Source organism: Bubalus bubalis, chromosome 1 (genome assembly GCF_019923935.1).
Source record: "Bubalus bubalis isolate 160015118507 breed Murrah chromosome 1, NDDB_SH_1, whole genome shotgun sequence".
In the NCBI taxonomy this organism is placed as follows: domain Eukaryota; kingdom Metazoa; phylum Chordata; class Mammalia; order Artiodactyla; family Bovidae; genus Bubalus; species Bubalus bubalis.
The window spans coordinates 87,376,670-87,448,758 of NC_059157.1; the positions used below are offsets into that span (position 1 = coordinate 87,376,670).

Consider the following 72,089-nt stretch of genomic DNA (forward strand, 5'->3'; position numbering starts at 1 on the left):
TATTTCCAGTTTTCACAAAATGTTTGTACTAATCAAAAACAGAACTCAATCCAGAGGCAGAAAATATCAATTCCAAACAAGAAAATTAAGTCTGTCCACTATAGTTTCCTGAAACATAAGATTTCTGCTTAGCTCTAAGGAAAAAAAAAAAAAAAGGCCAAATCTGGCTGTAAGCACTTCACTTCCAACTTTTATCAAAGTGAGTTGCAAAATCCAGACACACAGAAAAATAATCAACACCTTACTGTAAAATTTATTTAGTCAGAAGTTAAAGGACCACATTTAAAAATCTTATCCATATAATAAAAATTGCAGGACAAAGGTGGACAGGAAATTATTTATTGAACATCTACTATGAGTCAAACATACATACTTTTGTTACCTGTTTATTCCTCAAAACCACCAAATGAGCTATATAATGTTTTTGAAGGGGAGGAAGCTGAACAATAGAGCAGGGTTATTTGGCTTAAGGCCACACAATAAGGAAGAATATATTTCCATATTCCATTTTTTCCAAAGACTTGGTCAATAAGTTCTTTTGGATATGCAGCTATAGGTTTTGGGGGTTTTGTTTTACTAGTTTTTGTCTTTCAACAGAGTCACTAGCCCAGAAGCACATTTTTTTTTTCCATTGTAAAAAATAAGAGTCACATTTGAAAATTTGGAAAAAAAAGAAAAAGCACCTCATGATCATGCAAATACAACCTTTCTCCCATTATTACTTCTAGTCTCTTTTTCACTCTCTTAATCCACTTAATTGGAGAAGGAAATGGCAACCCACTCCAGTATTCCTGCCTGGAGAATCCCATGGACAGAGGAGCCTGGCAGGTTCGAGTGGGACAAGACTGAAGCGACTTAGCACGTACGCACGCACGCAATCCACTTTATAGGCCAAAATAATTGAAAAGCCAAAGAACAGGTCGGGTAGTAAACATAATACCAGATAGTTGGAGGGGAGAAATAATCTCATATTCATGGCTAACAAAGATGAATCCGTTTGCTAAAGTGAAAGTGAAAGACTCGCAGTCGTGTCCGAGTCTTTGCGACCCCAACGGATCCATGGAATTCTTCAGGCCAGAATACTGGAGTGGGTAGCCTTTCCCTTCTCCAGGGATCTTCCCAACCCAGAGATCAAACCCAGGTCTCTCGTATGGCAGGTAAATTCTTTACCAGTTGAGCCACAAGGGAAGTCCATTACTATAAAACTCAGAGCATCTTAAGAGGGTAGCTAACTTTAAGCATTCAAGCTACTGATTCCCTTCCAGACCAGCTGCCGATTTGCTTCTGGGGATTGTAATCTAATCATAAGAGATTATGCCTCATGGAAATCTCTAGAGATCAGACAGCTCAGTAGCCCGGTTACAGGCAGACTTTCTTTGCCGAAAAATGCCTGTGAGTTTATCTCCTCTCCCTGCTCACATGAACAGTTTTGCTTCCCCAGGACTCTTGGACCTGAGGCCTCGCAGAGCCTGGAAGAGGGTGGATGCGCTAGGCAATGAGGCAATTCCCCGGCACTCCTCGCCCTAGAGCGCACAGTCGGGTCCTGCAGTTGTCGCCACCACACTGCGCCAGTGCTCCACGGAAATCCACACTCCTCTGTACCCCCGACGCCGCAGGGAGCGCTGATCCCCGAGACTGACATTCCAGAAAGGGCGGGGACAGCGCACTGAGAGAAAAGCCCTTGGCCCACGCGGACGCCAAGCACCTCCCAGCAGGCTATGCGCGCGCCTACAACTCCCATCATGCTCCACAGCGGGGCTGCGCGGTTCCTGGCTAGGAGGCGGCAGTTCAACCCGTCACCCTTGCTCACAGTTCTTTAATACTCCTCACTGTTCCTCAGGCATTTTGGGAAGCTCGTCAATCCGTTTAACAGGAGCAAGGCGGCAGACGCGCTAATACCTCTGAGGAGGCAGACGCGCTAAGACCTCTGAGGAGGCGTGGCTCTGGAACGGAAGAACCTCCGGTTGCCGGGGGAACGCCACGCACCTAGGCGCCTGCCCAGCCGCTGATACTTGGGCTGAGGAAGAGACTACTACCCCTTTACCCAACTTGTGGAGGCGGCTTTGCTCTGGTCCAGGCATCCTTTATGTGGAGGCCTAGAAAGAAAGGTACCCAGAACGCCCGCACCACATTCCCATCCCCGAGACGGAGACGAGCGAGTGCGTTCATTCCTGTTCTTCAGCAGCTCCCGGGCCCACAAGACTAACCGCAAAGAGCAGGTATCTCCTCAACCCCAAGGTTTGTATCCAGAGCCGCCCGCAGTCCCCGCCCCCACCAGTCTTAGAATTGCTCATCCTCATGATTTTCACTCCGTGTAGTTGTTTCTAATGAGTGAGGACTAAAAAAAAAAGTGGGCTGGTGGCTCAGAAAACTCATTGAACTGCTTTGGGTGAATTTTTGTTTTATTGGATGATTTTAACACTGCCCACTTGGGGCCTTTTTGTTTGCTGTGTAGAAAGTGTAATTGAAATTTCACCATCAAAAACTGAAAGCTGAATGAAAATGTTTATTGAGGGTAGGAAGAGTGTTCTGTAATTCTCCCTGAAAACATAGAGTTACAAAGTACCTCTCACGGTGTTTCCTTTGCTCGACTCCTCTCTCCCTATAGCCTACCTTCCAAGCTCTTAACTGTGGATAGCATCCAAATTCTTCAGGATTTTTCTGGCAACAAGTTTTAAAAGTCCTTTAGAAAGCAGTTTCTGTGACTTGCCTGGCGGTTCAGTAGTTGAGACTCCGCGCTTCCACTGCGGGGGGCACAGCTTCCATCCCTGGTTGGGGAGCTAATGTCGTCACATGCCCCGCGCGCAACCAAAAAAAAAAAAAAAAAAAAGCTGTTTCTCGGATAACAGCTAAGGGAATTTGATTGTCTGGTGTGCATAGAGAGGAAAGAGTAAGATAAGGAACTGGAAAGGTGGACTGGCGCCAAATTGTGTACAAGTTTAAAAGCTATGCATGAAATTTTAGACTTTATTCTAAAAGTCTCACATTCTCAATAGTGATTCTACGTCAGAAACACTGTGTGGTTCTTTAAAATACAGATGCCCTGATGCCATCTTCAGAAATACTAATCCAATTAGCTGACTTCAGTGTGCAGCCAGGGTTGAGAATCATGGCTATAGGATTTTAATTGCATTTCCTCCTGTGCACCCAGGACATGGCTAATGAATATTGAGTGACTTAAACTGTTATCTTTTATTTCCTTATTTCATACATGCAAAAAGTAAATTTATAAAAATATATAATTACTAAAAAATAGAAGCATATATAAGGCTATGTAATACTTGTTTACAAAGCAACTTCAATAAATGTAGTTATGTCTTTTAGAACAGCTGACTTCTCTTTTAAATTGTGTGTCCCAAAGCATTTCAGTGACAAGCATCAGGTGTTTGATAATCCAGGAAAAGGGAACGGAAAATCAAAATCCAAAGTTCTGTGAAAAAACAAATATTCAGATATCAGGCTTTTAACAATCAATGCCCTGTTCAGAGGGGGATGATACAAGAAGTGGTCATATTTTTAAAGTATTCAAAATCCTATCAGAAATGAAAAACAAGGTACAAGACTATATCAATATGCTTAGTATAATTAATAGCAAAGTGAGTAATGGCAAATTAAATTAAAATGATTTGTATGAATTGTTTCATGATATCAAAAGGCTAACTTAAAGTAGATTCTACAAATGCCTATGCTTAAGCTGAGATTTAAAGGAATGGATTGAGTGAGATTTGAATCTCTACCACAAGGAGAAAAGTCGATTCAAGCAGCACAAGCTGAGTATCTCAAATGAAACCCATACCTTGGGTAAGACAACTGTGGCCCTGTGTTTGGTTAGGGCACTGCACCTTCCCTTCTGCACATCATTTTCCAATTTCAGTTTTGAAATTTCTGTCCATAATGACCCCTGAAGGGACCTAACCGAAACTGATGATGCAGCCTCCTTTCAGATGTAGTTGTCTTGGAAACTTCTTATTTCAAGTTGCTGCATCCTCACATCCTTCAAGGTATGGTCTTGCCTTTTTGGTATGGAATAAGAAATACTGAAGGAGCTGTAAGATGGTAAGTTTCTAGATAGAGAAGAGACTAGTATTTAGAGAACTTTGAAAATGGTGGTTTGGAGAGTAATAGGAAATGTTTTGAAAATGGTGTTTGGAGAAGGAAATGGCAACCCACTCCAATATTCTTGCCTGGAGAATCCTAGGGACAGGGGAGCCTGGTGGGCTGCTGTATATGGGGTCACACAGAGTTGGACACAACTGAAGCGACTTAGCGGCAGGAAATGTTTGGAATACAGGTATATATAGTGGTTACTGCTGTAGCAGTCCCTGCCACAGTTGAGGGCTGCCAAAAGGGGTATGTATCTCTCTTCTCCCACCACATTTTAATGTTTTGAGGGACTGGGATGGTGGTTTACCCAAAGGAAGTATCTTTGGGAGGTTTGAAGTCTAAATCTAACAGTACCTTGGAAGGGTATGAATAGCTATAAAGTTATCACATAGCCAGCCATATGTCATCAGTAATTTTACTTGACATCAAAATACTTACACATTTGCATTGCTGATGGAGTTTTTTTGAAAGTTTGCATTTGAAGGATTTTTTTCAAAGAATTGATAAAAATGAACGGGGACTTCAGGAACAGATTAACAAGGAAATTTTTATAATATTTGAGAAAAGGAGATTAAAATGTAAGATGGGTATTTACGCTCATATTCTTCACTAGTACACTAGTTAAAATTCTTTTAAAAAATACTTAATATTTCATAAAAGTTATAATTTCAAAGAAACAAAAATCTATTAAGGTTCAGTTTGTGTGTGTGTGTTTTATACATAACCTTCTCAAATGGATTTGTGTTGACTTACAAAAATACCAAGATATGTAAGGACAAAGGAAAAGTTAAGATGAATATATCAATTAGGATTTTTTGTTTCTGTCTAAATTGAACATAGTCAGCAACCAAAAATGGTGAATTTAATATTTATTACTTAATATTATTGCAAAATGCAACAATGGGGTTAGCTTTAGAAAAAGATTTAACCAGTGGACTCAAATGAGGCAGCCTAAAATTTCAGTTTTTTTGTTATTCTGGTCTGCCTTCTACTTTCTATTTTAGCAGCAGGCTCCATATGAACATCACTACCCATACATTTCCAGATTTCCAGAAAAGGCTGCAGATGTTCTCAAGTATCACAAATGGTAGACTCCATAGGATACTAAGTAAACCACATTTTGTTCTTAAGTATTATAAGTTACAATAAGAAATGTACAGTTATTTCAAGGGCATTATTCTGTGTTGCTGGGGGTTATTAGCTGCCAATCTGCATTTCAGTTAAGACTCCTTTCTGGTAATCAGCTTAAACTCTGTTTACTAAATGCAAGGCTACATTGACATGGTTTTCACAATATCACTGACTTTAAATTCGAAAATTTGATATACATATGCTTATATTCTCCATATTTAAGGTGCCTGTGTTAACTTTTTTTTTTCCCTGACTTGCAGCTGATTCCTTGCCTCACAAGCTGAATCCTTGCCTCACATTATGGGATTGCTAGACAGACTTTCAGGCTTGCTTGGCCTCAAAAAGAAGGAGGTTCATGTTTTGTGCCTTGGGTTGGATAATAGTGGCAAAACAACAATCATTAATAAACTTAAACCTTCAAATGTAAGTATATTTATTAGATACATTATATATTTTCTGCTAAAGAAAGCTAATGGAGGATTATTTTGTCTGTCATTGTAACTTCATTGTCACATTATGAAATCTTATTAAATTACTTATTAGTAAAGTAATAAGTATCAGCCAGCCATAACGTAAAGTATATTTTATGCTGATATGTAGGTAGATCTTGACTATTTAAACTGGAATATTTTCCAAATGCCTTTTCTTCGCAAAAGCTCTTCAAAAATTTGTGGAGTTTATGTTCAGGTAGCATTGTCTTTGTTTTGACTCTCTCTTTACAAGAGGAGCAAAACAAAGGGAAAAGTGGATCATTTTTACAGATTCTATGGATAATTAGCCAAGTTCCCAAGAGTGTTATATGCATATTGGTAGTAGCAAGCAAGATGACTTTAAGTCATGTAAGTCATCAGTACATGAATGTATTATTTAAATATGTGAAATATATGTATAAGCCAGCACATTGACCACACAATGTATGAGTTATGTTGTGCTGTGTGCCCAGTCTTGTCCAACTCTTTGCCAACCCCATGGAGTACAGCCTGACAGACTCCTCTGTCCATGGAATTTTCAAAGCAAGAATACTGGAGTTGGTTGCCATTTCCTACTCCAGGGATCTTCCCCACCCAAGGATCAAACCTCTTGTACCTCCTGCATTAGAAGGCCAATTCTTTACTACTGTACCATCTGGGAAGTATAAGCTACAATTAGGTTCTGCTGTATATAAAGAAAACCCACATTAACAGTGGACTGAAGCTGGAGGCTTCTTTTTCTGTCATCTCAGTGAGTCCAGAAGAACTGTGCCAGGGCTGGTATGGCAGCTGCATGGTCCAGGCATCTTCCATCTTTCCTCTCTGCTATCCTCAGTTCAGTTCAGTTGCTCAGTCGTGTCTGACTCTTTGTGACCCCATGTACTGCAGGATGCCAGGCCTCCCTGTCCATCACCAACTCCTGGAGCCAACCCAAACTCATGTGCATTGAGTTGGTGATGCCATCCAACCATCTCATCCTCTGTCATCCCCTTTTCCTCCCACCTTCAATCTTTCCCAGCATCAAGGTCTTTTCCAGTGAGTCAGTTCTTCGCATCAGGTGGCCAAAGTATTGGAGTTTCAGCTTCAACATCAGTCCTTCCAGTGAACACTCAGGACTGATCTCCTTTAGGATGGACTGGTTTGATCTCCTTGCAGTCTAAGGGACTCTCAAGAGTCTTCTCCAACACAACAGTTCAAAAGTATCAATTCTTCGGCACTCAGCCTTCTTCACAGTCCAACTCTCACATCCATACATGACCACTGGAAAAACCATAGCCTTGACTAGATGGACCTTTGTTGGCAAAATAATGTCTCTGCTTTTTAATATGCTGTCTATATCCTAAGTTGCAGAGATGAGAAAAGAACAAGGCAAAAGAATAAGTCTTCCTGCCAAATAAATCCTCTTTAAAGAGCTTACTCAGAAGCCTCAACTAATGACTCTTTCACCTCACTGGCTACCCTATCTGTAAATGAGGCTGGATTTTTTTTTTTTTTAAAGCGGGACATATTGCTGCTTCCATTAGTAATAGGGGTCCTGTAAGTATGAAAGAGGGGCTTCCCTGGTGGCTCAGTGGTAAAGAACCCACCTGCCAGTGCAGGAGAAGTGAGTTTGATCCCTGGGTTGTTAAGGTCCTATGGAGAAGGAAATGGCAACCCACTCCAGTATTTTTGCCTAGGAAATCCCATGGACAGAGGAGCCTGGGAGGCTACAGTTCATAGGGTTGCGAAGAGTCGGACATGACTTAGTGACTAAACAACAACAAAGTACGAAAGAATAGAAGAGTGGATAGAGGTAAACAATTAACATTGACAGTTGTAAATACTTTTATCTAGATAAAAAACATTAATCAATGGAAAATGTTGATGGAAAAATATATAGCCTGCATATAAATTGAGCTGCCGCTGCTGCTAAGTCACTTCAGTCATGTCCAACTCTGTGCGACCCCATAGACAGCAGCCTACCATAAATCGAGCAGATGGCTCAAAATTAGGAAACTGGTGCTCTTAATGACTGACAGGCTGGGTAGTAGGAAGCATTGCTCCTAAATATGGTAATTGAAGGTGGACTTCATTGCCTCCAAATAGTGCTTCAGGTTGGGCAGAATGAGAACTCCTACTGTCCCCCACCACCTTTTCCCCAGCAGCTTCATTTTTACTTCTGTTTAGTTTGAGATTGCTCTAATTACAAAAATGCCATCATTTCTTTTCTTGCGGTCATCATTCCCTTCTTCTACATGGGAGAGTTTGCCATGTGAAACAACTAACTACTGGTATATTTTCAGATGGCAGTTAGTTTGAGGCAGCTGGGATAAGAAGTTGAAAATGGAGTGAGAAGGTAATTTAGATGTTTTAAGGGGCTCTCCAATCAAGTTGGAAATCAGCTGAAATAGATGTGCTAAAGTCAGATTTAAAAAAAAATAGCAGTTTTATTGAAATATTAATTTTGGAGGGCAGGGTTTAGGTCTGGCCAGAGGACTTGCTAACACTCTCTTGAGTTATGATTCATATCCCAGAATTCAAGCTTTCCTCCTCAGGGAGAGATCCTGCTTATCTAGGTTTACTGCATGGTTAAGAACAGATGAGAATGCATGGTTTCAAGAAGCATGTGGCTCTCGATGAGAGAGAGGCAGAACCAAGAATGTTGTTTCCATTTCACAAACTGAGACATCAAAGAAGTCCTCCCCACCCATGAAGAGGAATAAATTTAGAGAGGAGAGATAGAGTAGCTAGAAGTGTCATTTTAATGGAGTCTTCTGTATATGAAAGCAGGGGAAAGAGATTTCGCCAATAAGGAAAGGAACAGATTAAAAAGTCTGTCTCCTAACTGAGGTGATTGTAATAAATTTCTTTAACAGTCTTTAAGAAGAAGATATAGCAACCTACCTACTTGCTGCTAAGTCACTTCAGTTGTGTCCGACTCTGTGCAACCCCATAGATGGCAGCCCGCCAGGCTCCCCCGTCCCTGGGATTCTCCAGGCAAGAACACTGGAGTGGGTTGCCATTTCCTTCTCCAATGCATGAAAGTGAAAAGTGAAAGTGAAGTCGCTCAGTCGCGACCAACTCTTAGTGACCCCATGGGCTGCAGCCTACCAGGCTCCTCTGTCCATGGGATTTTCCAGGCTAGAGTACTGGAATGGGGTGCCATTTCCTTCTCCCCTACCCACGTGAATGGGCTCCAGATTGAATTTAGAGAACCATACCCAGCTGTGGGTCCATAATTAGTTCCACGGATGGTTTGGCTGTCAGTAGATCTACCTGGGCTAATATTAAGAAACTTAGTGGCTGGTGATGTGCAGCACTTCTGCAGGTTAGCCTAGTAGCATAAGGGAGCAAGATTATAAGGAAGTTCTTCAGGTTAGGTACTATTCTATAGGAGATATTTCCATTTTTTTCTACATCAAGGAAAATCTTCAAAAGAAATTTTTTTGTAAAAGTTGTGTCAGATAAGTACAAAATGATTGAAACCAGAGCCACAGTTAATAGTACCAAAGTATGCCAGCCCCCTGGTGCCTACTGTACTCAGATTGGCAAAAATGACATTCAAAGAACAAAATGGAAATTACATTATCTCTTTCCACCATCCCCAACAGTATAGTGATCTTCTGTCCCAAGACATGGTTATTACCTTAGGAATAATCCTCTTTGATATGGATGGGAACAGCTTTCTTCTCTAAACATTATTGATCATTTGGGACAGCAGGCATCCTGAGCTCAGTCTACCATCTTAAAATATTCTAATATCCCAATTTCAGACTAGTCCTGTGCAAGACCTGCTGACCGTGCCTAACACACTATACTAGTCAGGGAGAGTCCTCAGGAACATCTGGGCATGCAGCCAATTACTGAGGCTTTTTAATTAATCTTTTTTTTCCCCAGCATATGCATCTCTCTGCTACCACTGGTGAATTATGGAGCTAGCCTAGACTAACTCCAGGGCTATTTTTAAGGGGATCATCTAATTTCTGATACCACTTTCTGAGCGTTAATCTTTAGGCAACTATCCTGTCTCCTCAGAGCAATTAACCTCTACCTTCTGAGAGCATTTTAAGTTGTTTTACTTAAAAAAAAAAAAAAATTAAAAAACAACTTCATGATTATAGCCAAGAGGACACTTGAAATGGGACTTCTTAAAGCCCTAAAACCTGTCACCCAGGCACAGATAAAACACTTGCTTCCTCCCTACCTTTGAACCCAAGAACAGTCTCTTGTGAGCTTATATCCACTATGAGAAATATTATTTTTAATGATTTAAGGTGAGTAATAGAAATAAAAAAGCAGAGACATTACTTTGCCAACAAAGGTCCATCTAGTCAAGGCTATGGTTTTTCCAGTAGTCATGTATGGATGTGAGAGTTGGACCATAAAGAAAGTATAGCACCAAAGAATTGATGCTTTTGAACTGTGGTGTTGAAGAAGACTCTTGAGAGTCCCTTGGACTGCAAGGAGATCCAACCAGTCCATCCTAAAGGAGATCAGTCCTGAGTGTTCATTGGAAGGATTGATGCTGAAGCTGAAACTCCAATACTTTGGCCACATCATGCAAAGAACTAACTCATTGGAAAAGACCCTGATGCTGGGAAAGATCGAAGGCAGGAGGGAGAAGGGGACGACAGAGGATGAGATGGCTGGATGGCATCACCGACTCAATGGACATGAGTTTGGGTAAACTCTGGGAGTTGGTGATGGACAGGGAGACCTGGCGTGCTGCAGTCCATGGGGTCGCAAAGAGTCGGACGCTAGTGAGTGAATGAACTGAACTGAACTGAATAGACATCTATGATCCTCTATTAGGAAATGTCTTGAAAGAAATTACAAGTCTCATTTTATAGTAAAATAGTCTCTTATATGTTTTTTGCAGAGGGATAAAGTCAGTTTCTAGATAACTAGATACTTCCTGAGCCCAAACTAGTTTTTAATATTAAGCTCTCTTAATGTTCATTTGTTGTTAATATGTTAAGGTTGCTGATCCTTTCTAAACTGATAAGGAGAGAAAAGAGGTAATTTTAACCTGATAACTTTTCAAGAATCTGGTCTTAGTGTCAAACTAAGAGATGTGCTCTATTAATACCTTTCTTCTAAAATTTTTTTGCCCCATTCCCCAGCATAAATGCTCTCATTCTATCATATTATCCAGTTTTATATTCTTAACATTTAAAACAATCTGAAATTGCTTCACATATTCAGTTGATAAGTTGTTTATTAAATTTTTCTTCATCATAAAATTAAATTCATAAGAGCATAAATCTTACATTGTTCAATAATATTGTTTTAGTCGCTAAGGCACGTCTAACTCTTTGCAGCCTTATGGACTGTAGACTGCCAGGCTCCTCTCCGTGGGATTACCCAAATACCTAGAATATTTCTTAGTAGTTAAATGTAATTTTATACAAATGGACTGATGGGTGATTTTTTAATTTTCAGTTTTGGGCAGGGAATGATTACTGATTGTACCAAGGATATCATTTTCAACAGATTTAGTAAAACTTACCAAATAGGGTCTCTCTTGGAAACCTTGTTCTAGTCTTAATGATATTGGTCTATTACTGGATTGTCTCAGATGGCGTAATCCACTTAGGTAATAATTCCTGTGCTCTTTCCTTGGTTTGTAAGCATCCCCTGTCCAATTTAGAAAATCATCAAATGTATTTGTTCCTGAATAAAGCAGAGGGAAATTAATCAGTGAAGACTATTTCAGAATTCTTTAGAGGAAAATGAATCACACTTGAATCTGAAAGTACCAGCTCACATATCTTGTCCTGTCCTAATTAATTAGTGTAGTTTTTTCTTTCTAATTATCTTCAACTAGAACTTTAGAAGTGAAGAAAAGAAAGTTGATTAATTTTATCCCTGTTAAAACAGCAAATTAAAGGGTAGCTTCTCTGGAAACAAAAGAGTTTGTAAAGAAACTGGGTGGTTATAGACAGGCTAGCCAATTTCTAATTACAGTTCAGTGATTAGAATTATAGTTCAAGGCTACTCATTTGAGCTATATTTTCTGAGATTTCTTTAAACGTTCAACTAACTTTTTGTTGTTGTTGTTTTTTCCTAATAGCAATAGCTGATGGTTTTATAACATTGGCACATGAAAATTCATAAAATCAAAACAGTATTGTATTTTAGGACAACAAAAATTAGGAAACTCTTTATTCCAAAGTTTGTTGTACAGTGAAGGACCCCTAAGATATGAGGTAAGAATCTGAGTAACAGGAAATAAATTCTGTCTAACATAAAGAGATAGATTTTTGGAAGAATACTAGGCAGCTCACAGAATAGAAGGGAAAGCTGAGTAAACAAATTCCAGAAAGCCAAAATCAGGGCAGCTCTGGGAAGTCTTTTCACTAGCACATTACTATTAAGGTGACCAAGCTCCAGGGACCTTTCACCTCATGTCTTTCCATTTGAATTTTAAATTTTCATGATTAAACTACCAAAGTGAACATAATGGTGTGAGGCAGCAATTTTCCCTCTACTCCTCCTCTTTTTACATAAAAGCAACGTGATGAATTCAAAAGGGAGTTTTTTTTTAGGTTACACTTTTGGCAGTATGAAGAAGACTGGGGTATGAAACTGAAATCAGTGAGAGAGTAATTCTTAATGATAACAACCATTTGTTGAGTGTTTACTATGGACCAGACACGGGTATTTTGCATCAGTTAGCTTACTTAATTCTCATGAAAACATTAAGAGTTAAGGGTAGTAATGATGTATTTTACATTTAAGAAAACTCAGGCTTAAAGAAGTTAACTTGTTTAGATGGTATATTAGTTAGGAATAATCAGGAGCTGTTGTAGTAATTTGAAGCAAGAAATGATGAGGACCTAAGCTAAGTTAGTGAGCCAGAATCAATAAAGCTTAGAGAATTGTTGTATAGGGGATGTAAAAAAAAGGAAAGAGTCAAGAATAACTCGTAGGCATCTGGGTCAGAAAGTGAATGGACTTCTATTCAAAAGGAGAAAGTCTTGATGGTACAATTAAGTTAACTTAATTGACAAGTTAACTTATCAATTTAAGGTCTTTTACTTGTCGGTGGATCATGTCAGCAGGTCTCCCATTATACTCTTGCCCTCTTGCAATCTCTTTTCCACTCAATCTCCACCATGGCCCCACCTCTCTCACTTGGTTACATACAGTCTTTCCCTTAATAAATATATTTTAGACATACAGGCCTTCAACTTTTCCTGAGTGGTGAGTTCCTCCCCCTTGCAGTCACTGCTCTGGCTATTTCCTTTGACTGGTTTGTTCTTTGCCCAGATCTTGTCCTAGCTTTTTTCCTTCTTAACATTTACTGGGTGAGATGTCACCTCTCTCAGACAGGCTGCTAAACTAACCCTCCTCCACCCCATTGCCTCCCACCCTCAATCACCTTTCATTGCACTTAGCACTGTTCACAATTGGTATCTTAGTTGTTTATTGCTGTTTACCTTCTCTAGATTATAAATTCCATGAAAGCAGAGACCATATATATTCACCATCTAGACATGAAGACAGTCCTCTGTAGCATGCATCCTGCTTGCTAAGTCGTTTCAGTCGTGTCTGACTCTCTGCAACCCCATGGACAGTATCCTGCCGTGCTTCTTTCTCCATGGGATTCTCCAGGCAAGAATACTGGAGTGGGTTGCCATGCCCTCCTCCAGGGGATCCTCCCGACTCAGGGATCGAACCCACCTCTCTTAAGTCTCCTACATTGGCAGACGGGTTCTTTACCAGTAGTGCCACCTGGGAAGCCCCTGTGTAGCATTTGCAAACTCAGTAAGTATGGAAGATTAGGAAGTCCTATATGTGAGCTAAAAGAGACTTGTGAAACTATTTTAAGTTGGTGGTAACTTTCAGCAAGCCTCCCAATGAATTAAGACAACACATTATGCAGATTTATAATTAGTAAACCTTAAACTTCTATAAAGAATTCATACACAATGATGTCCTTGCGAAAATTATGATTTTGTTTAATCCTTTCATGTTCTTAGTGGCAGATTTTAGAAATGGAAAAACTGGGTACTTTTCTTTTAACCTGAGGAAAAATGCATTTTCGGTAATTGCAAATTTCTAAACTTTGTCTCTTTTCTTAAAGGCTCAGTCTCAAGATATAGTTCCAACAATAGGATTCAGCATACAGAAATTCAAATCATCTAGGTAATTCATTTTATTAAATTTGTGGTTAAGAAATTGTGGGTGAAAAATGGTATTAGATCTATCTAGTTATTCCTGCTACTCTTAGAAAAAGGAATCTGTTGTTTCAGAAGCCCACCGATGTTAAAATATTTGTACTACTATCTCTGGATTATTCTTCAGATAAACTCTTTAAAAAAAATTTTTTTAATATAAATTTATTTATTTTAATTGGAGGCTAATTACTTTACAATATTGTATTGGTTTTGCCATACATTGACATGAATCCGCCACGGGTGTACATGTGTTTCCCATCCTGAACCCCCCTCCCTCCTCCCTCCCCATCCCATCCCTCTGGGTCATCCCAGTGCACCAGCCCCAAGCTTCCTGTATCATGCATCGAACCTGGGCTGGAGATTCGTTTCATATATGATAATGTACATGTTTCAGTGCCATTCTCCCAAATCATCCCACCCTTGCCCTCTCCCACAGAGTCCAAAAGACTGTTCTATACATCTGTGTCTCTTTTGCTGTCTCACATACAGGGTTCTCGTTCAGTTCAGTCGCTCAGTTGTGTCCAACTATTTGCGACTCCATGAATTGCAGCACACCAGGCCTCCCTGTCTATCACCTTCTCCCAGAGTTCACCCAAACTCATGTCCATCGAGTTGGTGATGCCATCCAGCCATCTCATCCTCTGTCATCCCCTTCTCCTCCTGCTCCCCAATCCCTCCCAGCATCAGAGTCTTTTCCAATGAGTCAACTCTTCACATGAGGTGGCCAAAGTATTGGAGTTTCATCTTTTCCATATATATGCATTATACCATATTGGTGTTTTTCTTTCTGACTTACTTCACTCTGTATAATAGGTTCCAGTTTCATCCACCTCATTAGAACTGATTCAAATGTATTCTTCTTAATGGCTGAGTAATACTCCAATGTGTATATGTACCACAGCTTTCTTATCCATTTGTCTGCTAATGGACATCTAGGTTGCTTCCATGTTCTGACTATTATAATTTCACTAGCAAAGAAAAATATATTTTTATATGTTACTATTATAAAATCATATTTATATTAAAAAATGTATTCTGTGGCACTTGAAAGCTGGCCCAAGTTGAATACTGTATACTCAAGAGTGGTTTCTTTGATTGATAATAATTTAAAGTTTTAGTAGCTTATAATGTAATAATTTTTTTGTTGTTGTTTTTGTTTGTTTTGTTTTCTAGTTTGTCTTTTACAGTGTTTGACATGTCAGGTCAAGGAAGATACAGAAATCTCTGGGAACACTATTATAAGTAAGTATGTTTGCAAATGTTGGTTAACTAGACGGTTATATTTTAACAACAAGTAGTGATTAGAACGGAGAAGGCAATGGCAACCCACTCCAGTACTCTTGCCTGGAAAATCCCATGGATGGAGGGGCCTGGTGGGCTACAGTCCATGGAGTCGCTAGGAGTCGGACACGACTGAGCGACTTCACTTTCACTTTTCACTTTCATGCATTGGAGAAAGAAATGGTAACCCACTCCAGTGTTCTTGCCTGGAGAATCCCAGGGACGGGGGAGCCTGGTGGGCTGCCGTCTATGGGGTCGCACAGAGTCAGACACGACTGTAGCGACTTAGCAGTAGCAGCAGCAGCAGTGATTAGAAATCCAAGTGATTTCGTGGGCTAGGTTGCAATGTTTATTTTTATGTAATTTAAGTATACATCCTAAGTTTTTAAAAAATATATAATCATACTTGACATTATTTGTCAAATGGTTCAGATTCTTCATAACCTTGGGCCTTGCATGTTCTGTTGTCTCTGTTTTTAATATCCTGTTCTACTCTACTTCTCTGCAGCTTAAGGTTGATATATTCATTCTTTAAGGACTAGCTCAAAAGTTGCCTCCTCTGTGGAGATTCCATTTATTGTGGAGATGCCCAATTATTCTGGCCCCAATGTTGGCACAGTACTTAACCATTCATTTTTCTCTAATCTTATAACCATATAATCAAGGGGGTTGGATTTTTTTCTTATTCAGATTATTTCTTCAAGATCAAGTATGATTCTGGGCACACAGATCAGTAAATAATTACTGAATAAATTTAGTTAAAATAGCAGCACCAACAGTTGATCCATTTGTTCAACAAGCAGTTCTAAACAAGATGTTTTGCTGCATGTGCAAATCAGGTGCTCACCAGTTACTTCAGATTAACAGCTATCAAGTTGCTAGGATCTAAATATGCTATGTTTGTGGTATCCTGCATTAAATTCTCTCAGGGAAATGTGAGGTATTTTTGTTTTTAAGGCAACTTGAGTTTTCAGTATAGGGTTTTTTAAATTCCTCTTCCAATTATTTGGTAAACAACTTTTTTTTTTAATGTATTTAATACTTAAAAAAATTTTTATTACAGAAAATGTAATACTACATAAAAAATAGTATTTAAAGGAAATTTTTTTTCCGATTTTAACATTCTTTTTCTTTAAAATCTTTTTGGAAGAAGTTAATGAATTCAGGAATATTTTAGACACACTGTAGGTGGAATGCTGAATATGATTACTGTTCAGAAATCTGTAGTAATAGTAAATTTCCTGTAGCTATATTTTTCTGATTGTGAAAGAACAAGTGCGTTTTAATCTATTAGACTGAAAAAAGGTTAAAAAGATTAATTAAGTCTACTGTTGGCAAAACAAGCTACTCTTACAGATAATGTAACATCTTTTTTAGGGTAATTTTTCAATATCTGTTAAAATGAAAAATGTTCATACCCTCCAGCCATAATTTTTGCTTTCAGAAAAGTACAGATGACTGGGACTGCTGGGCAAACATATACATGAAAGAATGTGTGTTGAGAATTATTTATACTGATATTTTTGTCATATCTTAGTTATATAAAGAAAATTATTCTTAATAAAAATGTATGCTTAATATATATTGAGAGAGAAGAAAATTCTTAGTGTAATATGTACTGCATCATTAATAGCATTTGGGTACTAATGAGATTATAAAGGAAGTTTATTTTGTAATTTTTTGATTCTGTAATGTTAACTATTGTATAGCTTTTGCATATTTCTCTTTGAAAAAAAAAGTAATAAAGCCTAAGATATAAAGAGTGCATATTGGGAAAGGAGTAAATGTTTAGAAAATATATCTTTTAAGTATGTTTCTTCTGTTTTGAAATAACATTTAACATAACTGAGAAAGGAGCCTTCTAAAGCATGCACCATGTGCTGTATAGTTTTCATTTAACATTCTCTGATAAGTCAGGAAAACATAAAAAGAATGTAACTCTCATGGCAACCTAATATTTTCTTATATTCCTTCCTGTGCCAAAATTTGCTTAATCATTTCTCTGTTTTTGGACATAAAGATTGTTCTCAGTTTTGGAAGATTATAAACAATTCTTCAGTTAACATATTACTGTATAAATCTTTGTCATACTTCGTGTTTCCTTAGTATAAATTTCAGAAATGAAATTACTGGCTCAAAGTGACTGAATGTTTTTAAAGCTCTTGATATATATTTCCAATTGTATCAGTTTCTATATCCACTGGTAATATGTGACTATAATAAAACGCATTCATCTTTTTAAATGATAGCAGACAATGGTATTAAAAAGTTGTTTTATTTTTTATATGCATGGGAGTACTAATGACATTGAACTTTAAAAATCTTGATTTATGACTGGAATAAGTGAGTCACAAAAAATATATAAATGTCTAATAAATATATAAAAATATATTGAACTTAACAAGAAATTAATAAAATGCAAAGTAAAATAATATGGTGTTAGGATGGTAAAAAATTGAAAAGAATAAGAGCCATGCTGGCCAGGGAGTGGAAAAAGTGCTGATAGTATTATAAAATTGATATAGCATTTCTAATTTGTCAGTGTTTATCTAAAACTTTATGTATGTATTCCTAGGCATTCTGTTCCTAAAGTGTCAAGAAATTTTTTAAATGTATTTGGGAGGATGTTTATCCCAAAGTTTTTCATAGTAATGAAAATTGGAAGTATTCTATGAAGCCCAACAATAGAAGTTTGATACAATATTTAATGACATACTCATTATATTTTACAGTATAATGAAAGATGTCATTGAAAGACGTCTTTCAAAAAAAACTTTATTGAAAGCTTCTTTATGCTTTAATGCTTCATATAAAAGTAGCTCAAACTATACTATAAAAAAGATCAAGGAAGTGTACATATATCAGAAAGGCAGAATAAAACAGCAAGGTTCCATTTAAATACAGTTGTAGATATTCATATATGAATATTCTTGCTTGGAAAATTCCATGTACAGAGGAACCTGGCAAGCTGCTTGCTGTCCATGGCGTTGCAAAGAGTTGGACAGGACTGAGTGCACGTGCGTACACACATGTACAAAGAAAATGCTGAAAACGATTTATTTCCAAATATTAATGATTGTGCCTGTGTAATAGGATTATGTTTTTACCTTTTTTAAAAACAATTTAATTTATGACCATGCTGAGTTCGTTGATGCACACGGGCTTTGTGTAGTTGCAGTGATTGGGGGCTATTTCCCAGTTGTAGTATGTAGGCTTCTCATTGTGGTGGCCTCTCTTGTTGCAGAGCATGGGCTCTAGGTTTCAGAAGTTGAATCGCTTTGGCTCAGTAGTTGTGATTCACAGGCTCTAGAGTGTGGGTTCAGTAATTGTAGCGCATGGGCTTAGTTACTCTGCATAATGTGGGATCTTCCTGTATCCGGGCATTGAACCCTTGTCTCCTGCATTGGCAGGTGGATTCTTAACCACCAGGAAAGCCCAACTTGTTATTTTTTTAAATTATGAAATGAGTCATTAAATTTACCACATTATGACCCAAATGAATAAAAATTACTTTACACGAAATGTGACTTATTTGGTTAATATATTAACCAAAATATGGCAGTATAAATTACTCATATAAACTAATAAGGAACAGCACCAACGCCTGTAATGATAAATCATCATAGGACATGAAGACATAATAAATGGTTTAAGATATGCAAATGAATAGTTAACGTAAAAAAAGGTTGTTTATCATTAATTTTTCTCATTCTTTGTATTACACAGAGAAGGACAAGCCATTATTTTTGTCATTGATAGTAGTGATAAATTAAGAATGGTTGTGGCCAAAGAAGAACTTCGTACTCTTCTGAATCATCCAGGTACATGTGTGTGTCTTTCAGTCTGTAATGTCTGTGCTTTGGGGTCATGTATGATGTTTTGTTCTTTGATGTCAGCAAAATATGTTGTTTACACTGTATCAGTTCAGTTCAGTTGCTCAGTCGTGTCCGACTCTACGACCCCATGAATAACAGCACGCCAGGCCTCCCTGTCCATCACCAACTCCCGGAGTTCACTCAAACTCATGTCCATCAAGTCAGTGATGCCATCCAGCCATCTCATCCTCTGTTGTCCCCTTCTCCTCCTGCCCCCAATCCCTCCCAGCATCAGAGTCTTTTCAATGAGTCAGCTCTTCACATGAGGTGGCCAAAGTACTGGAGTTTCAGCTTCAACAAAATTCCTTCCAAAGAACACCCAGGACTGTTCTCCTTTAGAATGGACTAGTTGGATCTCCTTGCAGTCCAAGGGACTCTCAAGAGTCTTCTCCAACACCACAGTTCAAAAACATCAATTCTTCAGCACTCAGCTTTCTTCACAGTCCAACTCTCACATCCATACTTGACCACTGAAAAAACCATAGCTTTGACTAGACAGACCTTTGTTAGCAAAGTAATGTCTCTGCTTTTGAATATGCTATCTAGGTTGGTCATAACTTGCCTTCCAAGGAGTAAGTGTCTTTTAATTTCATGGCTGCAGTCACCATCTGCAGTGATTTTGGAGCCCCCAAAAATAAAGTCTGACACTGTTTCCACTGTTTCCCCATCTATTTTCCATGAAGTGATGGGACCAGATGCCATGATCTTCGTTTTCTGAATGTTGAGCTTTAAGCCAACTTTTTCACTCTCCACTTTCACTTTCATCAGGAGGCTTTGTAGTTCCTCTTCACTTTCTGCCATAAGGGTGGTGTCATCTGCATATCTGAGGTTATTGATATTTCTCCCAGCAATCTTGATTCCAGCTTGTGCTTCTTCCAGCCCAGTGTTTCTCATGATGCACTCTGCATATAAGTTAAATAAACAGGGTGACAGTATACAGCCTTGACGTACTCCTTTTCCTATTTGAAACCAGTCTGTTGTCCCATGTCCAGTTCTAAGTGTTGCTTCCTGACCTACATATAGGTTTCTCAAGGGGCAGGTCAGGTGGTCTGGTATTCCCATCTCTTTCAGAATTTTCCACAGTTTATTGTGATCCACACAATCAAAGGCTTTGGCATAGTCAATAAAGCAGAAATAGATGTTTTTCTGGAACTCTCTTGCTTTTTCGATGATCCAGCAGATGTTGGCAATTTGATCTCTGGTTCCTCTGCCTTTTCTAAAACCAGCTTGAACATCTGGAAGTTCATGGTTCACGTATTGCTGAAGCCTGGCTTGGAGAATTTTGAGCATTACTTTACTAGTGTGTGAGATGAGTGCAGTTGTGCGGTAGTTTGAGCATTCTTTGGTATTGCCTTTCTTTGGGATTAAAATGAAAACTGACCTTTCCAGTCCCGTGGGCACTGCTGAGTTTTCCAAATTTGCTGGCATATTGAGTGCAGCACTTTCACAGCATCATCTTTCAGGATTTGAAATAGCTCAACTGGAATTCCATCACCTCCACTATCTTTGTTCGTAGTGATGCTTTCTAAGGCCCACTTGACTTCACATTCCAGGATGTCTGGCTGTAGGTGAGTGATCACTCCATCATGATTATCTTGGTCGTGAAGATCTTTTTTGTACAGTTCTTCTGTGTATTCTTGCCACCTCTTCTTAATTATCTTCTGCTTCTGTTAGTCCCATACCATTTCTGTCCTTATCGAGCCCATAGTATACAGTTCTGTAATTTTGACAAATGCATATATTCATTTAACTGTTCTTGTCTATACACTCCCAGACGAAAAACAGAACATTTTCATCACCCTGTAAGTTCTTTCATGCCCCTTTCCAATCAGCACCCCTACAAGGGGCCGGAAGAGCTACTAATCTGATTTCAATCTCCAAAATTTTGCCTTTTTTTGCAATTTCATATAAATGGTGGGGAAAGGTACATACATTTTTGTGCCTAGGTTTTTATATTCAATGTAATGTTTTGGGGAATCGCCCATGTTGATGTATGTATCACTTGTGTACTCCTTTTATTTGCTTTGTAAGATTTTATTATATGACTAACACAGTTTGTTTATCCAGTGTTTAGTAATTGATACCTAAACTGTTCCTAGTTTAGGGCAATTATGAATAAAGTTGGTGTGAACATTTTTTGAAATATAATTGACATATAATTTTATATCAGTTTCAGGTATTCAACATAGTGATTTGATATTTGTATATACAGTTAGCCTTTGAACAACTGGGATTTGAACTGCACAGGTCTACTTACGTGTGGTTTTTTTTTCAAATAATGCCACAGTAGTAGTACTGCTGTTGCTCCTGCTGCTAAGTCGCTTCAGTCATGTCCAGCTCTGTGCGACCCCACAGACGGCAGCCCACCAGGCTCTGCCGTCCCTGGGATTCTCCAGGCAGGAACACTGGAGTGGGTTGCGATTTCCTTCTCCAATGCATGAAAGTGAAAAGTGAAAGTGAAGTTGCTCAGTCGTGTCCGACTCTTAGCAATCCCATGGACTGCAGCCCACCAGGCTCCTCCGTCCATGGGATTTTCCAGGCAAGAGTACTGGAGTGGGGTGCCATCGCCTTCTCCGACAGTAGTACTATATGATCCAAAGTTGACTGAATCTACAAATGTGAAACCGCAGATACAGAGGGCCAGCCATGAAGTTAGTCACAGATTTTTGAATGTGCAGAGGTCAGAAATCACCCCCACATTTTGCAAAGGTCAACTGTACTGTAAAATGATCACCACAAGTCTAGTTAACATCCTTCAGGACACATAGAAAAATTTTTTTTTCATGTGATGAGAACTTTTAAGATATATTCTTATCAACCTTCAAATACCCAATACAGTATTACTAACTGTAGTCACCATGGTGTACATTACATCTCATAAATTATTTCATTACTGAAAGTTTGAACTTTTTGACCCCTTTCATCCATTTCAAGCTGTCTCCACTCCAGCAACAACCAATTTCTTCTCTGCATCCATTAGTTTGTTTTCTGTAGATTTTTTTTGTCTTCTTTAGCTTTCACATGTGAGATCATATGGTATTTGTCTTTTTCTGACTTATTTCACTTAGCATAATGGATTTCATTTTGTCATTTTCTATCTTGTAATGGCCTCTCTTGATTTTGTATTAGGGCTTTAGAGACCTCATAAAATGACTTGAAGAGCAGTTACTCCTCTTTTTATTATTTTTTTTTTATGTTTTGGATTTGTTAAGAATTGGTATTATTTCTTAAGCATTAAATAAAATCTAATGAAGCCATCTGGTTCAGGATTTTGTGTGTATGTTGGAAGCATGAACTATAAATTCAGTTTCTTTAAATGAGGTAGGGCTATTAAAGTTCTGTATTTGTTCTTGGGTCACTTCTAGTAATATATAACCAAATCTGTTAATTTGTTAATTTATATAAGTTGTGAAATTTATTGGCATAAAATTGTATCATCCTCTCATTATCCTTTTAATGTCTTTAAGACCTGTATGATATACATATCTTCTTTCATTTCTAATACTGGTAATTTATGTTTCCTCCCTTTTTTATTGCTCCATCTTTTAGAGAGTTTATATGGTTTTACTAATTTTCCTAGAAAAACTTTTAACTTTGGTAGTTTCCTCTGCGGATGTGTCTTTTTCAGATTTCATTAATTTCTGCTCTTTTTTTATTACAAATTTTTGTTTTTATTTTGAACTTCCTGTATTTAAATTGAATTTCATTTTCTCTTTATCTTTTTCAGATCGAAGTAGAAATTGTTGATTTTATATATTTATTTTTTATAAAGCATTTTATATCTAGCTTTTATAATAAAAGCATTTAAAGCAATACATATTTCCTTAGGATTTAACTATCTCACAAATTCTGATATATTTCTTTATTATTTGTCTCAAAGTATTTTCTAACTTACCTTGTAAGTTGGTCTTTGATGGTTGGATTATTTAGTAGTGTATTATTTAATTTCCCAAATATTTGGAATTTTCTAGGCCTCTTTTTGTTATTGATTTCTAATTTAATTCTATTTGATCAAATAACCTATTTCAAAGATTTTCATTCTTAGAAATATATGGCCTAACACATATGGTTGAGCATGGTGAATGTTCCATCTGCAATTCCATAGAATGTGTATCTTGCTGTACTTGGGTGAAGAATTCTGTAAATATCAGTTGATAGTGTTATTCACATCTTCCATATCCTTTATTGTGGTAGAGTTGATGTACAGTATCGTATAAGTTTTGCATGTACAAAATAATGATCCACAGTTTTTTAAGTTGTGTCCATTTATACTAAATACAAAATATTGCCTGTATTCCCTGTGTTATACAATATATTCTTGTAGCTTATTTATTTTATACATAGTAGTTTGTTCCTCTTAATCCTCTACCCCTAACTTCTCTTCCACCCTTCCCTCTCCCAAGTGGTAACCACTAGTTTACTACCTATGTCTGTGAGTCTGTTTCTTTTTTTGTTAACATTCAAAAGCTCGTTGTATTTTTTTAGATTTTAATTATAAGTGATGTCATACACTGCTGAGTTTTCCAAATTTGCTGGCATATTGAGTGCAGCACTTTCACAGCATCATCTTTCAGGATTTGGAATAGCTCAACTGGAATTCCATCACATCCACTAGCTTTGTTCATAGTGATGCTTTCTAAGGCCCACTTGACTTCACATTCCAGGATGTCTGGCTCTAGGTCAGTGATCACACCATTGTGATTATCTGGGTCGTGAAGATCTTTTTTGTACAGTTCTTCTGTGTATTCTTGCCATCTCTTCTTAATATCTTCTGCTTCTGTTAGGTCCATCCCATTTCTGTCCTTTATCGAGCCCATCTTTGCATGAAATGTTCCTTTGGTATCTCTGATTTTCTTGCAGAGATCCCTAGTCTTTCCCATTCTGTTGTTTTCCTCTATTTCTTTGCATTGATCGCTGAAGAAGGCTTTCTTATCTCTTCTTGCTATTCATTGGAACTCTGCATTCCGATGTTTATATCTTTCCTTTTCTCCTTTGCTTTTCACTTCTCTTCTTTTCACAGCTATTTGTAAGGCCTCCCCAGACAGCCATTTTGCTTTTTTGCATTTCTTTTCCTTGGGAATGGTCTTGATCCCTGTCTCCTGTACAATGTCACGAAACTCATTCCATAGTTCATCAGGCACTCTGTCTATCAGATCTAGGCCCTTAAATCTATTTCTCACTTCCACTGTATAATCATAAGGGATTTGACTTAGGTCATACCTGAATGGTCTAGTAGTTTTCCCTAGTTTCTTCAATTTAAGTCTGAATTTGGCAATAAGGAGTTCATGGTCTGAGCCACAGTCAGCTCCTGGTCTTGTTTTTGCTGACTGTATAGAGCTTCTCCATCTTTGGCTGCAAAGAATATAATCAGTCTGATTTTGGTGTTGACCATCTGGTGATGTCCATGTGTAGAGTCTTCTCTTGTGTTGTTGGAAGAGGGTGTTTGTTATGACCAGTGCATTTTCTTGGCAAAACTCTCAGTCTTTGCCCTGCTTCATTCCGTATTCCAAGGCCAAATTTGCCTGTTACTCCAGGTGTTTCTTGACTTCCTACTTTTGCATTCCAGTCCCCTATAATGAAAAGGACATCTTTTTTGGGTGTTAGTTTTAAAAGGTCTTGTAGGTGTTCATAGAAGCGTTCAACTTCAGCTTCTTCAGCATTACTGGTTGGGGCATAGGCTTGGATTACTGTGGTATTGAATGGTTTGCCTTGGAAACGAACAGAGATCATTCTGTCATTTTTGAGATTGCATCCAAGTACTGCATTTCGGACTTTTTTGTTGACCATGATGGCCACTCCATTTCTTCTGAGGGATTCCTGCCCGCAGTAGTAGATATAATGGTCATCTGAGTTAAATTCACGCATTCCAGTCCATTTCAGTTCACTGATTCCTAAAATGTCGACATTCACTCTTGCCATCTCTTGTTTGACCACTTCGAATTTGCCTTGATTCATGGACCTAACATTCCAGGTTCCTATGCAATATTGCTCTTTACAGCATCGGACCTTGCTTCTATCACCAGTCACATCCACATCTGGGTATTCTTTTTGCTTTGGCTCCATCCCTTCATTCTTTCTGGAGTTATTTCTCCACTGATCTCCAGTAGCATATTGGGCACCTACTGACCTGGGGAGTTTCTCTTTCAGTATCCTATCATTATGCCTTTTCATACTGTTCATGGGGTTCTCAAGGCAAGAATACTGAAGTGGTTTGCCATTCCCTTCTCCAGTGGACCACATTCTGTCAGATCTCTCCACCATGACCCGCCCGTCTTGGGTTGCCCCACGGGCATGGCTTAGTTTCATTGAGTTAGACAAGGCTGTGGTCCTAGTGTGATTAGATTGACTAGTTTTCTGTGAGTATGGTTTCAGTGTGTTTGCCCTCTGATGCCCTCTTGCAACACCTACCATCTTACTTGGGTTTCTCTTACCTTGGGCGTGGGGTATCTCTTCATGGCTGCTCCAGCAAAGCGCAGCCATTGCTCCTTACCTTGGAGGAGGGATGTGTCCTCACCGCCGCCCTTCCTGACCTTCAACGTGGGATAGCTCCCATAGGCCTTCCTGTGCCCACGCAGAAAACTCAGCAGTGGCCACAAGACTGGAAAAGGTCAGTTTTCATTGCAATCTCAAAGAAAGGCAATGCCAAAGAATGCTCAAACTACCACACAATTGCACTCATCTCACACGCTAGTAAAGTAATGCTCAAAATTCTCCAAGCCACGCTTCAGCAATATGTGAACCGTGAACTTCCCGATGTTCAAGGTGGTTTTAGAAAAGGCAGAGGAACCAGAGATCAAATTGCCAGCATCCGCTGGATCATGGAAAAAGCAAGAGAGTTCCAGAAAAACATCTATTTCTGCTTTATTGACTATGCCAAAGCCATTGACTGTGTGGATCACAATAAACTGTGGAAAATTCTGAAAGAGCTGGGAATACCAGACCACCTGATCTGCCTCTTGAGAAATTTGTATGCAGGTCAGGAAGCAACAGTTAGAACTGGACATGGAACAACAGACTGGTTCCAAATAGGAAAAGGAGTTCATCAAGGCTGTATATTGTCACCCTGTTTATTTAACTTATATGCAGAGTACATCATGAGAAACGCTGGACTGGAAGAAACACAAGCTGGAATCAAGATTGCTGGGAGAAATATCAATAACCTCAGATATGCAGATGACACCACCCTTATGGCAGAAAGTGAAGAGGAACTAAAAAGCCTCTTGATGAAAGTGAAAGTGGAGAGTGAAAAAGTTGGCTTAAAACTCAACATTCAGAAAACAAAGATCATGGCATCCGGTCCCATCACTTCATGGTAAATAGATGGGGAAACAGTGGAAACAGTGTCAGACTGTATTTTTCTGGGCTCCAAAATCACTACAGATGGTTACTGCAGCCATGAAATTAAAAGATGCTTACTCCTTGGAAGGAAAGTTATGACCAACCTAGATAGCATATTCAAAAGCAGAGACATTACTTTGCCAACAAAAGTCCGTCTAGTCAAGGCTATGGTTTTTCCTGTGGTCATTTATGGATGTGAGAGTTGGACTGTGAAGAAGGCTGAGCACCGAAGAATTGATGCTTTTGAACTGTGGTGTTGGAGAAGACTCCTGAGAGTCCCTTGGACTGCAAGGAGATCCAACCAGTCCATTCTAAAGGAGATCAGCCCTGGGATTTCTTTGGAAGGAATGATGCTAAAGCTGAAACTCCAGTACTTTGGCCACCTCATGGAAAGAGTTGACTCATTGGAAAAGACTCTGATGCTGGGAGGGATGGGGGCAAGAGGAGAAGGGGACGACAGAGGATGAGATGGCTGGATGGCATCACTGACTCGATGGACATGAGTTGCAGTGAACTCCGGGAGTTGGTGATGGACAGGGAGTCCTGGTGTGCTGTGATTCATGGGGTTGCAAAGAGTCGGACACGACTGAGCTACTGATCTGATTTGATCTGATGTCATACAATATTTGTCTTTCTCTGTATGGCTTATTTTATCCAGCATACCACCCTCCAAGTCCATCTATGTTGTTACAAATGGTAATATTTAATTCTTTTTTATGAATGAGTAGTATACCATTGTATGTATGTACCACATCTTTATCCATTCATCTGCTAAGTACACTTAAGTTGCTTTTATTTATTTTTTTTAGGTTGCTTTTATATCTTAGCAGTTTTAAATAATGCTGCTGTGAACATTAGGGTGCTTATATCATTTCAAATTATTATTTTTTTATTTTATAAATACCTAACAGTAAAATTGCTGACTCACATGGTAGTTATATTTTTAGTTTTCTGCTGCTGCTGCTGCTAAGATGCTTCAGTCATGTCCGACTCTGTGCGACCCCATAGACGGGGGCCCACCAGGCTCCCCCGTCCCTGGGATTCTCCAGGCAAGAACACTGGAGTGGGTTGCCATTTCCTTCTCCAATGCGTGGAAGTGAAAAGTGAAAGTGAAGTCACTCAGTCGTGTCTTGACTGTTAGCGACCCCATGGACTGCAGCCTACCAGGCTCCTCTGTCCATGGGATTTTCCAGGCAAGAGTACTGGAGTGGGTTGCCATTGCCTTCTCCAGAAACCTCAGTTCTGTTTTCCATAGTAGCTGCACCAATTTCCATTCAACCTAAGAGTGTACAAGTGTTCAATTTTCTGTGCATCCACACCAATATTTATTGTGTTCTTTTGGACCATAGCCATTCTGACAGACAGATGTAAGGTGATATTTCTTGGCAATTTTAATTTGCATTTTTAGTATATATCTATTAAATTGATCTAACTGTGTGGATCACAATAAACTGTGGAAAATTCTGAAAGAGATGGGAATACCAGACCACCTGACCTGCCTCTTGAGAAACCAAAATGCAGGTCAGGAAGCAACACTTAGAACTGGATATGGAACAACAGACTGGTTCCAAATAGGAAAAGAAGTACGTCAAGGCTGTATATTGTCACCCTGCTTGTTTAACTTAAATGCAGAGTACATCATGAGAAACGCTGGACTGGGAGAAACACAAGCTGGAATCAAGATTGCCAGGAGAAATATCAATAACCTCAGGTATCCAGATGACACCACCTGTATGGCAGAAAGTCAAGAGGAGCTAAAAATCCTCTTGATGAAAGTAGAAGAGGAAAGTGAAAAAGTTGGCTTAAAGCTCAACATTCAGAAAATGAAGATCATGGCATCTGGTCCCATCACTTCATGGGAAATAGATGGGGAAACAGTGGAAACAGTGTCAGACTTTATTTTTGGGGCTCCAAAATCACTGCATATGGTGACTGCAGCCATGAAATTAAAAGACGCTTACTCCTTGGAAGGAAAGTTATGACTAACCTAGATAGCATATTCAAAAGCAGAGACATTACTTTGCTAACAAAGGTCCATTAGTCAGGCTATGGTTTTTCCAGTGGTCATGTACGGATGTGAGAGCTGGACTGTGAAAAAAGCTGAGTTCTGAAGAATTGATGCTTTTGAACTGTGGTGTTGGAGAAGACTCTTGAGAGTCCCTTGGACTGCATGAAGGTCCAACCAGTCCATTCTAAAGGAGATCAGTCCTGGGTGTTCATTGGAAGGACTGATGCTGAAGCTGAAACTCCAGTATTTTGGCCACCTCATGCGAAGAGTTGACTCATTGGAAAAGACTGTGATACTGGGAGGGATTGCGGGCAGGAGGAGAAGGGGATGACAGAGGATGAGATGGCTGGATGGCATCACCAACTCAATGGATATGAGTTTGGGTAAACTCCAGGAGTTGGTGATGGACAGGGAGGCCTGGCATGCTGTTCATGGGGTCACAAAGAGTCGGACATGACTTAGCTACTGAACTGAATTGAACTGAATGTGTCTTTTAAGGCTGCTGTTTCCTTATTGACTTTTTATGTTTATGATCTGTCCTTTGATGGAAGGGGGAAGTTAAAGACCCCTTACTATTATTGTGTTGCTGTCAATTTCTTCATCTGTTAATATTTGCCTTATATATTTAACCTCTCCTATGTTGGGTACATACATATTTACAACTGTCTTTATCTGCTTGAATTGATCCCATGAGCACTGTCCTTTAATGTCCTTCTTTGCCTCTTTTTACAGTTTTGTTTTAAAGTCTCTTTTGTTGATATATGCATTGCTGCCCCACCATTTTTTTCATTTCCATTTGCATGAAATATCTTTTTCCATCCTCTCACTTTTGGTTTGTTTCTTTGTATTTGAAGTGAATCTCTTATAGGCAATCTATGTATTGGTCTTTTTAAAAAAATCCATTCAGCCACCCTATGTCTTTTGACTAGTCCATTTACATTCTTATCCTCCTTCTATAATATTTCTGTTTGAAGTTTTCTTCGTGTTGACAGTAAAAATGAAACAAAATGTTTGACTCTTTGCTAGGTGCTGTTCAGTAACTGTTTAATGAGCCCGCCACTCCCACCCTCATCCATCTTTGGTTTACACTTCCAACAAGAGGGCAGATAATCTTACTTGCCTTGTAGCTCAGCTGGTAAATACTCCACCTGCAATGAGGGAAACTTGGGTTCAATCCCTGGGTTGGGAAGATCCCCTGGAGAAGGGAAAAGCTATCCACTCCAGTATTGTGGCCTGTGGAATTCCATGGACAGCACAGATAACCTTAGGAAGAAGTGTATTTTAAATTCTAGTATCACTTAAATATATGCTTGACAGTATATGCCTTTAAATGTTTATGTATGTGTGATATGGGAAGAAATGATTGGAAGACAATTTAGTGGATTTCAGTTTTAAGGATTTTGGAGAAGATAAAAAGCTAGAAGTGTGATGATAGTCTTATTTTCTCTTTTAGATATTAAGCACCGTCGAATACCAATCTTATTCTTTGCAAACAAAATGGATCTTAGAGATGCATTGACATCTGTAAAAGTATCTCAGTTGCTGTGTTTAGAGGACATCAAAGATAAACCATGGCATATTTGGTAAAGTCTTTTATTTACATTTCATTTTATCATTCTGAAAAAATCTTCAACTTCAGGGTTTTTTTTACAAGCTCACTGTATAAGTGACTTAACATGGCAGGATGAAAGGTAAAGATTTTATGTTTTATAAAATTGTAGTGTTGCAGGTATTCAGTAATATATTAGTGTTAAAACCTTTTCAAATCTTTTCAGGGATAGAAAAACTAAAACAACTCTTTAAAAGAATTAACCAATCTGCTTACTTACCCAGCTTCAACCACACTAATTTCTTTGTGCACGTTGAATCAACCAACCACAGTTGCATCTCAAGGCATTTGCACTTTCCCTTTGTCTGAATCATTCTTTAAAACAATTTTCCTGCTTACTATTGTACTTTCTTTAAGAAAGAGACCTCTCTTGATAATTTTCTGAAATATTACTATACATTACCCCCATCTCTTGTGTTTTTTTTTCTTACTTTGCTTTATTCGTCTATTGCCATATGACCTCTTCTTTTTTTTAATTTTCTCTTGTATAGTCTGTCTTCCTAAACTAGTTCATTAGTACCATGAGACCTGGGATTTCATTGATTTTTTTCACTCTGTAACCCCCAGAATAGTAACAGTGCCTGTTTAGTAGGTACCTACTCATAGGTACTTAGGAGATATACACAATAAATACTTCTTGATATGAATAAACAGAATATAAAAATCTGTCTTATTTGGACATACTGTAAAACTGAACTCTTAAATAATTAGAGTCTGATATTATTATCTTTTTTCTTTTTTTGGAAAGCAGTTTCTTACTAATATATTTAATTCCAGTATGTTTTTCTGCCAAAATATTCTGATGAGGATAACCAGAAGTTATATATTAGATAGTATTTTAATGCCTACTGCTACCTTATGTTACCCTATGAGGGCTTCCCTGATAGCTCAGTTGGTAAAGAATCTGCCTGCAGTGCAGGAGACCCAGGTTCGATTCCTGGGTCGGAAAGATCCCCTGGAGAAGGAAATGGCAACCCACTCCAGTATTCTTGCCTGGAGAATCCCATGGGCAGAGGAGCCTGACAGGCTACAGTCCATGGGGTCACAAGAGTCGGACATGACTTAGTGACTACACCACCACCTTGTGTTACATTAAGCTTCCCTCTGTTGACCCCCGCCCCCACCTCTCCCTGGCCCCCACCTTCTCCTCTATAGAGAGAGGCTGAACACAGAGGCAAAGAAATCTAGGAAAGAAGGAAGTGATAGAACTCAAAGGAAAACTTTAAGAGCTAACCATGGTGCTGAAAGAGTAATACTATAGCACTTGAGAAATCCTTTGAAATTTTTCAGTACCTAAGGCCACATATGAGTAAAACCCTCCTTACTTTGGAAATCAGAGGAAAAGTCAGTGTTTACTAAATTATTCTTGAGTTGGAATTTGAGGTTCTGTGGTATTTTGTTGGTAAAGAAAGGAGGGAGTTGGTGTAGAGAACTATCTTAAGATAGAACCTTTCTATTTTTGTAAATCATGCTTAAAATGATAATATCTAAAGTAGAATAATTTAATTTTTGCCCTAAGTGTGCTGACTACATTAATGGAAAGTACAACATTCAAAATACGGATCAATTCTAATTAGTAAAAGATATAGTTTTCCTCTTAATTTTGAAGTAGAAATTAATTTTGCAAATGGTAAATGTCTTTCTCCTTAATAATTAGCTGTTGAATTCTATTAGGTTTATTTGTTTAATTGTGACACCTTAACTTTTTTTAGTAAGAGAAAAAAATATCTGATGCTATAAGGATATGGACAGAACATATTGCCAGTTTCTTCATTTTCTGTACAACTTGTAGAAGAATGTTAAGTTTTTCTTTTAAGTTTGTCTAAAATTTTGACTTCTTAATTCAAACTGGACATCTAAGTTCCAATTAGTGTTTCACTTGTTAAGGTTTTTATTTGAACTAAAAATAAATTTCTCCTTTAATTTTGAAGAAGAAAAGTAATGCTGAGTGGTGCAAAGATAAAATATTGCATCTCTCTTGCCTTAGGTACAAATAAATTTGGGTACTAAAGGAGAGATTATAGAGAAGTATAGTCTGGACATTTTTTTTGGTTTATTTTTGACCATTTTACTAAACATATAATCAACTCTGATTTTCAAGTCTGATTCTGTTTTAATTCTTCCCATGTGTTCTTTGACTAAGTCCCTAGAGTGATATATGTTTGTATTTGCATTTTTACTATCTTGAGAGGGAGACAGATAATAAAAACATCAGTTGGGAGGGTGAAAAAAAAAGTAGAATAGTAAGAGAAAGAATAATGAATGTGGTCTCCCTCTGAGATATAATTGAAGTCAAGAAGCAATTCACACAAAGGTTTGGAGGAATAACTTTTCCAGATAGAGAGGCCAGTAAGTGAAAAGGCTCTTGGATGAGAATGTGCCTGATGTTGTCTGGAAACAGCAAGAAGTCCTTGCTGGCTGGAACAGAGAGGTAGGGGGAAATTGTAGATGAGGCCCCTGAGAAATAACCAGGGGCTATGTCACATAGTGCCTTGCAGAAAATGGTGAAAACTCTAGCTTTTATTCCAGTTATGAGTCTTATGATTTATTTGAAAGGAAAGGTAGAATTTAAATATTTGGGAATTATTAGGAAAGATGCAAGATTTAAGGGTTTCTTCATGGCACTGTGCTCTTATGTGGTACTAGAAGTTTGTGATAAAAGTCAATATGTTGATCATTCTTGATATAAGTATTTCAGTTAGTGATGTTTTGCTGTTAATAAAGGTAATCCATAGTTTGCTTTGAATAATTGCATATCTCATGATATTTGTTTCTGCCTTCCTATTTTAAAATAATTCTATAAGTCATGTTCTTGGTCCAGTAAATAATTCCTTGAAAGTAATTTCTCTTTTGATTAGAATCAAATTAACTGTTTTAAGATAATTTAGTACATTTTAAAATCATGCTTCAGCATACTAAAAGCAATCTTAATCATACAGAATATCTAATTATGTATACTAATTGTTATTAGATAATTATATCAGTAACATGAGAAACTGTCAATCTGAGTCTTAGAAAAAGATTATTTCATACTCAAAAAATCCTCTACATTTTATTGTTTTAGTTTATATAATTTAATTTTTATTATTTATAAAATACTGTCACAGTAAGGATTTAGGCTTACTTACTTTCAAGAATGGAATGACAGTGAAAAGACTCTGTATTCAATGTTTTATATGCATATCTCAAATATTTCATTCTTATAATAATCACATGAGGCCAGTGGTAATATTCCCCCGTTTTACAGAAGCAAAAGCTGAAGACCAAAGAGTTAAACAACCTATCGAGGTTTGTAAAATCAAGAAATATAAAACTATGGTTGACTTCTACTGGGATTTTTTTATTTTACCAGTTTACCAGAGTTACAGTTACAGATTTATACCTTTTAGATATCAATTTTCATTTCAAATAAAGTCACTCCATCCTGTGGCTAAATTACAACCCAAGTAAAGCATTTCTAATAAATAAATGCTATTGAATCATTGGGGCTGGTAGGGGAAAGTAGGATGGTGTGCTCTATAATCCCACTACTGAGAGACTAACTCAAAGCATATGTTTTGTTAATGCCAGTCCAAGTAATAGTCCTAGAATAGTAAGATTTTAATGATATATTTTTACAAATGTCCATGTAAATTAATGAATAGTTTTCTCATGTCTTGATCCTAAGCACTCAGACTTGTATATCCTATGTATATTCAGTTTCAGTACTTAACCAGTTTTGCTCAGATATGTTATTAAATATATTAATTTGCCATATGGCAAAATTGTAATTATTTATTCTTACAGTTTTTTGATGAAATGGATATTTTTCCGTTGGTTTTATTTCAGTGCTAGTGATGCCATAAAAGGAGAAGGATTGCAAGAAGGTGTAGACTGGCTTCAAGGTACATCATAAAAAACTGCATCTTCAGCCTTTATTTTCTTTCCAGTCACATTTTCTGTCCTTTTTTACATTTTATTTTTATTATATCACTGCCTTTTTCCCTCTTGTTTCCATCTATTTCTGCTATCAGAAAATACAATACAGTAAGTATCCAATACCTTGCTCCATTTACTTCAATTACATTTTTATAAAGGATTTATTTAAAAACTACTTATATCAATATACATGACAACTCTAGAATATAATTTTAATTTATAGCAATAAGTTTCTGTCAGACCTAGTAATAGAAGCACATTTGAATTTTGGGATAAATTTTAGACCTGCTGTCAATAAAAATCTTTGTGGCATGTGTCTTTCAAGAGTCATGCTGTACTCCACATATAGCTCCATTTATACATGGCATGTTTCTACAAATTTTAGTACTCATATTTAGTACTGTATATACTGGTATTCTATTAGTGTTTCTGTATATCACAGTTCTATATGTTATTCATCAAAATAGCTATCATGGTACAAGCTTACTATACCAGGGATTAAATTAAGATCTATCATTTTCCCTAAGGTTACGTTATCTACAAGACACAGGAAAGGCTTGAAGCACAGTGACCCACACAGAGAAATAAAACGTGAATGTGCATGAAACCAAGTTCTATAAGTCCTTCTTATTATAGGACCCTGAAGGTCAGGCAAAAAAAATTTCCATTTTTGAGCAGGACAGTGGATGAGTTCTTTTAGGAACCTCCCTGCCCTGAATAAGGGTAAATAATGAGATTAACTTGTTAATCCATGAGCTGTGGCCTTGTGGCTATAAATTTAATTTCTTCTACACATTCTTTTTATTTGAGCTATATGTGATTTTTTTTTCTCTACTGTATGTCATGGTGGGTCTAAGAGTAGCCTACTTACATACATAGAGACATAATATTTCTTTAGTTCAAAGTACTATAAATGTATATCTAATAAATATTTGTGTTATTAGTAAAATGTGTTCTAGCTAACTGCACAGACTGCTGTATTTTTGTTTCCCTCTTTTGTGTTTATATAGTCATCATGCCATTTACCATTACACTGCAAAGAACCTTCTAGTTACATTTTACAATTAAGTGAAACTTAACTGAGAACCTCTAAAAGTTCTCAGAATCACTAGTGGGATTTTTCTTTGAACACAACAATTTAGTTTTTCAGGCTGTGTAAAGAAGTGATCAAAGTGACCATTTTATGGGACTGATTCCACATAAAACAAATAGATTACAAAGGAACATTCTAGAGAAGACACTAGAAACATATTGTCAACCTTTATTTCTTATTTTAAGTACTTATTATTTATTGCTCACAGCAGAGATATAGTGTGAATGGAAACCCACAGTTGTTCATAATAAAAAATACAAAGCACAGTACTTAATTGAAAATAAGTGATGGTCATCTGGATTTTAAATTGTACATCTTTTTATTTTGTCTGTAACAATAAGGCCACTAGGTGTCAGGAGTGATCCAACATCACAATTCCACTTGCCAACTCTAATTTTTGTCATTGACTTTTCTGATCCATTATCTTTGTATCTTAACTCCCAAATCTGTATAAGAAGGATACATTATTGAAAAAAAAAGTTGTGCCCTTGTGTTGCCATATTATTTTATGTAAACTTTACAATTCTCTGCAAGGTAAGTAGTAGTATCCCCATTTTATGTGGGCGGCATGATGTAGAAGTAAAAAACACTTGGACTTCTGAGTCTGTCAGATATATTCCACTACTTGTTAATTATTAACTAATGTCTTTATATTATACAGATAATTTTCCTCATCTTTAAAATTAAAAAATAAAATATCTAAAATTGCCATACAGATTAAATGAAATGCTCTATATTAAAGTGCCTAGCTTAAGAAAGCACTCAAAAAATGTTCAGTTTATCTATCCTTTTATGTAACTTCTCTGTTTAACAGAAAAGGAAACTTAGTATGCAGATTTAAAACTATATCAGTTTGGTTTTGAGTAGGCGATCCTTTATTCATAATTTCTATGTTATAGTAAATAGTTTATATTTTTGATGCTCCTGTCTTTGGATTTGAAAACAGGTAAAAACCTACCTTGCAAAATAAGTAGCAGTAAATTTAGGAGACTAGTCTGTGCCTCTTCTTGCTAACTTACTATCAAGAAGTTTTTCTGTAAATCTTTGAAAGATGTTCTGAACTTAAATCTCTTCATTTTCCTTGCAAAATTCTGAAATTTCCTAACATCATAAACAATAAGGCCCTGGTTCGTTTTGGATCAATTTAATTTTATTATTTTAAATTTAAGGTTGAAAAACTGAGGATAAAGTATTAAATGACAAATTTTGTGCCATGATTCTATTCTCTTTTGGAGGGATTGTCAATTACGGCCCAAAGACAAGAATCCATAAGTAGACTATTAAGTATTTTTTAAAACCACCAGAGAATATATAGAAACTATCACAGAAGTGTAAGTTGTTTTCTAGCTCCGAAACTTAAATATTTATGAGAAAACAAAGCATTGTCCCACATGACTCATGAAACTTATTCACTGAGTCACTTTATCTTATGGGAAAAGTTTATAATGCTTCCAGTTTTTATATAAGAATTTTATAAACTAGGAACATTCCATTGAAAAGCCAAGGATTGGACACACACTTAGTTTCATCCCCTCTTCACATCTCACTAAGAGTGAAGAGACTGAGGACAAAAAGAATGGGAGTGACAAAAATGGTAACCAAATTTTGAAGCCAAATATGTGATGAATGTTGAATAACTTAACAGACTTGAAAGAGTGAAATTCTAAGCTAGCAGTGGAAAAAGCTGGAAACCATCCTAATTCACATTGCAGATCTCTTCAAAGGCTCAGGAATTGATGGAAATTAGAAATAAGGATGAGGTGAGACCGAAAGGAAATGCACAGGTATACATCCATGCCCGAGAAGAAGATTGAAGGTTCATTCTTTGCAGAGAGTCGCATAGTATCTCTGGAGTGGAGAGCACTGAGCACAACTGTGTGTTGGAATGCTAAACTGAAAATGAGGAGTAAATGAAAGTTTCATATTGAAGATTATAACCATGTTCTGCTTTCTCCTGATTCTCCTAGAAGACACTGGCAATAGGTAGAAGATAGAAAGCCAGCTTTGAGGAGTCAGACCAGCTAAGAGAAAAGATCTAAAGGTGTTAAACATTAGAAATTCTCAAGGAAATGGCCTAGCTATACACTAGGATGAAGATTACTTTTGACAAGCCTCACACATGTAACGAAATTCCAGTCAACTTTATAGTGTTCACTTATACATATGAGAAGATAGCAAAGTATTGCCAAGTATTTGAAGACAAAACATTAGGAATTATGGAGCAAAAGAAAAAGTTTAGAAAAAGACTATTTAGGGAGAATGTTTCAAAACACTATTCGAGTAGCCTCAAAGAGATAAAAGAATGTATTACTTTCATGATTATGACAAGAATACTAATTGAAAAAGAATATGAGTTCTTGGAAAATAATAATAGAATAGTAGAAATGGTTGGATGACATCACCAACTCAATGGATATGAGTTTGAGCAAGTTCTAGGAGATGGTGAAGGACAGGGAAACCTGGCATGCTGCAGTCCATGGGGTCGCAAAACGTCGACATGACTGAGCGACTGAACAACAAGTAGAAATGGAAAACTCAATCAAAAGAAGATAAAATAGAGACATTCTCTAAGAAAGTACGAAAAAGACAATGGGGGGAGAAAAGATAAAGTAAGGAGTCATTTATGAGGCCCAAAATCCTAGTAAGAATTTCTGAAAGAGAACAAAGAAAATAGTGGAAAGTCATCAAATCATAAAACATTATTTTCCAGAACTGAATGAGGAGTTTTTAGTTATAACACCCCTTTAGAGCCCAAGGCGGTGGATGAAAATATTCCCACACCAAAGTGCATCATTAAAATCAACACTGAAGATGGTGGAAAATTCACCATATTTCCTGAGAAGAAAATAAGAGATTTCATTGGCAGATTTCCTTAGATAAGAAAACAAAGTAGCATCAGACTTCTCACCAGCAACACTTGGAAGCAGTGCCTGGAAAAATCTAAGGAGAAAATAATATTCTCAGGCAGTATTACTGTAGAGAATTAAGACATCTTCAGCCACGTAAAGTCTCAAGAGTTCACTTTCTATACAGTTTATTAATACTAAAGTAGCCACAGAGGTATACTTGTCAAAAACAAAGGAATAAAGCAAGAAGAAAAATAAGGTACCATGAAATAAGGGGAATCTGCACAAGAAAGTTGGGAAGGAACCCCTAGGATGATAATAAGAGATCCTAGAGTAATAATGAAAGATCTCATATGAAAATACATGGACGATCATGGAGAACAGCTGGGTCAGATTAAAGAGTCTGCACAAGACTATGATGGAGAGTTCTTCAAGAAAGTGAAGATCGACCAGGTTTATGCCTCATACTAGTAAAGCCTGAAACGGTGTGAGAGTAGTGGATTGAGTATAATGTTAGTTACATTAAAAAAAAAGGCAGGGTTGGGGGATGAAAAGCAATTATTCACTGCAGGGAAAGCAAAATATAGTAGAAGAAAGGAAAAAACTGAAGTTTATCCCTTGTCCCAGCTGTGAGTAGCATTCACATAAAACATTACTGTTTTAGGAAATTGGGAGTATTGGAAGCATCATGAGGGTGGCAGAAGATGGTGTCCAAATGTGTGAGAACTGAAGCCCTGTGTTACATTGCATTCAAGAAGTAATGAGAAAAGCATATTATTTAGAGATACAGAGGTAATCACCTAAAAAGGAGTTGGAAGTAGTTGCCTGTGAAGGGAGAAAGAAGGGATGAGGCAAGGGACTGAATTTTTAATACAAGCCTCGTAGAACTAGTTGACTAATTGGGTGCATGTACAGTGATAGAAAAACTATAGGGGTACTCTTTCTGCCCCCTTCTGATGCCTATGTCAGAAGCTTTCTCTATCTCCTTTATACTTTAATAAAACTTTATTACACAAAAGCTCTGAGCGATCAAGCCTCATCTCTGGCCCCAGATTGAATTCTTCTCCTCCAGGGGCCAAGAATCCCGGTGTCTTCGCGTGATTCAACAACAACCTTTCACCACCTTGGGGGAATTCTTTACCCTCTCTCAGTGTCTATGCTGAGAGTTTTGTACTTTCCTCCTCTCTAATAAATCCTACTCACTTACTACCATTCATGGATTCCATTCTTCCGGGCTCCATGGACAAGATCTCAGATTCCCTTCTCACCCCAGCCTTAGAACAATTGACATGAATACTGGTCTGTTGAGCCATTAACAGCCCAAGTGTTGGGAAAAGGAAAAAGAAAAAAAATACCCTGAGGCAGAACTGATTTGAAGAAAGGCAGATTCCTAAGCAAATACATAGTTTTATTAACATAGCTTAAGAAAAACATTTCCATAAGAAAAATCACACTGGTTAGCTCAAGGTTTGAGAATAGTTAAGTTCAGGTGGAACCAGGCATTCTCAACAGAAAAGGGAAAAATGTCTGCCACTTGCAGTTTAATTCCTCCTGCTGCCTGGGGACCTCTGGCCTCCCTACAGAGGCTGTTAACAAAAAAAAAAAGAAAAACTATAATACGAATTGTGCTTTTAAAAAAAAGCAGTTGTATGCATGAGTTTCTACCTATTGTTATAGATTTGTCTTTGATTGCTTTAGAAAGTAGATTTTGCCCTGTAGAGACTAATAATTTTTTGTTTGGTTTTTGTTATCAGATCAGATCCAGTCTGTGAAGACATGAAAAAATAGTATTTGGAAACCTCAACAGTTTTCAGTTGAAGAAATATATATTAAGGCAAACTGAATACTTTACATATTTTAAAGGTGTCTTTACATGTAAGAATACTTTATAATCTTCTATTTGCATTTATGGACTCTTAATGAGGTTTTTAAGAAGATAGGACTTCAGGTATGCTAATCTGGCCATTAATTATATCAAAACTAAATTTTCCCTCCGAAGAGTTCCCTCCCTAGATTTATCAACTTCTTGGTAAAGGTCTACATTTGATTGTAATTAGAATGTTTATAAAGTCAGAGTTATCTCAGTACCCCATCATGATTAATGATATCTTTAATGCATTTTATTTTTTAATTGTCAAAAAATATAGTTTATGATATGACTTTGTAGTATGATGTGCTTGTGAAAAAGAACTTTAAATATTTATAAGGGTCCCTGGGTAAATTAATATATATCAAAGCTTTACTATATGTCACCATCAACATAACCTAAAATGTAATGTACCAACTAGTGTGCTTTGTATGCCAAAAAGAATAATGCTGTGTTAACATGGTATTTGGTGTTTTACTGTCAAACATTTGCAAATTATCTGAGACCAAGTTAAACAGAATTCATTTATTCAGTGAATACATATGAAATATCTCTGTATCTATACTAGTTTGGCATTGTCCTAGGCAATGGTGATATAAGGTAAATAAAACATGTTGCTTATCCTCAGAGAACTTAAAAGATAATGAGGGAAAATTTGAGCATCTTTTCTTACATAGTGTCTAATTTATTTCATTGGCTGAATGAAAATATTGCATTTTAAGATGAATTATTACAGTTGATTTTTTTCTTTCTTCCTTTAAATTGTGTCCAGTTTACTGTGGTACTTTGTTAAAATAGACTGTGACTCATCAACTATGATTTTCTTGTGCATGAACTGCTGCAAAAATGTTTTTTAGAATTTTAAACATACTTCTGCCATCTACTGTTTGCAGATTGTGTTGCTTCTCACAACTTAGAGACTACTTGAAATTGTAAACACTAAAGAGAAGCATTTGTTTTTAATCAATCACTGGGGAACTGTGGATAAAGCAGTGGTGTAAATCCTGAAAAATATTCCATATAAAGGAAAACTGTAATATACAGTACGTAGCATCTTAAATATCCTTAGCTGTGAAAATGAAAGAAACAGAAGGCAAAAGGTAAGTGAGTAACAAAGGTGTATTACAGTGACTACAGTAGTGGCATGTTTCAGAGATTTGAATACAATCATTTTAAAACTATAGTAAAAATTCTATAATCCAGTTTGTCTTAGTCGAGAAGTCCCAGTGATTTGAAATTTGGCAAATTGAAAATTACCCAGACTATTCCAGTGATCCAGCATTTTAGCTAGCTTGCCAACTTCTCATAAATGGTTTTGATGAGGATACAAGGTGAGTCTCATTAATCTAGAGTTGCTTTAAATATAAAAAAGATGTGAAGATGAAAACACTGCAATTCAACAAAAAAACTGTTATGCTATAACTATTTTAGGAGGATGGAAAAAGTGGTCGTGTAAGAGAATTCAAATCCTTACCTACCATAAGGTAACAATAATAATAGCTATCATTGTATTTTGAGCAAAATATTATTACACGTATGGTATTTTGCATCATATCAACCTGACAATAACCTTATGTAGTAGATTCTAGTATTTGTTTTATAGACAAGGAAAGGACCTAAAAATGTTATTTGTTTAAGGTCACAGAGCTAGTAAATGGTGGTTCTGGGATTCAGAACAAAACAATCTGTTTAAAATAGATGATTCAAGAGCTAAGAGTAATACTGATTTTAGAAATATAGAGATACCTGCCATAAGAATAGCTAAAAGGATAGAAAAATCTTCTCTGGGGTGGGAGACTAGGATGGGTGTGGAGGAGGTCAGGGACAAGGGACTACTGCTTTATTTATTTATTTTTGCTTTTTGTTTGTTTTAAGTCTGTTTAACACTTCAAATTTTAAACTGGGCAGAAATGACTATGATAAGAATAATTCTTAAGACTATGTTAATACTGAGCTAATTAGTATTCCACAAACGACAGTAGTTCATACCTATGCAAATACATAGAAGAGGGTACTGACTGTTTGCTTTGTTTCCATAATCTCCAAATCTAGTTTATAAGCATCCACTTGTACTCTATTTTCATTTAAAGATTATGTAGAAGCAAGTTGGGCTTTAGTGGTCACAGCATGCCATATAAGTGTATATACACTGAGGGTATTGCATTTGTATTTAACATATTATGCAATTAAAATGTATTTAGGCTAAAGCAAGGTTTTTTTATGTTTAGACATCATTGTGTTACAAAAATTAATTCATTATGCTCTATATTTCAATATGACTCCTCATAAAATGTTGAAAAGTTAGCCTATTGTATATTTTGCATTTAAATGTTTATACTGTGGACCTATTCAGCCTGTGCCTTATAAATCACAAAAGAGCTGAGTTGTGTATATTTTTCATTTGTAGGTTGTCTGCTAAAAATTATGAATTATCTTCTGATTATTTATTTTTTTCCTTTGAAATTTTCAGCCCACCATGTTGTAATTTCTATAAATATATGCAGTTACCCTTGAGAAAACTTAAGGCAAATACATCCTGCATGTAACTCTGGTACATTAAAATACTGTGCATTTTAACTGACTCGGTGCATATTTTCTGCTTTCTGATTATTCCTTGTATGTTGTTGTTCAGTTGCTAAGTGGTGCCTGACTCTTTTCGACCCCATGGACTGCAGCATGCCAGGCTTCTGTGTCCTTCACTGTCTCCTGGAATTTGCTCAAACTCATGTCCTTTGAGTCGGAGATGCCATCTAACTGTCTCATCCTCTGCCGCCCCCTTCTTTTCTTACCCTCAGTCTTTCCTAGCATCGGGTTCTTTTCTAATGAGTCAGCTCCTCGCATCAGTTGGTCAAAGTATTGGAGCTTCATATCTTCAGCATCCGTCCTTCCAATGAATATTCAGGGTTGATTTCCTTTAGGATTGACTGGTTTGATCTTACTGTCCAAAGGACTCTCAGGTGTCTTCTCCAACACCACAGTTCAAAAGCAGTGATTCTTCAGTGTTTAGCCTTCTTTATGGTCCACCTCTCACATCCATACAGGACTACAGGGAAACCCATAGTTTGACTCTACGGACCTTTGTCAGCAAAGTAGTCTCTGCTTTTTAATATGCTGTCTAGGTTTATCACAGTTTTTCTTCCAAAGAGCAAGTGTCTTTTAATTTCATTCTTTCTGTTAGTTAAAAACTAAACCAAATATTAAATGTTCACTTAAGTGGATGTTCAAATAGATTTATACATTTCTATGACTGGCAGGAAATACTTTGAGAAATGATTATTGTGTTTGATTAAATGTTTCAAGTAACTTAGTTATTACATTGTATGGTGAATCTTTCTCATTAAGGATATTCCTTCTGGGGTTTTCAAGGAATTGCCTCAGGACCATTACTGACTCTTCTGTTTGATCATTTGATTTTAATGCCACACATGGCTGCTTCATGGACACATAGTATTAAGCTTTTTTTCTGGTGATTTGGAATGAACCAAAAAGAACAAATTAAATTCTTCTCCAAATTTCAATTCAGTATGTGATGCTAGAAGTCATAGAGGAACAGTAGGAACTTTGAAAATAAAATTTGGTTAGAAATATAGTAGTAATAATAAACATTTTATATGTTTTTTATATTTTATTGTGTGCCAGGCACTAAGCACTTTACATATACATATTAATTCATATTTAATCCTAGTAACAACTCTATAAGGTAAATGCATTTACTTCTATTATGTAGATCACAGATGAACAAACTACTGTTCTATTTTTGTATGGCCCTTGAGCTAATAATGGTTTTACATATTTTTTAAATGTAAATTTTACACTTACATTTTTAAAGAGTTTTTTATTTAAGGAGCAACATATTTTTTATTTAAGAAGCAAAATTTTATGTTTTGTGACCCGCAAAACATAAAAATATTTACTGTCTGGGGCTTTGCATAAAATCTTTGTCGACCCCTATTGTAGATGATGAAGGTGAGGCAGAGGAAGTTAAGTAGCTTGCCTATGATTCCACTGCAAATAAACAGAGGACTCCACATTTTGAATCTAAATTGTCCCCATAATTTGTGTTCTTAATCTCTGCAAGCCTTCTCAGAAAGCTAAAAATCATTCTAAAATGAAATGAAGCAACTTAAAATTACTTCTTTTTTAAAAGAATTATTTTTGGCTGTGCTGGGTGCTGCGCTTGGGCTTTCTGTAGTTGTGGTGTGTGGGCTTCTCACTACAGCAGCTTCACTTGCTGCAGAGCATGGGCTGTAGACCTTGCTGGCTTCAGTGATTGTGAGGCTTGTGCTTAGTTGCCCCTCGTGTTCTCTGCCTTGGCAAGCATATTCTCAACCACTGGACCACCAGGGAAGTCCTACTTCTTTCTTAAATAATTATACTAAAGGTGAACAATTAGATTCAAATGGCTGAAAAGTAATGCCCTTTTTAAATTTTTAAGTTAATTATTTGTTGTTTATCAGCCAGCAGATTCTTTACCACTGGACCACCAGAGAAGTCCTGAAAGTGATGCTCTTTGAAACCCCTCTGTGGCCCCCCCACCAGTTATATTGATGTCCTGATCCTCTGAAGTCTTTTTTTCCTTCCTTTTCTTTAAAAGGGTGGCAAATAGATGGGGCAAATTCTGAAATATCAGGCATGTTAAAGTTGCAAAGTTTAATCACACAGATTATCCCCAAGCGTCTAATTTGGACTTGTAGATTTCTCAAGTTTACCAACATTTTGAGGTAAATGATAACTAGTGGAACCTGGCAAGTCCGTGGGGTCACACAGTTGGACACTACTGAACAACCTTCACTTCATGTATTAAAATATTAATGAGATAGAGTTATGTTTCCAATTAAGGGTAATCATTAATGTTGGAGTTAAAGCCAATTTCACCTTTAAGCTCTATTTTCTTAGGCTCAGTGTAGTGTGTGTGCATGTGTATGTATCAGAATGCATATCTTAAGGTCATAGGAAGCTCTCAGGTCACCACAGCAGTGATCATTAACTTTTTCCCCAAGGCTTTCTTGGACAGGTTTAACATCTTACAGATATGTTATCCTTTCCGTGTTGTAGGTTTGTGGTTTTTTTTTTTTGTTTTTTTTTCTTTGTTGTTTTTTGAGACTGTTAAATGTGATACATCAGCTCTTGCCATTTCTGGAAACTTACTGCATTTTTTTAGTTACTGGATTGTAAGCATCTTAAATACTGTCCACTCATTCAGTGAGTTTAATTTTTTTCTAGATTCATATAATATCACTGATCATCCCTTTTTACATTGTTAAACCCTCATACTGTAAATAATTTTATTCATTTATGCATAGGAGGACAAGATTTTTAGAGAATAAATAAAATAGTTTTCAAGACCCTGTGTCAACATGGTGTCTTGTTAATGTTAAAATCTGTTTTTCTAATTTGAAATACATCTTAGCACAGAATTTTGTTTTATATTAATGCTATGTTTGCTCACTAAAACCCTGTGTTTGTCTCTATAAAGGTAAGAGACAATATTTTTCTACTAATCAGACTTTCAAATATAACAAGCAGAGCTATCAATAGTTATCACAAAATTTGTGTGGGAAGTGGGTATAAACTTAAGAAATAGACTGCAGTTCTTTCTAAAAAGAAATCAGGACAGTTCTGAGGCATCCCCTCCGTAGCAAGCAGGCACTAAGTCTTTTTTGTGAATAGGGTTTGCTGTACAGTAGAATAGGATTCAAGGAACAACTATGTCTAAGAATTCTACAAGTGTATTTTTTAAGTTATTTTTATTCACTCTTTATTGGCTGTGCTGGGTCTTCAGTGTTGCATGCAGGCTCTCTCTAGTTGCAGCAAGCGGGGGCTGCTCTCTGGTTACAGTGCGCGGGCTTCGCATTGTGGTGGCTTCACTTGTTGTGGAGCATGGACTCTAGAGGGCATGGGCTTCAGTAGTTGTGGTGCATGGTCTTAGTTGCCCTGTGACATGTGGAATCTTCCTGGACCAGGGATTGAACCCATGTCCCCTGCCTTGGCAGGCAGATTCTTAGCACTGGACTACAAGGAAGTCTGTATTTCCTTTTAATGTAAGAGAATTACTAGCGCCACAAAGAAGACTTTATTTACATTTAAACATTTTATAGTACTCTGCATTTAACTTAATAGATCCATTAGATTTGTTTAAATATCTGTCTTACATATCCTACCTTCCAGAAACAAACTGAGGAAGAGTTTCTACATCCTAAGGTCACTTCATAAGACAATGAAAAACCAAAATGCTAAGAGTGTCTTTTTCTAAGGAAACCTTGAAATTATGCAGTTAACTCAAGGTTTTTCTCCCTCTCTTTTCCTTTAGCTTTGCTTCAAGTTGTTCTTCAGAAAGCATAAGTTAATATTGATATATATGCATTTATTAAGATAATCCTCTAATCAACTGCAATCAGAAAAAAATAGTGTAACTGCAAGTGTAAACTCTCTAAGTATAAAGGAGGAATCCAAATTCATACCTTCTCTTCCTCCTTACAGAATATTGTATGGTGTTGGAGGTGGCAGTGGTGCCCTGGTTAAAACTTAGATCTGGGCTAACTCTCAGGAAAATCATGATTTCAGATTGCTTCCAAGTCCTTGTACTATCTCTAATAGTACATTTGCTGATTTCAGTAAACCAGGGTCACAGTCTGGAAGCCAGAATGTGAACACTTTAGGAATTGACATAGTTCTGCCTAATAATGTAAATCATTATTTACATTATTAGAAAAGTTGTTTCATTTTCCTCAAAATTATTCTAGAATTTGACTCAGTACTTATTTTAGAAACGTGTGCATGACCTTGATTTCAAAGGCAACAACTGTGTTTGAATATTTGAGTCTTCATTCTGTAATCCTTTTTTGAGGAAGCTGATGCATTTCATCTTCCCTTTTTTACACTTCCTAGTCACTCTTGTTTTGAATATCTACTCACTAAGATCCTTTTCTCTACTGTTTTCTAAAGTGTTTTTTAAGCAAGTATAGAAGTTTCTAGGGTTCTCTATGAATAGTCTTAACATATTCTATTTAATTGAACCATATGGCATTGCCATTTTGTCGCCCCAAAGCAGCTGAATGAAAGCTTAGCCTTAACTGAAGGTCACCTGGAAACTTCTAAGTGGCTTAATTCTTTACTAAGTGTCAAAGCAGACACAACCTAGCCTGGCCCAAAGGGACCTATGGTTAAAAATATGGCCACAGTACTTCATAGTTCTTTGCCTCAAACCAAGCCAGTAATCAGAGATGTCTTTTAAGATGTATCACTTCAGACACATTTTATGAGCCATTTCAGATTCTCTCAGACTCACCATCTCATTTTAGCTGCCACTGCTTATAGGCTCTAACCAACTATATGAAGGTGCAGAGGGCCCTATTTTTGTTCCCATGTCCCCACCACTACCATTCTAAAACCTATATAGCCCAGTAGGGGAACCATTGACAAGTGGGAGACAGAACTAGTGGATAAATTCTTCCCTTTTTCTATTTTTCCCATTAATCTTGGACTGTCTTGAGACTGACTATATATATAGCTTCTGGGATATGTCCTCTGACTCTAACAATTAGTCATATTTAACAGCATCCAGCTCAGTAATATCTTTTTGTATTGCCACTCTCCTAACTGGCTTAATCGTCCTTTCCCATAACTCTACTTCCTAATAAAAAAATGTAAAATCTCTTTACTTCAGCACTGCCTTCTGAGGAACCTAGGCAGTATCCAATGATGTTCTCAAATTTTCACCAGTCACCTATGGTAAAATACATGGTGAAGCTTGAGAAGTATTCCTCTAGGACTTTTTCTTTTTTTATTTTATACTGGAAGATAATTGATTAATAATGTTGTATTAGTATCAGGTGTAAAGCAAAGTGATGCAGTTATACAAGTATCTATTCTTTTTCAAATTCTTTCCCCTTTAGGTTATTACAGAATATTGAGCAGAGTTCCCTGTGTAATGATAGGTCCTTATTGGTTGTCTATTTTAAATATAGCAGTGTATACATGTCAATCCCAAACTCACTAAACCCAAATTTATCCCTCCCCTGCACCCTTCCCCTGTGGTAACCATAAGTGTGTTCTTTAAGTCTGTGAGTCTGTTTCTGTTTTGTATCATTTTTTTTAGATTCTGCATATAACCAATATCATATGATACTCATTTTTCTCTAACTGACTTCACTTAGTATGACAATCTCCAGTTCCATCCATGTTGCTGCAAATGGCATTATTTCGTTCTTTTTAATGGCTGAGTAATATCCCAATATATATACAGACTGCATCTTTTTTTCCGGTCTCTCTCTTCAGTCTTTTTTTACTTTCACATTAAACATGGTTCTTGTACATGGTAGAGGAAACGATTTACAAGCCTTCCAATCATTTTTAGTTGAGTGTTCTTTAGGATATATATGAAATATTATGAGTTTCCTTGTCCCCAACCCTCCCTGCTAAAAATCGGTTGCTGTTCTGCATTCACCCTAATATACCATTTGAAAGGAGATAGGCCTAGTTTTGACATCTTTCCAGCCTTCCCCAAGTTTTATCTCCAGACTTCACCCAAATTTTATCTGTCTTCCTTTATTTTTAACTTGATTACTTCTGTTGCTTTCATTTTAAGTTGGACTACATCTTTATTCAGTCATCTGTCAATGGGCATGTAGGTTGTTTTCAAAGTCTTGGCTATTGTAAACAGCACTGCAGTTTAATATTGGGGTGCATATATCCTTTCAAACCATGTTTTTCTCCAGATACTTGCCCAGCAGTGGGATTGCTGAGCCACATGGTAGCTCTGTTTTTAGTTTTTTAAGAGACCTCCATTCTATTCTCATAGTGGTTGTACCAATTTACATTCCCACCAACAGGATAAGAGAATTCTCTTTTCTCCATACTTTCTCCAACATTTATTCTTTGTAGACTTTTTGATATAGAAAGTATTTCTGCCCTCATGAAGTTTTTAAATTTATTTTTATTGGAGTATAATTGCTTTACAATGATGTGTTAGTTGCTACTGTACAGCAAAGTGAATTAGGTATATGTATACCTATATCCCCTCTTTTTTGGATTCTTCCCATTTAGGTTACTACAGAGCATTGAGTAGAATTCCCTGTGCTATACAGTAGGTTCTCATTAGTTATCTGTTTTATACATAGTAGTGTATATATGTTATCCCATTCTCCCAATTCATTCCACCCACCCCCACACCCCTAGTATCCATGCATACATTCTCTACACCTATGTTTCTATTTCTGCTTTGCAGGGAAGTTCATTGGTATCATTTTTCAGGATTCCACATATAAGCAATATTATAGGATATTTATTCTCTTTCTTGTTCACTGCACTCTGTATGACAGTCTCTAGGTCCATCCACATCTCTGTAAATAAGTGCAAGGATTTGCACCCTGCATGGCATATATTGTGTCCACATTTCTTGAATGGATGGATATGTAAGCCAGTGTGCTGTGTTCAGTCACTCAGTTGTATCCGACTCTTTGCAACCCCATGAACTGTAGCCCGCCAGACTTCTCTGTCCATGGAATTTTCCAGGCAAGAATACTAGAATGGGTTGCCATGCCCTCCTCTAGGGGATCTTCCTGACCCGAGGATCAAACCTGCGTCTCCTGCATTGGCAGATGAATTCTTTACCTCTGTGCCACCTGGGAAGCCCCATGTAAGCCAACATTATACGTAATTTTTGTCTTGGTCCACAGATTTTGGGGGCATATTAAATTCGGAATGTTAATGAAGGTTAATTTTGATTATGTTAATCTAAATATTAAATTATTCAGTGATTAACTCTTTTTATATGTTTATTTGGGCTTCCCTGGTGGTATGTGAGCACACATACACAAGTTCATTCAACTTCTATTCCTAAAGATATTCTTAAGCTTCTAACCGTGAGCTCCTGGGCCAGCAGTAAGTGATCGTTTAGGTTCCTAATAGTCCATCCTTCCTACAGTTAACTATAAATTCTGGCCAACAACAAAAATTCCAACTACCTGAAAATTACAGAGAACGAACAGAGGTAGGCATGTTTCAGAGGCGAAATGAAACTTAGAAGAAGGCACTGGTATGGGGTAAGTTTCACTTTTTGAGCCTTTTAGCCTGAGGACAGGCCACAGTCACAGCGTGGGGTAGCTAAACAGACAAAACTGGCCATGTTTTTGGCCTGAGGAAGAGCGTACAAACCATGAGACAACTGAAGCCACTGCAAAGTGAAGGGAGGAGCATTCAGTAAAGGAGCTATCCAGACAATGGGGGTCTAAAATTCTGAGCATAAACTTTCCTAAGTCTCCAGCTAAGCCTCAATGCATGAACAAATGGCAAATTCAAAGCAGCTTTCAGTTCAGTTCAATTCAGTCGCTCAGTCCTGTCCAACTCGGCAACCCCATGGACTGCAGCACGCCAGGCTTCCCTGTCCATCACCAACTCCCGGAGTTTTCAGCTAAGGGTAAAATAATCAACTGAGATTTGATTGGTGTCCTCAGTGAGCAAAATCAAGTTTGAAGTTTAACCAATTTAATGTTTCTACAAAATGAAAATTGCAACACTTTTTGGAATTATTTAATAGAATCCACAATCTCCACAACATATAATATTAAAAATAGCTGAGACAATCTAAAATTATTTGTTTCTTTTTAATTAATTTTTATTGAAGTAGTTGAAATGCAATGTTGTATTAATGACTGAAAGTGAAAGTTAGCTACACAGTCATGTCCTACTCTGCGATCCCATGGACTGTAGCCTGCCAGGCTCCTCTGTCCATGGAATTCTCCAGGCAAGAGTACTGGAGTGGGTTGCCATTTCCTTCTCCAGGGGATTTTCCCAACCCAGGGATCGAACCCGGGTCTCCTGCATTGCAGGCAGATTCTGTACCAACTGAGCTACTGCTGCTGCTAAGTCGCTTCAGTCGTGTCCAACTCTGTGCGACCCCATAGACGGCAGCCCACCAGGCTCCCCCGTCCCTGGGATTCTCCAGGCAAGAACACTGAAGTGGGTTGCCATTTCCTTCTCCAATGCATTAAAGTGAAAAGTGAAAGTGAAGTCGCTCAGTCGTGTCTGACTCTTAGGGACCCCATGGACTGCAGCCTAGCAGGCTCCTCCATCCATGGGATTTTCCAGGCAAGAGTACTGGAGTGGGGTGCCATTGCCTTCTCTGACTGAGCCACTAGGGAAGCCCATATTATTGCTATACAGCAAAGTGACTCAGTAATACATATATATACATTTTTTCATATTCTTTTCCATTATGGTTTATCACAGGGTATTGAATATAGTTCCCTGTATTACAGAGTAGAACCTTGTTTACCCATTATATATGAAATTTGTAGATATAATATTAGACAATACAGCACTACTGCCATTTTTAGGGGCAAAAATCACTTAAGTCACTAATTGTAAACATGGACTAGGTGACTTCTTAGATTTCACAATAGACATAATATCAACCTTGTAAGTTAGAGTGAATTAAAGGTAATAGCCGTGAGAAAGGCAGTTTATACAAGATGCCAAACAAATGTCAAACTGTTTGATTCTTGTATACCTTGTATTTTGGCCCTAAATTAGATATCTGGTTAGTAGTAAGACTTCCCCTGCCTGATTTACTGGTCTAACCTGTATCAGTCAATAATTGGCAGATGTAAACTCAGATTATGTAAGTCGAGTTAGTATCAGTGCAGCAGTTTCTCTACTTGCATATTTCTCATACTTTATCATTGTCACCTACTTTTTAATTTTGTGATTATTTTAAAGGATAAAGCCAATAGTTGAGTTAAATGTACTTTCAAATTAACATATCAAAGCCCTTGAATACCTACGTTATACACAATATTTGTACATTCACAATGTAGTTGTACCCACTGACTGTAGTATCTCCTCACCAGATCAGATGCCAAATATCAATTATATGTCTATTGGTAGCCCAATGTTGAGCTCCTACTGAGCTCTGATATGGCTTTCTGACAAGTGTGACATTTGTAATACAAATCTGTCTCAACAGGTGTTTTAAATGGTTATGAGTGCAGAACTTTCTGATCCATGTTTCTGGAGCTTGATTCGTGAAATCTGTCTCTGACCTCAAGTATGGTCTGCCCAAGTGATACAGTTAGGCACTTTCATCTTCCTTTTTCCCATGTATGTCCCACTTTTCATGTTTATCACACTGTCCTGTAGTTTGTAACTGTCACTTCTCTTTCTTTCTTTGAGACTGAGTTTCTTGAGGGTAGATCACACTGTATTCTAATCACCAAACACAGGACCTAGAAGTATTCAATAAATATTCTTTGAGCAGGTAGAAGGCCATAAAATACTTCTGTAGATGGGATATTGTTAGGGGCTTTAAAAAAATTTTTTTTTAATATATATTCCTCCCACCAACTTTCCTAATCCAGTTTGAGGCAGCTAGTACTAGAAGAATGACTACTAGGTCAATTATCTTGATTTAGACTTTATCTAGATCTTTATTTCAGAATTTTCAATTTTCTTGTCTTTTGTTTTTCTGAAATGTAGACTGATTAATAAACTTTTAAGTAAATACATATTGTTTAAAAGTTTCTGACTTTCCAGTAGCTACTTCTTAAATTTTATTACAAGATTTTACCAAATTTTACCAAAAATTTTCTTTCTAATCTAGATTGTGTTTTATTTAAGCCACAGAGACTAAATATACCTATGCATGCATGCTCAGTTGCTTCACTCATGTCTGACTTTGTGACCCTATGACTATAGTCCACTTAAGTGATAGGCAAAATCAGAGTGAAAGTAACAGAATTTAAACTGAATAACTTAATTTCCTTTCCCCTCAGGCTGCATATAGTTGATAATTTTATAAAGTTCTATACTGTGGTGTGGTCAGCTATTTCATTTGATGATACCCATTGTTGACCTTTTGAGATAGAGTTCCTATTAAACCAGGTGGAAGGAGAATCATCATTTTTGGAGTTACTTAAAACCAGCCATGAAGTTAATAAAAACAAGGTTCATTTAATTGTCTTCCAGACTTGATAACTGAAAGTTGCATATCAGTACATTCGCCTGTAGGAGAAATAAACCAAATGACTTACGATGTAAACTGACTTCCCAAAGTATTTATTTGGGGAGCTGAAAGAAAAATAAAATAGAAGATAGAATGTAGAAATGAATGACATTTAAGAATGGTGGTTAATATGAAGTCAATTATGAGAATTCTCTTTTTACTTCAGTATTAGAGTCAAATATTCCTATTTCTTGTCTTCTGTATTACCTTTTTTCATAGGTAACTCCTTTTACTATTTACCAATGAAAAGTTGATTGGAGGAAGTAAGGAAGGAATTGAGTTGCTAACATATACTCATGGAAATAATTGATATAGGCTGCTTTTGTTCATTATTTGCAAAACCAATTAGGTTACTGTTTGATGAATTTCTATAAATTTTTCAAAATAAAAATGGAGTCATCGAGAAATCTATTTATCATATTTATAAAAACTCAAAATTATATCTTTTATAAGCTCCATATGGATTTTTTAGAACACACTGGTCATAGCAAACACCTTCTTCCAACAACACAAGAGAAGACTCCTCACCAGATGGCCAACACTGAAATCAGATTGATTATATTCTTTGCAGCCAAAGATGGAAAAGCTCTGTACAGTCAGCAAACACAAGACTGGGAGCGGATTGTGGCTCAGATCATGAACTGCTTATTGCCAAATTCAGACTTAAATTGAAGAAAGTGGGGAAAACCACTAAACCATTCAGGTATGACCTAAATCAAATCCCTTATGATTATACAGTAGAAGTGAGAAATAGATTTAAGGGACTAGATCTGATAGATAGAGTGCCTGATGAGCTATGGACAGAGGTTCATGACATTGTACAGGAGACAGGGATCAAGACTATACCCAAGAATAAGAAATGCAAAAAAGCAAAATGGCTGTCTGAGGAGGCCTTACAAATAGCTGTGAAAAGAGAAGCAAAAAGCAAAGGAGAAAAGGAAAGATATACCCATTTGAATGCAGAGTTCCAAAGAATAGCAAAGAGAGATAAGAAAACCTTCCTCAGTGTTCATTGCAAAGAAATAGAGGAAAACAATAGAATGGGAAAGACTAGAGATCTCTTCAAGAAAATTAGAGATACCAAGGGAACATTTCATGCAAAGATGGGATCAATAAAGGACAGAAAAAGTATGGACCTGACAGAAGCAGAAGATATTAAGAAGAGGTAGCAAGAATACATAGAAGAACTGTACAAAAATGACCCAGTTAATCATGACGGTATGATCACTCACCTAGAGACACACATCCTGGAATGTGAAGTCAAGTGGGCCTTAGGAAGCATCACTACGAACAAAGCTAGTGGAGGTGATGGAATCCCAGTTGAGCTGTTTCAAATCCTGAAAGATGATGCTGTGAAAGTGCTGCACTCAATATGCCAGCAAATTTGGGAAACTCTGCAGTGGCCACAGGACTGGAAAAGGTCAGTTTTCATTCCAATCCCAAAGGCAATGGCAAAGAATGCTGAAACTACTGCACAGTTGCACTCATCTCACACGCTAGTAAAGTAATGCTCAAAATTCTCCAACGCAGGCTTCAGCAATACATGAACCGTGAACTTTCAGATGTTCAAGCTGGTTTTAGAAAAGGCAGAGGAACCAGAGATTAAACTGCCAATATCTGCTGGATCATGGAAAAAGCAAGAGAGTTCCAGAAAAACATCTATTTCTGCTTTATTGACTATGCCAAAGCCTTTGACTGTGTGGATCACAATAAACTAGAAAATTCTGAAAGAGATGGGAATACCAGACCACCTGACCTGCCTCTTGAGAAACCTGTATGCAGGTCAGGAAGCAACAGTTTGAAGTGGACATGGAACAACAGACTGGTTCCAAATAGGAAAAGGAGTACGTCAAGGCTGTATATTGTCACCCTGCTTATTTAACTTATATGCAGAATCCATCATGAGAAATGCTGGGCTGGAAGAAGCACAAGCTGGAATGAAGATTGCCAGGAGAAATATCAATAACCTCAGATATGCAGATGACACCACCATTATGGCAGAAAGTGAAGAACTAAAGAGCCTCTTGTGAACGTGAAAGAGGAGAGTGAAAATGTCGGCTTAAAGCTCAGCATTCAGAAAACTAAGATCATGGCATCCAGTCCCATCACTTCATGGCAAATAGATGGGGAAACAGTGTCAGACTTTATTTTTTGGGGCTCCAAAATCACTGCAAATGGTGATTTCAGCCATGAAATTAAAAGATGCTTACTCCTTGGAAGGAAAGTTATGACCAACCTAGATGGCAAATTAAAAAGCAGAGACATTACTTTGTCAACAAAGGTCTGTCTAGTCAAGGCTGTGGTTTTTCCAGTAGTCATGTATGGATGTGAGTTGGACTATAAAGAAAACTGAGTGCTGGAGAATTGATGCTTTTGAACTGTGGTGTTGGAGAAGACTGTTGAGAGTCCCTTGGACAGCAAGGAGATCCAACCAGTCCATCCTAAAGGAGATCAGTCCTGGATCTTGGAAGAACTGATGTTGAAGCTGAAACTCCAGTACTTTGGCTATCTGATGCAAAGAACTGACTCATTTTAAATGACCCTGATGCTGGGAAAGATTGAGGACAGGAGGAGAAGGGGATGACAGAGGATAAGATGGTTGGATGGCATCACTGACTCAATGGACATGAGTTTGGGTAGGGTCCGGGAGTTGGTGATGGACAGGGAGGCCTGGCATGCTGCAGTTCATGGGGTCGCAAAGAGTCGGACACGACTGGGTGACTGAACTGAACTGATGGATTTTTTTTTTTGAAGGGGTGGCTTCCCTCATATCTCAGTTGGTAAAGAATCTGCCTACAAATGCAGGAGACCCGGGTTCGATTCCTGGGTTGGAAAGATCCCCTGGAGAAGGAATGGCAACCCACTCCAGTATTCTTGCCTGGAGAATCCCATGGGCAGAGCAGCCTGGCAGACTACAGTCCATGGGTTCACAAAAGTCAGACTCGACGTAGCGACTAAAACACCACCACCATGGATGTTTTGTTACTACATTTAGCAATATTTTGTAAGGAAATTTTATGAAAGCTTGTTAATGATATTATTGTTTTGTAATAGACTATGGAAGATTTCCATAGGTAAGAATCAGCACTTTATCACTCCAGAATATAAACAAAGTGGATAGATGTCAACTCCATTTATACAAAGAAAGTTCCCATGAAGGAAATAATGGTAATCTCAATTTTAGATTAGGTAGAGTTCCCGTGTGAAAACTGTGGTTCATCTTTTATGACAGCATGTAGCATATCCAGCTGCTTTCTCTTTCTAATCAAAACATTTGCTTGCAATAACAGCTGCCTCTCTGCCTTGTTTTTAAACCATTTGCAGCAAATCAAACTGGGAACAACGTGTCCACAGTAAGACAACTCAGGATTATGGAACATGTCTTTTCTAAAATTTCAAAGTAAGAAAAAAGAAATGCCAATTCACAAACCAATTGTCTTTTTCCTCTAAAGCTTTGTTTCATGAGCCCTAAGAAGCAAAATTTACAATCCACACTAGCATACTGAAGTCCAGAGATTTATAAACAATTGTTCTTTTCAAAATGTTGTTGTTGTTCAGTCGCTAAGTCATGTCCAATTCTTTGCAACCCCATGGACTGCAGCACCCCAGGCTCCTCTGTCCTTCACCCTGGGTTTGCTCAAATTCATGTCCATTGAGTCGGTGATGCTATCTAACCATCTAATCCTCTGATCCCCCCTTTTCCTTTTGCTTTCAATCTTTCCCAGCATCAGGGTTTTTTCAAATGAGTCAGTTTTTCACATCAGGTGGCCAAAGTATTGGATCTTCTTTGGTAACAGTCCTTCCAATGAATATTCAGGGTTGATTTCCTTTAAGATTGACTGGTTTGATGTCCTTGCAGTCCAAGGGGCTCTCAAGAGTCTTCTCCAGCACACTTCAAAAGCATTTACAATTGTGTATCAGATATGTCCAATACAGTGCATAACTTCTGTACTCATCAGTTATTTTGGAAAAAGAGAATATAGGAACTGAGTTTTTGATATAATGGTAAAGTATTCTTCTGAGCCATTATCTGTGTCATGTTTATGAAACTACATTTCTAAAAGTTAATATGACTACTACATATGACTATATTATAGGTAGCATTTGACTCAAACACAAGACACATCAAACTGAATTAGTATGAATAACTATTTTGGAATATGTTTTATAATCAATGGTTTGGAATAAGCAAATTTTGCACTGTTTTTGAAGAAAATATTTGATTGTTAATGTCATAATTTAGTAAAGCATTCATTTCTTTTATAAGTATCATCATATCAAGGGAAGAAAAGAGGATATGTAATTTAGGTCAGACCAACACATCTTAAGCATTAAAAGATGTGTTTGAAAGATGTCAGTCTCTACATGTTCTGGAAATAAAAACCAGACAAACAATACAATAAAACTTCATGCATCACATAGAAGTCTGAATAACCAATCACTTAAAATTTCACCATCTGCTCTTACTGAAGCAGCAAGATTGAGGCGTTTTCCGGCCATGATGATCAGAATGTAACAGAATGAGAAACACTAACAGGATTCCCCCCCCCCACACTCTTTCTTATTTACTGCTGTGGTTCTTAATGAAAACCTGAGCTATACAAAGAAAAAGGGAGGATGTCCCCCGTCCCATCTCCTAATTGAGTGCTTATAGCCAGTAATAGCTTTTCGCTGCCCTGGGCAGCATGACATTGCCTCATTTGGCCTCGCACAGCTATTATTTCAGGAGGCAGCTCGTGAAGTGCCCCAATCCATCTGCTTGCTTTTCATGGGCTGGTGCCTTCCTTGATGTTGACAGCTGTCTTAATATTCCTGGGCCACCTGCCGCATAGCAAATACTGTGCCGTAATGCACACACAGAAATGTATCCCTCTGGTGGACTTTTTAGAACAAAAAGCATTTCTAAACCATGCTTGCATCCTTGTTGAAAGACTTCAGGGTCAGCACTTTGTTCTCATACTTTTGAGGAGTAATGTGCTTATGCTTTGGGAATGGTAGTTCAGTTACAGTGTGATGAACTTGAGCTTTTCTCACATATCAAATAAGCTATTGAATTGTACTCTTTTTGTAGAAGTCATGGTGGTCACAGGAAGCAGAGGAAGAGAATAAACTGACAGTTATCTCCTCTAGTGAGCCTTCATGGAAATTTCTAGACTAAGTTGGCATGTGTGCATACTAAGTTGCCTCAGTTGTGTCCAACTCTGTGAGACCCCCTGTACTGTAGCCTACCAGGCTCCACTGTCCATGGAATTCCCCAGGCAAGAATACTGGGTATGGGTTGCCATTTCCTCCTCCAGGAGATCTTCCCAACCCAGGGATCGAACCCATGTCTTATATGTCTCCTGCATTGGAGACTAAGTTGGGGTTCATCCTATGTATGCTCATAGAAGGACTTTCTCTATTCCTATCTGCTTTGCTCATCTGTTCACCCCATCAGACTTGCATCTTGAGGGAAAGCTCTTGGTCTTATCACTGTATCTCTAAGAATGAGTGTGTTTCTGATCCATAGTCAGCACTCAAGGACTAATCCAGGTTTTAAGGTACCTGAAGATTTTTGCAATTTCTCTTTAAAGAAAAATATTTAAAATTAAAAATAAAAATTAGATATAAAAGTGAATGAAAAAATAAATCATACAAATGACCAATTTTAAACGATTAATATTACAAATGTCACAGAGTCTAGAAAAACAGCATTTTTTCCATTATCTGCCTATTATACTTCTATAATATTTTTTCTTATATTTTTGTTAGTGTATTCATTCATATGACCTTTTCTAATATTTTCTATACATATAGTGGAAAGATAAAGTGTTTCCTTAAATTTGGATGAGCATACATATTGATAGAAAGGCTAGGTAAGCATACATTATATACTTAAATTTGGATGAGCATACGTATTGATAGAAAGGCTTAAATTTGGATGAGCATACGTATTGATAGAAAGGCTAGGTAGGCATACAACATTATATACCCACATACACACTCATTGTGGTATTGCTGTAAGTTTGTGCCCTACAAACAAATACTATCATAAGTTCTATTTTACATGATTTTCATTTAAAAGTTTACTGCATTTACAATTATAAAAATTGTATGCACTACATTATTTAACATATAACTGTTTTGAGAGAAATTACATCAATTAGAAGTGATTCTTTTAAGTTTTGTCTTCTGTTGCCTGAAATAGTTTTCCACAACTCACCTTTTGCTATTGTACATTTTGAATCTTGTTTCACCTCTACTACCCACACATTTTCAGTGTTAGAGGACTTAGGATATGTTTATGTCGCGATAGTGCCTCTGGTCCTGTATCTTAGGTGTAATGCTTGGTAAGTTGCCCAATGAACAAACTGAAATTAAAGCAGTAACAGCTATTTGGAGAAACTGACAACCATATAAATACATCCCACTAAAAATCCAAACTAAAATCCACACCACACATTTCCCAGCATGTCCTAAAGGGCCTCCAGTAACTCCAATACCAGCTGACTCTAGGAATAAGGTGATGGAGGGAAAATCCAAGTGGAAAGAGATTGTGGTCTTAATTGTGCAGTTTAAACATTTGCTTTTGTAAATTTCATAACCACCACCAAGTGATCACATTCCTGAACTCACCTTGGAAGAGACCATGCCAATGAGGTGCCTTGAAGCTTTGGTTTCATCAGCCTCACAGTAAATATGCTTCTAACATACTCATTAAATGAGGAACTGATCAGTTCTTGAAAGGTAAATAAATGAAAATTCAGGAGTCATTGATTTATGGCTCTAAGCTAATTTTCCTAGAGTTTGCAAAGCATTTGAATGAATGAATGCAAGTGTACCTGGTGCCCTGCCTCCATTGAGGCAAACTTTGTCTATGAAAAATTAGCTTAAAGCCATAAATCAATGACCCCTGAATTTTCATTTATTTACTTTTCAAGTACTGATCCATTCCCAGATGTCATCTGCTCTTACATTCTGAACTCATAATAATTTCTGAATACTGAGTTCTAAGATTGCATTAGGAAGTCTATAAAAAGGTTGAATTTTAGAGTTTTAAGGATCTTAGAGATTCTAATTTAGCACAGTCATCTTCATTTGTTCATTCAGTTTTTCTTGAAGACATTTAAAGAGTATCTATGGCAGAAGCATATTTACTGTGAAGCTGATGAAGCCAAAGCTTCAAGGCACCTCATTGGCATAGTCATTTCCAATGTGAATTCAGGAATGTGATCACTTGGTATATGGGGCTTCCCTAGTGGCTCAGATGGTAAGGAGTCTGCCTGCAGTGCAGGAGACCCAGGTTTGACCCCTGGGTTGGGAAGATCCCCTGGAGAAGGGAATGGCTACCCACCCCAGTATTCTTGTCTGGAGAATTCCATGAACAGAGGAGCCTGGTGGGCTATAGTCCATAGGGTCACAAAGAGTCTGACCCCACTGAGTGACTAACACTTTTTTTTTATATGTATATATATATGAATATATATATATATATATATATCTCATAGGTTTGTATTGGCCCAACTGTTTATTTTAGGGGTCTCTAATAACATTTATACTATCTTAAACCTTTGCAAGCTGTTTATTAATAGAGGGATTCTAGCTGGATGAACATTCTACTACCTCAACTATCACCACCAATACTATAGATAAATAGTTTCTAGATAAATGAAGTACTTTACCTGACATGATTCTGATGCCTTCTCCCACTGAGGATAGTGATTATTGAAAAAATATGACTAGCCCAGCTTTCCCCTTGAGGGCTATTTTTTTAGAGAAATTATTTTCTTAAATAGCATTATTAGATAAACCCATAAGTCAGTGATAAACTGTACTGGCCCCAATAAGATTTTCTCCCCAGAGAAATATCCTGAACAGTCCACCCTCTGGATAGGTAGTAGGGTGTAGGGCCTGCTTTGGTCATAGTACAAGGGCTAGACACATCTGGTAGCCATCTAGCATTCCTTTGGGGAGATTAATTCTCCAGGCCTTCAAGCTGGAGGGAACAACTGGCTTCCTACTCTTTTTGCTTTCATATTCTCTGGGCTTTCTGGCAAGCAGGCCTTTAATGGAGATTCCTCCCCAAAACAATAAGACTCAATTGGGAACTTTACTTGTCTTATTCTAGTTTATTTTTCTAGCTTTTTCCTCACAGGAGAAGGTTTTCAAAAGAGAAAGTGCTGGGCAATATTGAGGGATAGTCTGGGGTGAACCCAGCAGAAAGAATCTGTACTGATTTAACTCTGGTAGGTTAAACTGAGCCAGAACAAATTAAGGTGAGCGGCCTTGGTCTCCGCTCCAGTTGGTAGGGGTTAGAGTGCTTCTCGGAGGCAGCTACCTTTGTGGCAGGAAAGTTCAACAGCCCTCAGCTAATGCTGAAATGGGGCTTATGGACATCCTGTCTACCCATAAACAATCTTCTCCTCCAGGACTCCAGTCAGAGCAGGCCAACCTCAGGGTACCTTCCTTCCCCTCCCTCAAGTCAGAACTGCCTTGGACATTTCATTTTATCTCATTTACTTGTATAGAGTTTTTAGCGAACAGGTATAAGATAATCACTTTTATGACTTCTACACCCTCTCAGGGGCAGCTTGGTTTTAAAACAAACCACCTGGGGTGAATGGGCCCCTTGATATTTTCTCTACTAGCCACCAGGATATACAAAACTAAAAAAAAACAATCTATGCTACTATATTAGTGAAATAAGTCAGAAACAGAAGGACAAATACATATATTTGGATTCACTTATACTGATGAATCTAAAACAGTCAAATCCATAGAAGCAGCGTGGAAAGGGAGTTGCCAGGGGTTGGGGGAGGGAAAACAGGGCATTATTAATAAACAGGGTATTAGTCAAAGGGAAAGTTGAAGTTATGCAAGATGAGTAAATCTTTGAGTTCTACTTACAGCACAGTGCCTGTAGTTCACAGTACTGTATTATATACTTAAAACTTTGCTAAGAGGGCAGATCTTATGTCATAATTGTTTATAATAATAAGAGAGTGGGAGGAAAGTTCTGGAAGTCATGGATGGTTTTATAGCATAGATTGTGATGACAGTTTCATGGTGTATATTTATTTTCAGTCTCATCAAGTTGCATACATAAATTATTACAGCTTTTTGTATGTATAAAAAAAATAAAACTAAGAAAAGTCAAACGACTGTATTTAGACATGCTGCTGCTACTGCTGTTAAGTCGCTTCAGTCGTGTCCGACTCTGTGCGACCCCATAGACGGCAGCCCATCAGGCTCCCCCGTTCCTGGGATTTTCCAGGCAAGAACACTGGAGTAGGTTGCCATTTCCTTCTCCATTGCATGAAAGTGAAAAGTGAAAGTGAAGTCGCTCAGTCATGTCCGACTCTTAGCGACCCCATGGACTGCAGCCTAGCAGGCTCCTCCATCCATGGGATTTTCCAGGCAAGAGTACTAGAGTGGGGTGCCATTGCCTTCTCTGGTATTTAGACATAATTCAAAGTAAATCTTAAGGACCTTTTGGTTTCCAGATTTCAGTGACGTCTGTGTAATGACTACAAAATATTTGTTTCCCCATAGTTTGAATTATACTTGTTTTTGATCAGCGTCATTTTTGCAAGCGGGTTCGCCGGGGAGCAGTATGTATTAATAACACGGAGTGTGAGAAATATCAAAGCACATCTGGGTTAAGATAAGTTACCCCACAGACAGTAAGCCAGCCGAACCAGAAAGGACCTGTTGACAGACCAGAACCGATACTTACGGCGCCCTCAACTTCTGAGACTGGACCACGGGGTAGCTGCAACTTTTTCAGCCCTGGGAAACTGTTTAAGGAATTATTGTTCGTTAGCTGAAAGGCAGCCTAGGGCACTCTGGTACCGCAGTTTAGTTCATGAGTTTCTTTCAAACTTTAATTAATGAACTTGTTTCAAAAGTCTGAAAACCGTTCCTTGCACTGACTGGACGATAGAAAAACAAATCAGTTATAGAAAAAATTGAGAGAAAAGACAAATGGGCTGGCAGGCTGAGCTCTTTTGGGCTGGAAGCCCGGAGCCCGGCGTTGCGGGGTGGCGCGTCCCCCCGGATCTCAGGCCCATACTGAGAACGGGGACCGGCCAGAGGCGGCGGCCGGGCCCGGGCTCGGGGCGGAGCCGCGGCCTCTGGCTCCTCCTGGGGGCGGGCGGCCCGGGGGTGGAGGGAGGAGCCGCCTCAGAGCACGAGAAGGAGTAGTGCTGGCAGCCCTTCGCGCCCGCGCTTCTACCGCCCGGGATGGACTGAGCCGCGCCGGCCGCCCGCGCCGAGTCGCTCCTGCCCTCGCCGGGTCCCACGGCCCCGGACCGGGCTCCGGACACCGCCTCACGCGTTCCCAGCGGACGGCCTCGGACCGGCTGCCGCGCCGGGGAGATGTCCGGCGGCCGGAGAAGGGGCGGCGCCCCCTGGCATAGCTTTTCCCGATTCTTTGCTCCCCGAAGCCCTTCCCGGGACAAGGAAGAGGAAGAGGAGGAGAGGCCAGGGACAAGCCAGCCGCCCGCGCCGGGCCGGGACGCTGCCAGGTGGGAGCCGCGGGGGTCGTCGGGGGCCCCGCGCCGACTCAGGACGGGGGGTTCCTGGCCCCGGTGCCCGCAGCCGGCCGCTGTCGGCCAGGCTGAGCTCCTCACTTTCTGTTCTCCTTCTTCCATTGCTGAAGTTTTTTCCTTCTCTCTCAGTTCCCGCGCCGCATCACTTGGTCTGTAAATCCTGGTGAAGTCCGTGGCCAGCGGCCGGGCCAGCCCGCGGGGCGCTCAGCCCCCCATCTCCCGTCCCCGGACGCGGTTCGGTTCCAGTCCCACACTCGCGTCTGCTCTAAGTTCTCCGGCAGAAGCGAGTCCCCCGGCGTCCTGCCGGCGGTAATGAGAAAGAGTAGTGAGCCCAGCCGTCCGCCAGGGCGAGGAGGGCGCGATCCGAAAACCACTGCGATAGGAAAGGTAACGCTTTGGAGCGCCACCCGCTCGGCTGGGATTTTGCCGTCTTAATCGTAGCTTCTCAAAGTATTTTTTTTTTTTTAAGAATGATGATGCTGAGTTCCCAAGACCCCATCAAAATGTCAAACCGTTGCTAGTCTTATTTACCATTTCCTGACATTTAAATGATGCCACCCTTCTTTCCCAAATCTCGGAGAAAACATCTGCCTCAAGATCCCAGATGGATTCCAGAAACCTGGACTCGAGCTGTCTTGGTTTCTGTAATAATAAAAACGTGCCCCTTTTTTGCAGTTTTTTCTCCTTCCTCCACCTGCTGCTGTAAAATCGAGCTTTTTGAAAAATTCATGATTAATAAAAATACCTGTTCCGGAGTCTTTTCATCTGTCCTGAGGGAGGAAGAGGGGTTAAGTGATATACAACTCGCTGTTTAAAACTTTTGCTGGCTAGAGAGGCTTACTGCTGCCTCTTCCCCCACATTGCACTAGAAGATGACTCGTGATTGGAAGGACGGTCTCCTGAAAGCTGTGTTTACTTAGGTCGTTAAAGGCTTCCTGGAGAGCTTCAAAGAAAACTGGATAGGAAGCAGAACTGTAACTGATTGAGCTGCTTCCATCAGGATTCATTCCTGTCTTGTGATTGGATCCTGGGCGTTTATGTGTTCCTCAGTTTCCCTGCTTGTGAAGCATTTGCATTTATATGACCGTCTTAACAAAACTGCCACATCTTTCCAAGAAGGTTCCTATTACAACTAGAAGACTTCTTCTGTGAGACTTAGCTATTATTGCCCTCTTAAGAGAGAATTTAAAATTCAGACTTACATAGTAGTTAAAAATAGTTTTGAAGTCTGACAGGGCTCAACCAGAATGTCAGAACGCTGGTGTAGGCAGACAGCCCTTGGTGCCTGCCGTCACTGTAACAGCACTGACGATCTTGGATGATAATATGGAAACAGTATTGAAGAGAAACCTGAAGTAGACTCGGAACTAGCCTTGAGTCAGGATTAGAAGGGCCAATTTCATGTTCCTATCAGAATTGTCCTGAAAGCTTGCCGCCTCCCTGCCCTATTTTGGTTTTTTGGCCACTTCTCAAATCTAATCTCTTTTTCTTTCGGGTGCTAGCCACTCCCGCAACTTGTCTGTCTGCTTACCACTTCTCCATTCTCCTTATCTCCAGAGAGGCACAGACTGCCGCTTTTTGACAATCATAATTTTAATTGTGCTTATATGAACTCTAATTTTATCCTTCATCCGTTTTAGAACTTGCCAGATGTTAAGGGGATAGTGGATAATCTTTTGTGTGGGTGTTTTACCTTTTAAATGAGCTTAAATCTTTTCTTTTCAAGGACATAAACACAAAGCCTTTACTGAAAGTTTAATGAAACAAATGGAAACGCTTAGTAGTACCGAATGTGCTAGTAACACAACACCCTGGTGTTAACAAGATTGGAAACAGAATTGTGATTTGTCGCTGTGGTCTTATTTCAAAATGTAAGAGTATTTTGGCTGTTTCTTTTAGAGGCAGTAAAAACTCCTGGTTTTAGTGGGAGCCTGGTTTACCTTTTGTACTGGTGATTTTAGATGCAGGGGAGTCTGTTCAGACATGGGACTGGGTGTGATAGGAATGTAAAGATGACTGAGAAAAAGGCTGTTTCAAGGAACTGGGAGAAGCTGAGGAGACCACTTGAAAACAGCCATCCTAGTACCTATGACGTGTCTTGTTTAGTTGTTAAGTCATGTCCAACTCCTTGCAACCCCATGTAGCCTGCCAGGCTCCTCTGTCCATGGGATTTCCCAGGCAGGAACACTGGAGTGGGTTGCCATGGTGTGTCTGGCACATTACAATTAACAGAATACTTTAAAAAATACTACACCTGAGGTTGGACAGACATGTATGATCAGTATTCTAGTTTTGCTATAAAAAACAGCTAAAGAAACATTCCCAGAGTCACATAGCTACTTTTCAGTTAAAGAACAAGTTTGTGCAGTACCTGCAACTCAGAGGCCACTTAACATTTATTAAGGATTAATGTCTGCATCCTGACTTTTTCTTGTACTCGAAGTGCATTCTCTCAAACTTGAGTTGTACAGTCTCATTTTTTGCACTCCCAGTGTTGACTTACATGAGTTTCGTGATGTAACTTGTGTAGGTAAAAATACAAATGGGACATAAATTCCTTAAGAACAGAATTCCTTAACAATTCCTTAAGAACAGAATTGAAAATTAAACACAGACGTAACCACAAGACCAATAAAAATAAAATTTACAGCATTATCCTGGCAGCTGTTTTTTGGCTACTCACAAAATGCATATGGTACCAACTAGGAAAAAAACAAAGTTTTTGAGGAGTTGCCATGACTGTACCACTGTGTACCATGCCATGATTCAGGTTTTCCAATATTTCCCCACTTGAATCACAGGAAAACTTTTGCTTTTATGGTGTGCTGTAAGATATTTGGACATCATTTGCTGTGAACACGTCATTTATATACTGTATTCTCTGCTGCTCTCATTAACCTGCAGCAGTTAAAAGTCTGTTTGCATCAACACTGGTACGTATGTGAATTCAGGTGTTGGCAGTTGAATTGCTTGTTAATACTCTTTATCTTCGGTGGTTGACCACATCCAGAAAGTGCTTATATTAATTTGTTTTTAATTATATAGAAATGAAAACTGCAGTTGAATTCAATTCATGGCTGTAACGTTTAGCCCGGTTTATGAGTGTGCAATGAATGGGCTCAGCAAAAGTGATAGGGGAGAGCCAGGAGGGCTTCATGGGGGCGGTGGTTTTATCTGGGCCTTCAGGGCACTGATGGTGTTTTCCACAGGTAGAGAACCTAGCCAGGAAGATGGAAATAGGGGATGGATCTTCTAGGCTGAGCAAAGGCCTGGGATTATGATCTCTTGAGGGCTGTATACATCAGTGCGGGCAGTGTGAAAGAGGCGTTAAGACAATTAGATTTAGCACTGGGTCATAAAGAGTGTTTGGTCTCAATTTAGAGAATTTTTGTGAAGCCCCGTTCAACAGGTACTGCTAAACTGTGAAATTCAGAGGATACCTGCCTTCTAATTTTCCTTGCTTTGAGAAAACGATCTCTCAATTTTGTTTCTTTGCTGTATCACACATGATAGTGAGGCAAGAACAGCATTTATCAAAAGCCGACTGTGCACTCTTTGGGCTGGGTACTTTTACTTGTATCGTCTTTTTAAACATTACCCTCAGCCTGGAATGTTGGTATGCTTAAAATTCTGACAACTGAGGAAACTGAGGATAAGATAATTCCCAGAGGTGGCATCTTGGAAGGAACAATTCTTTGCTGAACTGGACTCTCCTGTCCTTTGCAGGACATTTGGCATCTGTGGCCCTGCCCACTAATTACCAGGAGCATCCTGCAGTCACTGGGAGAACCCAGAACACCTTCCCCAAGGTGGGCGGGAGGGAGAGCACTCCCAGGGGAGAACAATTTATCCCAAATCATAACTGGGATAAGTTTCAGGGGTGAGATTTGAGACTGGGTCTCTCTGACTCAGAAACTCTGATTCTTTTTCCACACCATCTTGCCCACCAACCTTCTGAACTGTGCTCCTTCAAAATACATCTGAATATGTAATTTAGTTGGACCTTTCCTTCCTTTGTTCCAGAATGGGTAACAGTGTGGCCTGTTTCACATATACTCTTTTTGACTGTTCCTTTGAGTGTCCCAGTGTAGTGCCATTGATAGAAGGTAAGACAGGATCACTAGACCCAAGGAGCAGGGGCTGTGTCTCATTTATCTTTTTGTCCTCTGTACCTAGCTCAGGTGAGGGAGTGAATCTCTGTTGATGGATCATTAAAACGCTTATTAGTGGCTTTTCACGAATACACTTTTCACTAAAACACTTATTAGTGGCTTTTCACAGGGTAATACCCTCCTGCCCTTAAAGTGGGCATTTTTGAGACATGGTAGGGGATGGGTACCATAAAGTTCTCTAGAGAGTGTTTGGCTCTTGATTTAAAGTTCAGAGAATATTTGCTTTTCACTATGGCTGAGTGTGGCTGATAAATGGGTTGAGCCATGATACTAGTGTGCTGAAGTGTAGGAGATAGTTTCATCAAATGTTAATAGTGCCTCTGATACCAGCTGTTAAGTTAAATGTTGACCACGGCATCATTTATGTAAGAAAAAGGAGTTTTGTGCTCTGAATTTTCATGGTGATTACATTTCAAATAGTGATTTGAAAGCACTGTATAAAATAATCAGTAATAGTTTGGTGGCATAAGATACCTATGTTGTGTTGAAGGGCATCATCTGAGGCTCATGCCTGCAGCAACAAAGATGACTGGAAAATTCCAGAAGTCCTCAGCTGTGAGTATTTTGTGAGAATCTTGAGCTTCCAGGTTAATGGAAAACACAGAACCTACTTTTGGCAGTGAAGTAGAAATATAGACTGTTTTAGAGTATTGAAACCATACTTTTCTTCAAGTGAGAATCTGTCTTTTGGGTTTAACAGGGTGTCTGCCAGATGTCTAACTTGAGGATTCTGTTTCTTGCTGAGGACATTTCCTTGAAAACTAACTCGATTGTACACTCTAAATGTATGTTGAATTGCAAGTGTACCTCAAATTGATCTGCAATAAACTTAATCACAACTTCTAATTTTTTTGAAGCAAACATTTCATCTCAGTGGAGAATATGTAAAAAAGGGTAATAGTGAATTTTATAAAGAAGAAAACAATTTTCCTTCAAAGTATTACCAGAGTTCTGATGAAGTACACTCGTGTGCAGATATACCAAAAATGCCAGTGCAGCTATGATAACTAGAAAACAGATTGACGTACATTCAAACTCGGGAAGGTAATCCAGACTGTCTACTGAAGAGAGAGGATTAGCATGAAATAAAAGTTCAAGAAGTCATGTTTCTCTTGAGCCTGTCCGTTCCAGAAATTTGACTGCTATGTGTTGAGTATGTTGCTAAGGTGTGGGATACAAAGATGAATAAAAGACTGAAACTGCCCTCAAATAGCTCGTAAATTAGTGGAGGAGATAAACCTGCACGTCTCTGTTTTCCAGATGAACTCATGATAAGCCAAATGTGCATTTGGTATGTGTGACTTGTGTGGTTCAGAACACACTCACTGTTTCATGAGTGTCACACATTGCATGAGGACTTTGAACGGGCTTTCAAAGTATCTTCTCACTCTCTTCTCTCTAAGCATGGTTTGATGAGCATCCTTTGCCGAGGCAGACTCGTGGGGAGATGGGGTAGGAGCTGTACCAGCAGGGTGAGTGGACATGATTTCCCTTGGTCCCTCCTGCTGCTCCTTGACCCAGCAAGTCTTAGATGCAGGCAGAAAAGCACATTCTTGCAAAAAATCAGCATTCCAAGTGAGTGGACATCCTTATACAGAATGGTTGGGTGTTGACAGAGAAACAAATTGGTTTTGTGACTAGAAATAATTCGTTGTGTGGCAGTCATGAATGCCAAGTACTGGTACGGCTCCAGCAGGGTTATCCCTCAGTGTTTAACCCCTGGGGGTATTTAACTGGAAATATGCCAAAGCAGTGAAACAACTAAAGTTTGCTTTAGTTGTTTAGTCAAGTGTTCCTTTGTGCCTGACAGATTAGTGACAACAAAACTAAACCATCCTTAATTGAGGCCCTAGTAAGATCCAAGCCCTGTGCTTGGGGCTTTCAACCTATACAACCACCTAATACTCAGAGCAACCTTATGAGACAGGAATCTTTACTCCCTTTTACAGACACATAATTTAAGGCTTGGAGAGGTCCAGTAGCTAATCAAAAGTCTCACAAATCTTGTGGTAGAGTGAGGAGTCATCCTCCTTCCTGAATTCAAAACCTACAGCATTCTGTGACTGCTGCTTCTGCTCAACTTGGGAAGAAGACCCAAACAGAAGGCAGGGTTTAGAAAATGTTTTGAGTGCAGATAAGACCATGGCCTGCAGATGGCCTGGGTCAGTGCTCAGTACAATAAAGAATTGATGCTCCTGGCATTTGAGAGAGGAAATTATATATACTTTATACATTTATATTTAAACACATAAAAAGGGTTAGTCTCCTAAAAAGATAAAAATTAAGCCTATAGCAAGGTACCATATTCCACCTGTCTGATAATCAAAACTTGAGTTCAGTGTAGGTATACAGGAGCTCTGGTATACTGCTAGCGGGAGTGTAAATCGAGACACCATTTTGGAGGGAAATTTGATGAACTCTATCAACATCATACCTTCACATACCCTGATTTAACAGTTCCCTTTTAGAAATTCCACTGGATGTATACAGCTTGCAAAACAAGCCCAAAGTTGACACTACAAATTTAGTCATTGCAGTGTTGTTTTAATTAGCAAGAGATGAAGATTAAAATGAAGTCTTATCAATAGTGGACTAATTGGTAGATCACCATGTATCCATGTAGTGGACTATTATGTGGCTGTCAAAAAGAATGATAAAGCTTTTTGTATACTGATAAGAAAAATACATTTAAAAATCTTTGTAAAACAAGATACAAACCACTGTGTATAGTATGCTCCCATTTGCATTTGAAAATGGGGGAGTATGGAAAAAGTCTGTTCCCACTGTTGTGTTAACTATTTGGGAAGGATGAGAGACTGGGTGAAGGAATGAGGAATAGGAGGGAGACTTCTTCATTTTAGACCTTTTTATACTTAAAAAATTATATGAATTACCTATTTCAGAAAACTGGTTATGACCTAGTGAATACCTTTGTATAAAAGAGGATAAAAGAATTTATGATCCTGTGTTGGCAAAAATTCTCCAAAGGAAAAATGAACTCCATTCACTTGTTCAAATGAGAAAAGTTACGATCGAGGCTACAAATAAATGGAATGTTTATAATGCCAAATAATTGAATATTTAGATACTTTCTGCAGGTATGAGGGAGGTATATGTATTTTTAATCTGCAACGTGAAACTGGGTAGAGTTAATAGAGCCTCAAAAATACCAACTCATTTTTGTGAGATCACCTGAATCATCACTTCGAGTAGCCATGTGACTCTGAGCCAAAATATTCTCTCAGTCTTTGATTATAAAGGAAAGGAGATGGCCCTCATAGCTAAGGTCTCTTCCAGCTTTAGAATGCCAGCCAAAACTCCGTAGGGTAACAGGTGTATGCAGGATAGGTTAGGAAGACTTTTGTTTTACTGGAAAGATCACATGAAAATGCTTTGGGTATTTCCTCTGTGTGTTCCTAACATTTTCATCGTTTGATTTGAAAAGCTCACCAATGTTTTTAACAAGAATCCCTTTGGTACCACTCATGCCAGGCGCTGTGCTAACCTCTGGGAATCCAGTGCAGCATGGCATTGGTTCAAAACACTCCTGCAGTTTTTGTGGGGAAGGCAGACATAGCACAAATCTTCCTTCCCTTCTTAAAATAAGTACCAGCGTGTCTCACGGGCTGTGGAGTATTTGACAGGGGTGGCCCACTCTTAGAGGAAACTGTTTTAATCTCCTTCAGTCTGTTCCTTCTGATCTTTCTGTACATGTGTCTATTTACTATTCTTGATTTGTAAACTTTAGACAATCTATATTGGTTTCTGGTGATGGTAGATGAGGATTGAGCTATTTTATATCTCTTTCCACTTCTCTTCATTCAGCCAAAATAAGTGTTATAATTAGGGGATTAAATCAAAAGTCAACTTTTCCATGTATATAAAATACAGCTGTTTAGAATAGCACAACATACTTTTGAAGGAGCATCATCCCCTTTTAAAGGACACCTCTTATATGTCCTTTATGATAAATAGCGCAAATGACAGAAAAGACGTGAAAATGGTATTTGAATGCTCTCATGAGTACTCATTTTATGTGATAGCTACATGATATGTTAGAAATTTCTGCTTTACTCTTTATATTAAAATTTATACAAAATATGGATATGACCTGCAGGTCATAATTTTTTTTCTGTAACTGCTGTGCTTATAACAAGGAATGAAATTCTTTGAATTTTATATTTTGGTAACTGGGAACAGGTAGCGTGAGATGTAAACTCTTAACCTTTTATCGTCTTTGCTGTCAAAGTACTAAAAAACATACTCTGGCTGGACAGGTGTTCTTGCCTGGAGAATCCCAGGGACCGGGGAGCCTGGTGGGCTGCCGTCTATGGGGTCGCACAGAGTCGGACACGACTGATGTGACTTAGCAGCAGCAGCAGCAGCTGGACAGCTGGCATTGTGCTATATTAATCAAAGCCGAAAATGTGTGTGGTAATCAGTTTAATTGTTCCATTGTTCTATTAGAGGTAGGTAAATAAGATCTTATTTGGGAATGTTACATTTATTATGATACGAAGAAATTGCTATTATGTACTATTTGTACTATTAGTATTTAGCTGTTTGTCTTCTCTAGGTTCATTGCTTGCATTTTTTCACTGACTTGTTTTTACTTGCCTTTTAGAATCAACTACAATACTTTGGGATTTTTGTTTGTTTGTTTGTTTTGCTTGCCTTTGAATAGTA

At 38.1% G+C, this 72,089-nt stretch overlaps 2 protein-coding genes across 7 annotated transcripts in view; both read left to right on the forward strand.

Annotated features, from left to right (window-relative positions):
* Nucleotides 1–1,799: 1,799 nt before the first annotated feature.
* ARL6 (ADP ribosylation factor like GTPase 6) lies at nt 1,800–42,283 on the forward strand. Of its 4 annotated transcripts, none has more exons than XM_044940679.2 (9): nt 1,800–2,219; nt 5,496–5,658; nt 13,774–13,835; nt 15,041–15,109; nt 18,875–18,969; nt 29,823–29,952; nt 33,807–33,862; nt 33,992–34,004; nt 39,590–42,283. In XM_044940679.2, the coding sequence occupies exons 2-9, from the start codon at nt 5,536–5,538 to the stop codon at nt 39,621–39,623; spliced, it is 582 nt and encodes a 193-aa protein (XP_044796614.1). In that variant the 5' UTR covers nt 1,800–2,219; nt 5,496–5,535; the 3' UTR covers nt 39,624–42,283. The 4 variants fall into 4 exon arrangements, with proteins under 4 accessions (XP_044796614.1, XP_044796609.1, XP_006074614.1 ...); XM_044940674.2 differs by having other exon boundaries at nt 1,807–2,238; XM_006074551.4 differs by lacking the exon at nt 33,992–34,004 and having other exon boundaries at nt 1,818–2,238.
* A 20,566-nt stretch (nt 42,284–62,849) lies between these two features.
* Nucleotides 62,850–72,089, forward strand: part of CRYBG3 (crystallin beta-gamma domain containing 3) — a 120,084-nt gene continuing 110,844 nt past the window's right edge. Inside the window, exon 1 of one of the 3 annotated variants that reach the window (XM_044940695.2) lies at nt 62,850–63,207. In XM_044940695.2, the coding sequence (XP_044796630.2) occupies nt 63,059–63,207 (149 nt within the window). In that variant the 5' untranslated portion in view covers nt 62,850–63,058. The remainder of the gene's footprint in view (nt 63,208–72,089) is intronic. The other 2 variants (XM_044940690.2, XM_006074556.4) reach the window with 2 other exon arrangements.

Excerpts from the sequence above, each read along its gene's own strand:
- ARL6 (XM_044940679.2), top strand. The coding sequence starts at position 5,536 with ATGGGATTGCTAGACAGACTTTCAGGCTTGCTTGGCCTCAAAAAGAAG. Across the intron at positions 15,110-18,874 it reads CTCTGGGAACACTATTATAA|AGAAGGACAAGCCATTATTT; the intron begins GTAAGTATGTTT and ends TGTATTACACAG. Across the intron at positions 29,953-33,806 it reads GATAAACCATGGCATATTTG|TGCTAGTGATGCCATAAAAG; the intron begins GTAAAGTCTTTT and ends GTTTTATTTCAG.